At 42.9% G+C, this 62,095-nt stretch overlaps 2 protein-coding genes and 2 long non-coding RNA genes across 4 annotated transcripts; 3 read left to right on the forward strand and 1 right to left on the reverse strand.

Moving 5' to 3' along the window:
- Window positions 1-1,356: 1,356 nt before the first annotated feature.
- LOC134451986 (NHL repeat-containing protein 3-like) lies at window positions 1,357-12,006 on the forward strand. The gene is made up of 7 exons (XM_063202375.1): window positions 1,357-1,477; window positions 2,167-2,319; window positions 2,510-2,660; window positions 4,192-4,392; window positions 6,010-6,101; window positions 9,685-9,797; window positions 10,291-12,006. The coding sequence occupies exons 1-7, from the start codon at window positions 1,382-1,384 to the stop codon at window positions 10,517-10,519; spliced, it is 1,035 nt and encodes a 344-aa protein (XP_063058445.1). The 5' UTR covers window positions 1,357-1,381; the 3' UTR covers window positions 10,520-12,006.
- Window positions 12,007-12,843: 837 nt separating this feature from the next.
- On the forward strand, window positions 12,844-35,751 carry mpzl1l (myelin protein zero-like 1 like). The gene is made up of 6 exons (XM_063202902.1): window positions 12,844-13,036; window positions 17,482-17,648; window positions 20,189-20,402; window positions 27,168-27,297; window positions 30,943-31,048; window positions 32,913-35,751. Exons 1-6 carry the CDS (start codon window positions 12,964-12,966, stop codon window positions 33,009-33,011), a joined length of 789 nt encoding a protein of 262 aa, XP_063058972.1. The 5' UTR covers window positions 12,844-12,963; the 3' UTR covers window positions 33,012-35,751.
- LOC134452496 (uncharacterized) lies at window positions 21,641-22,592 on the forward strand. The gene is made up of 2 exons (XR_010035472.1): window positions 21,641-21,736; window positions 22,166-22,592. It is a non-coding gene; the product is annotated as an uncharacterized LOC134452496 (long non-coding RNA).
- On the reverse strand, window positions 23,455-24,323 carry LOC134452495 (uncharacterized). The gene is made up of 3 exons (XR_010035471.1): window positions 24,214-24,323; window positions 23,714-23,847; window positions 23,455-23,589 (listed from the first exon to the last, which is right to left on the reverse strand). It is a non-coding gene; the product is annotated as an uncharacterized LOC134452495 (long non-coding RNA).
- Window positions 35,752-62,095: the final 26,344 nt, after the last annotated feature.

The following is a 62,095-nucleotide window of genomic DNA, read 5'->3' on the forward strand; positions in this document are numbered from 1 at the left end:
TTAATAAAAGTACTCTACTCTACTCTATTTATCACAACGTATTTTACCACATACCCCATGCTCGTGGACTGGGGTGGACTAATGGGCCCTAATAAAAGGATTCGTCATTCACAATGATGCAAATGAGAAATATGTACTGCTGTCTGTGAAAAATACAAATAATAATAAATTAAAGAATGTGCACAAACACATTTACTTTCATACTGGGGGAGTAGATGCCTTCTTATTCCCTATCCACCAACAGCATCCTGTTCAGGAGAGAGAAGAGAATACCAGCAATGGACTAGGCGGCTAGACTAGTATAATAGACTATAATACTAGACTAGATTGGACTAGGCCTTCTACTTGTGCATTACGTATATGGCCACACCCTATTTTTTCTGTTATTGCTGTGACATTGTAAAGGCCTACAGGCCCGCTGAGGGGGTGACAAATGGGTATGTTGTCCCGGGCCCAGGGATATAGGGGGCCCATTATTAGGTCTCTATTACATTGTATTAGGTTGGGGTCCCTTTCAGATGACGTTGTCCTGTGCCCTGAAAAAGCTGTCAGTGGCCCTGATTGTATATAGCCTACTACTTAAACACTTGGCCTTTTAACTAGTCCACGTAGGCGTACAGGACATTCAACTGTCTTTGTAGGCCAGGATAATACCCCTCTACAGTTCATAGATTTCTAGCGGTCCTTTTCTCTATCAAAACAAATAATCAATGTGAATAAAATATTGTAACTAAACTATTGTACTATTGTAGCACTGCACACTTCTGACTGTTAAAACTGAAGATCTGTAGAGATAACTATGGTTGGCCTAAAATCACATGCAGGTGCACACACGAGAGCCAGAGACTTTGCACGAGCTCTGCAGAGGCTGATACACTTGTTAGCTCTCTGGCTCCACCTGTTGTCACATACTGTCACCTGCATCACACGCAGAGACAGATAAAGGTGTTGTAGCCGTAGGTCTGTGGTTGTAGCCTACGCTTCGTGCCAAATTCGTTCATACTGTGTATACTGTAATATATAACCAGTGAATCTGTGAATGTATGCAAAGAATAAGCGAGCAAATAAACTAAATTATATAATAACTGCATGCAATGTCCAACAAACGAGGCAACATTTGAACGAAACGTCAAGTTCAAGTTGCCTGCCACGCCTCTACTCCGAAAATAAAGCAAGGTGACAACAATACACGCAAATAGCAATAATAATAGCTTACCTTATTCATAAATCAGCATTAATGGGTAGACCAGATGTCTGGTTGACATGGACTGACCTCAGAGATTTTGATAGGAATCTAAACTGTCTCTGCTGACCTTTTGATTTGTCACCGATTACCACGTGACTAAAACAGGAACTATGAGAGACGAAGGCTTATTTCGGCATGAAAATATTCTGTAACCAGAACAGGACGATTATTATGAAGATCACCGGGATGTTTCTTCTCGTGGTTATTTCGTTTTGCACAGTGAATTTACAGGTAAAGTCTCATTTTATTTTCTCGTTCATTACATTACTCAGGAGCAACCTTTTTGCGGAGATTCACCGATTCGCACAGCAGCTTAGCTGAGCTGCCTTGGCATACATGGCTGCTACGCCAGATGTTGTGGTGGAGTGTTTCTAGGATAAGAAAAGCAGTGGACAATTATTTAAGCGGAATTTTGTCAGCATTGTATTGACCTAAACCTTTATTAATTTGATAATGCATACATGAACGTCTTGTGATCAATCTATTTGTCTTAAGTTACAGCCGTCAGCTATTGTCTTTCCAGCTGTATCCTCATTTGCAAATCCTGCACAGAGTTACATTGTTGCCCTACGGTGCCCTCTGGCCCAACGCAATGAAATAGATTGCTATTTTGTTGGAAACACAGTTGCATCAGACGTTGATGCTGTCAAGGTGATATTAAATGATGCTTTTTAACCGTAGCGTTGTCTGACCTGATTCTATGAAAATAAGTCAAAGTGCTGAAGTAAGGTAGATTGTGCTTTTCTGTGTTCAATTTGATTTGTTATTAACGTGTGTGCTATTCTATACCCTGTGAGTGGGTGACCCCTTTACATTCAGAACACTGTAATACACAAAGTGAAGCCTCAAAAAGGATGAAAAAATGCCTTTGCAGGCCTGTGTGCTAAAATAATGCTGTAGGAATCCATATTTTCCCCCAGTGGTCCACTCTTGCATCAAGAACAGATCATTTGTACATCGGAAAATCCCTGTTTAAACTGGACTTGTCATGGCCTAAATTCCCAGAGGATTTCACTGGTCAAGTCTATGGGGTGGCAGTGGACCAGGAAGCTGGTTTGGTGTATGTTGCCCAGGTGAGATAATACAAACACCACGTTTTGTGTGTGTGTGTGTGTGTGTGTGTGTGTGTGTGTGTGTGTGTGTGTGTGTGTGTGTGTGTGTGTGTTGTGTTTGTGTGTTTATAAATGTGTAGTTATTTATTATGAATGTGCCAACCTTATTTTTTTTCCATTTCTCCTACTTCTTCCACTTCTTACTAAACAGAGAGGGGAGAATGTACCAAAGGTGCTCGTCTTTGACACAGACGGGGACTTTCTGCAAACTTGGAACACCACCACCCTAGAGATGCCCCATGGGATCTTTGTTTCCAACGCCCTCACCGACCCCACCATCTGGGTCACGGATGTTGGAGCAGGTGAGTTTTTGTTTGTCGTGTGTGTGGAGCTGCTGTAATGTAGTCCCCATGTGTTTGACATGATGTACAGTAGATGCCACAGGGATGGCATTTTCATTGCAGATGTGATCGGGTAAACTTTACTTAGGATTGCTACTGTCTGGGGGGATGACTTTGCACATCGCCGTACCCGGTAAAGCAGGGGTGGGGAACCTTGTTTATTCAAGGGGCCACTTCATAATCCTCCAAGGGCTGTAAAGGTCCTCCGAGGGCCGTACTATGAACGCAAACCAGGATTTCTCCCTGCACTTTTGGCCTATATTGTAGGCAGCCACCTTTACAAGAGAACCCCCACCCCGCTTCTCCAGGTCCCCTGAAATATAACTGTATAACTGTGTAATAATCGTATTGCGAATGTAATTTCTAACATTCCTTTTGTCATATTTCATATGAAGCTGCATGACATTCAAATTATACCAGGGGCCAGATAAGATGGCCTCAAGGACTTTGATATTCAAAGTCATCCCACAAGTACCAATCCTACACTGATTTGCACCCAGTCAACCCCATCCCTAGGACTGCTCCTGCATCCCCCTTGTCCATTGACAATAATATACCATAATGCGACATAGCATCGTTTTCTGGATGGTAATAACTACCTTTTAACTGCCAAATAACAAATAACATCCTCGATAGCAGTTGAAGCTGCTGGTGGGGTAGCAGGACTGAAGACTGCATGAACTGTGAATGGTCCCTGTACATTATTAATAATAATAATAATAATAATAATACATCAATTTTGTATAGCGCTTTTCTAAATACCCAAAGACGCTTTACAGAACATGTAACGTAAAACAAAAACATGAACAGACATTCAAAGACATACTGTACAGAGACTAAACACAACACAACGGCAATGGAAAGTTCTTTTTTGTCCATAACTCATGACGGTATGGAGCGTTCACGTTAGTGGAGAAATATGGAAGCCCACGGCGGGGGTGGCGATGAAAAGGCCATGGCGGGATATGAAAATCCAGAGCCTCCCGTCATTGGGGGTTTGTCCCTCCCCGGTAGCCAGGTCGTGCCCTCCTAGTTACACAACCCCTTCAGCGTTGCTGCCAGTCAGGTCAAGAGCAGTGCAAGTACTTTCTGAGCTCCCGAAAAAACGGGAACTCCTCCCACTTTGTTCGTTGGGAAGCAAACAACCATTAGCAAACCAAGGGAGGTGGGTCAACCACGCCGTTTGGGAAATGTTAATTGTTATACTCTTGGTCAGACTAAGTCTCGAAGAGATTTGAACGTCGATGATAATTAGGCTAGAAGACCACATGAACTGTGAATGGTCCCTGTACATAGACTTAGACTTCTTTATTGTCCATTAAACTTACATGAAATGGAAAATTAGCTTTGGTGGTGGCACAAAGACACACTAGACAAATACACATCACAGTCATCACAATAAAGAATAAATACATATATATATAGGGCCTAAGTGGCAAGGTAAGATAAAACCTGTGGAATAAAATTACATTTGTGGTTTGTCCTTCCCCAGGTCCGTATGGGCACACGGTGAAGAGGTACTCCCCTTCGGGTAAGCTCCTGCAGGTGTTGGGCACCCCTGGAAAGCCTGGCTCTGGCGTCAACCCGCTCCAGTTCGACCAGCCGGCAGAAGTGTTTGTGCATTCCTCTGGGGAAGTGTACATCGTGGACGGTGACGGTGGAATGAACAACCGTCTGATAAAATTATCAAAAGGTAACAGATTGTTTGTTTTTCATGGTGAATCGACTACACTACACACCACCAGCAGTGCAAACATTGAAGAGATGGCTATGTTTTGTGGCTTTAGGAAGATGCGTCTCATTATTTATTTATATTACCACCATGTCCAAAAGCAAACGCGTTTCATGGTGGTAATATAAATAAATAATGAGACGCAGTTTGTGAGTGCAGATTTTTCTTCCTTAAGTTGATACCTTTTATTGCACACCCAAAGACTTTCGTTTTTTTACCAAAGAAGTTGAGCGCGTCCATTGCCAAAATGTTTTGTGGCTCACACTAAAAACAGTAGAATCACAACAACATCTCAGAAAGATTATATACAGTAGTAACAAGCAGAGATGGGACTAAGTCACTAATTTGTAAGTCACAAGTAATCCAAGTCCGAAGTCAAGTCACAAGATAAGACCATTGACCAAGTCAAGTCCAGGTCCAAGTCGTTCCAAAGCCAAGTCAAGTCCAAGTCTAATTTTTTATCAAGTCCTTAAGGAGTCACCGTACAATCTTGTCAACTACTCATGCTCATGAATTAATTACTTTAGTCTCCGCACTGCTGTGAATGTCCCCCTTTGCCAGTTGTGCTCTGAACAAAATAGTGACCCTACTGTTACTGGTTAAGTCACAAGTTATTCCTAATATTGCCAAGTCAAGGCTCAAAATTTAACAGAAAGGGGTGCACCTGGCATCAAAGTGTTTTTATTGCAATGCACACTGAGGAAGGCACACGCGTCTGTGCACATAAAATAATAGAAAACATTTTGATGCAAGGTTCGCCCCTTTCTGTTTTAAATTTTAAGTGTTTCATTTGGGCCAGCACCCTTACAATTAATCAAGAACCCCTGAGTGAAGCCTGCTACCTGCTATAATACAAGTCAAGTCTCAAGTCATCAATTTCTGACTCGAGTCGACTGGAGTCCAAGTCACAAGTAACAAGTTTGGTAATGTGCTCTGGGATCCACCTGCTTCACCCCTCCTGCTGCACCACACGCTGCACGAAGCTGAGGTGGTTGTCCGGAAGTCTGCTGTACTGTGTTTTTTTCTGAAATGCATGAATGTCTCTTTGATCTGGTGAAGCCGGTTGATCCAGTTGATCATGCTGTAATGTGTAATTTGGTTTAAAAAGAGATCAGTGGTTGTCCACGCAGCGCACAGTTGTTTACAGATTGCAATGATATGTTGGCATACAGCACTTATTACAAGTGTATTACTTCTTACTTGTTAATCAAAGTTATGTTCAGCTCTTTGCCCCTTGCTAAACAGCACACTCATCTATGTGCAGACTATCAGTACTGGTAAGCTTAAAAATACAGTATATGAAGACGTTTGTTGCAAAACGAGATATTCACCATTTTTGACTTTTGGATTTTATTATTGGAAATTTCTGTTCAGAAGTCCTATCATGTATATGTGTGAATTATTGCCATTCAAATATTTTGAGAACATACTTTTTAAACCTATTGCAATGCAACACAATGGAATACCCTATACAAAAATGTCAATTTCCCAAAATGTTCCAAAATGGATATACAGTACGTCATTTTGCTACGAAGGTCTTCATATACACACAGTTAACTGAATGTCCCATATGTGTAGATTTGCAGGTGGTGTGGATTCATGGAGAGAAAGGCGAGGCGCTCGCTCAGTTCTACATTCCTCACAGTGTGGCGGTGGATAGCTACCAGAGGGTAGGTCTCATAACAATTAAAGTTATACTGTAGTGGGAGATGATGGATGGTATGTCAGTATTTACATTCCAGGAGGAGAGAAGTGCCGCACACTCCCGAGTTGCATAAAACAGGTTTTTAATGTGACAATGTTTCAGCCTGTCGGCCTTCCTCAGGTCTCTCCTCCTGCATGTGTTTTACTGGTTGCCAGCAGGCTTGTACGAAATTCCGAATGGAAAGAATTTCAATTAAAAGTAATGGCATAATACGAACACTAGGTGGTGGTATTCTATGTACTTTCTATGAGTGGTGTAGATTAACTTAAAAGAAATTCAAGGTAATGGCACCACCTAGTGTTCGTATTATGGCATTATTTTGAATTGAAATTCTTTCCATTCGGAATTTCGTACAAGCCTGGTTGCCAGCACCTCTTTTTCTGGTGTGCGTTATGCACCTCCACTCATCAGTATTTACATTCCAGACACATTTCTGCCATTGTTGAGCAAGTATCTATTCATGGTCCTCCACATGCTGCCAGGGCCATATAAACACTCAGGGTTTGTCATTAACTTTTTTACTCGCTGACCACGGTGACAAGTTGTTTCCAAAGTCACTGGGCCTTCAGCCTTTCTACTAGCCACAGTTTTGTTGTCAGTTTTTTTTTCTCTACCATGATGCTTCCAATATCAGAAAAAGAAGTGCTAAAGCAAGGAGATCAGTGCTATTAACATAGCTTCCTACATAGAAATGAATCAGACAAATAGAAACTGTATGCTCTTTTCCCAAACTCAAATACAAGAAATTGATGCGCAAAGGGGCAAACAACAGAATACAGACAACTGTGATACAGTGCCCTCCATAATTATTGGCACCCCTGGTTGAGATGTGTTAAAAGCCTTAAAATAAATTCAGTGTTTATTGCAGAAGAATACTGTCACACTGAAAATTGTAGGAAAATGTAGCCTTCAACTCAAATGAATTGTAAGAAAATAAAAAAATCCCTGACTAAAAAATAATTATTTTTCATTAAATCACCTGTTCCACAATTATTGGCACCCTTAACAATTCCCAGGAAATTAATATAATTGAAGCATTTCTGTCATTTCTACAGTAGTTTACAAAGTTTACCAGAGTATGTAGGAACATTTAATTAGTAATTCATCACTTCCTGTTTCCCTGGGGTATTAATATGACGTGACACCGAGGCCATTTCTCTTATCCACTCTTAAACATGGGAAAGACAAAGGAACACAGCATACAAGTGAGGCAGATGTGCGTCGACCTTCACAGGTCAGGCAGAGGCTACAAGAAGATTGCCACTCAACTGCAGCTGCCCATATCCACTGTGAGAGGAATAATTAAGAAGTTCAAAACAACTGGAACAGTGGTAAACAAGCCTGGACGAGGACCCATGTTTATTTTGCCACCACGCACAGTGAGGAGGATGGTAAGAGAAATCAAAAGATCTCCAAAGCTCACTGTTACAGAATTACAACAAATGGTAGCATCCTGGGGTCACAAAGTCTCCAAATCAACCATAAGGCGCTGTCTACACGCCAACAAGCTGTTTGGGAGGCATGCACGGAGAAAACCTTTCCTCACTCACAATCATAAATGCAAGCGTCTGGAGTTCGCCAAGCGGTATTGGGGCTTCAATTGGGACCGTGTGCTTTGGTCAGATGAGACCAAGATTGAGCTTTTTGGCAACAAACACTGTAAGTGGGTCTGGCGTACCACGAAAGATGTGCATGCTGAAAAGCACCTCATACCCACTGTGAAGTATGGGGGTGGGTCAGTGATGCTGTGGGGCTGTTTCGCTTCCAAAGGCCCTGGGAACCTTGTTAGGGTGCATGGCATCATGAATAGTTTGAAATACCAGGACATTTTAAATCAAAATCTGTTGCCCTCTGCCCGAAAGCTGAAGCTGGGTCGTCACTGGGTCTTTCAGCAAGACAATGACCCTAAACATATGGCCAAATCTACACAGAAATGGTTCACCAGACACAAAATCAAGCTCCTCACATGGCCATCTCAGTCCCCTGACCTCAACCCCATTGAGAACCTGTGGGGTGAGCTGAAGAGGAGAGTACAGAGGAGAGGACCCAGGTCTCTGGATGATTTAGAGAGATTCTGCAAAGAGGAATGGCTGAAGATCGCTCTTTCTGTCTTTTCCCATCTTGTGAAACATTATAGGAGAAGATTCGGTGCTGTTTTGTTGGCAAAAGGGGGTTGTACAAAATATTAACACCAGGGGTGCTAATAATTGTGACACACATTATTTGATGTCAAATAATTATTTCTTTATGTGGGATTTTTTCCCCACTGAATAAATGCACTTGTATTGAAGGTTGGATTTTTCTCTTTTTTTCCATTAAGGTCCCATATTATTTAGAAAAAAAATAAAATAATTGGAAGCTAAAAAACACATCTTAACCAGGGGTGCCAATAATAATGGAGGGCACTGTATGTCATACCCAAGAAAAAGTGAGTCTGATATGATTACCAGTCACAGCCGAGTTTTTCCCCTTTTTGTCTTTGTGGGAATGTGCCAATTAAATTTGCGGCCTCTAGGGGCGTCTAGATTTCTAGGCTAGGGAAAAATATGCTCTCCGTGGGATGGTATGGCAGCATATGCACTCCGAAAATGTTTCTACCATGTTCAGCAAACATGTACCCATGGTCCGCTTGCTGCCAGAGCCATACAGTGTATGGGAAATACAGTATGCACTGTGTAGGAAGCCTGGGCTCCAAAATCAGACAAACACGTTGGAGGTGGTGGTCTGCACTCAGCATAATCAAAACAAGCACTGGGGGTAGAGGATGGACACAGCTATGCTTACTTTTTCCATTGTGTTTTCATAAAAAACATGAACAGTAGCAACATTACCAACATTTATGTATTTATTTATTTGCACATGGGGAATGCCTCTTGAGATGTACCATCTCGTCTTCAGTAGGGTCCCCATAAATCTGGACAGTACAGACAGTACAAGACAAAACATTACATCACAACAGACATTCACACACTCATTCAATCCACAGCCTCTTCATTCCCCCTGTGATGTAGTGACCATCACTAGGGTGATGAAGGGGCACACTGGATGGGAGAAGCATGATGGGCAGTTGCGTGAGGGACACCATGAGTGTGTGAAGCGCACGGCTGTGCTTGCCGAGGGGTAAGGCAGTGTGATGGAGTGACCATCACTAGGGTTGTGGGTGTGTTCTGACTGTCACACCAACGACCTTGGCTCTTTGGTGTAGCGGCCGGTCAGAGCCCAAGTTTACTACCCCAGAAGGTCCGGGTTCGAGTCCCGGCTGGGCAACTCTACTCCCCTTCGCTACACCCCCACCCTCTACATTCCCCCACCTCTACAACCCCCTATAGCAATATGTTTTCGGTATTAGGTACATAGCATACAGTCACAATAATAGGTAGATAGAATGAATTAAAAAAGCAAAGCAAACAAACATCCCTGACTGCACCTTGTAAGCAGAAAAGTCTGAATATGTTAATTATCTGTGTGTGCACCGTCCTTATTATTATTATTTTGTTATTACATGTTTAGTAACTTGTTGAAATGCTGTAATTGTGTTTGATCCTCAGGTGTGGGTGGCTGATCGGGGCAATAAGAGGATCCAGGTCTTCAACGCCGTAACGGGGGACTGGATCGGCATGTGGGGGAGCTGCTTCAGTGAAGACGGCCCCTACTCAGTCAGGTGAGACCCTCAACCCATTTAAGCCTGATGCTGCATATACGCTGCACTGACCTAGGCACCTGGAGCGAAATAGATGCTGCATTCAGGCTCTTGAGATATTAGGGTTTTTTACAAATGAATTACTCCCCCCTCCAACCTGGTGGGTCGGGAGTCGAACCGGCAACCTTTTGGTTATAGCGTCAGACTTGTGTCTCAAAGATTGCCGGTTCGACTACCGACCCGGCAGGTTGTTGGGGGGAGTAATTAACCAGCACTCGCCTCCATCCTCCTCCATGACTGAGGTACCCTGGGCATGGTGCCCGCCGCACTGCTCCCTTGGGGTGCCATTAGGGGCTGCCCCCTTGCACTAGTGAAACATAAGTGCAATTTTGTTGTGTTCTTTGGAATGCTGTGTCACAATGACAATTGGAAGTAGGGCTTTCACTTAACTTTCACTTCACTTGTCCTTTAAACGTATCATCTCTGATCTCTGATCTGTTTTTTTTGTTTACAGACTAACATCAGATCAGAAGTATTTTGTGGTGGCTCAGCTGAACACCAATCAGATCACTCTGCTGAAGGCCCCTCCTGTGGGTGTGATTGGTCAGTGTGAGGTGGTCAGCGTTATCCAGCTCGCAGAGGATGTGAAACCCCACCTGGTCGACATTGACGTCAAAACGGGAGCGCTGTACGTGGCCCAGATTGGCGCGGCGCAGGCACAGAAGTTTCTTCCATATGTTTGATTGTCAAGACTGCTTGGGCCTATACCACAAAGCTGGTTCAGGAGTAAACCAGGTTAAGATAATAATAGAAGAGCCTGGAGTCCTGTTTGTTCCTAAGAAAATGAGGAGTCCGGTCTCTTCTATTAGATGATTTACCTCTTAACTTCACCTGGCTTACTCCTGAACCAGCTTTGTAGTATAGGCCCCTTGAAAGTGGACGCAGCGCGTTGCATTCACAAACTTGTGAGGGATAACTTGCTGATCAGTGATGGGGAAGCTGAATTTCAGAAGCTACAGTCCAAATCCACATACCAAACATATTTTCACAGGTGGAAAATTATTATTATTACTATTATTATTATTATTATTAATATTAATATTATTATTTTATTTTTGAAATTCCGCCCCCTTTAATTCATTGGTTAATTCCAATCAGATTATCACCAAACAACCTGAGCACATGTGTTTTAATATCTTTGTCTGCCTTCTGAATTCAGATTTTTCATCGCTACTGTCGATTGTAGAAAATATTTTGGGAACAATGGAAATCTCTTTCATAGTGTTTTGCGTAAGTAAATATGATGTTCTGATTTTGTAGCTTTTAGAGAATTGTGTATGTTAATTCTGTGAAGTACGTTTTTGCACTATCAGGCTCATCCATCGTTGCCACCACCCTGTCCAGTTGTCATTTTGTTTACAACTTTAAAATGCCTCCAAATGTGTTTCAACGGCTCATAAACTTCTATCAGTTTAATAAGCACTTGTGAATCGGGAGTCGGTTTGAGTTCTGCTTTCAAATTATGTCAACCAAAGACAAAAAAATATGAAATGTTGAGGATTTCTGGATCGTGTTTCTGGATTTTAAATGCAAGGGTTACACATAAGTCATGTATTGTATCAATTCATAGATTTGTGATGTGAATGTCTAACTGCATCACAATTTCCATTGAAGTTGTGCCGTATCTCTATTATCTCACTACCCCTATGGGTTGCAACAACCAATCAGACTTAATCGGGCAGACAAACTGGTCATGGGTGACCAAACTGAGAGGATTGCCTAAACAGGGAAAAATCTGTTTTCGTTGTTGTTTATGTGAATATGTTGTCCAGTTGTATTTGAATGAACCAGTATGAGTTCCATGAGTAACTGTATTTTATATTGTATTTTATTTTGGGACCTTTTAGGCTAGTGTATGCAAGTTCAGTGTTTTCCTTTAAATAAAATAAGTAATTTTTGACCAATAGGACAGTACTGACCTTCCCTTGTCTGTAATCCGGTGTTGTGGACAGTACTCGAGTACTTGTTCCAGTGCAATATTCAAATAAAATTATGTTATTCTTGGTTACGTGATCGCAAGGTGGTGAGGATAATATTGCCAGACAGAAATGGATTGTGATACTTGTGCTGATTTTTGCCTGTTTTCTTCTGTGTTATTATGGTGCACTGATAAATATAATGCATTCTTTTGTCTCCCTGCCTGGCAACAATAAAAGTGATTATCTAACAACTGCCTTTACTTGCTGTTTTCTGCATTCAAGAGAATTCAAATGAAGGTTTCCATTTAGTCAAGTCAATTTCATTTTCTTAGTTTTATTATCTGATAATACATAGATCTGGGTTAGCTCTGGGAGAAAAGATACAAATTTCACTCAAGGCGAGGCAATTCATAGCACACAGTTCTTACAACAAGGTTAAATGTACTCTGTTATATATATATATATATATATATATATATATATATATATATATATATATATATATATATATATATATATATAACGTGCATACTGATGTAAGCAAGTAGCAGCTAGGCTAGCCTGTGTTCTGCAAAAATAAAAGACACATGATACTATGGCAAAAACAGATGCATTTGGTTGAATCATCATTAATTTTTTAGTGACTTTCACTTGTGTGGTTTCATTGGTGGCTCTCTTTGACTATCATGCTTTCAGCTACAGCCAGGGGTGCGGCCTCTTGAGAAGAAATCATGTTGATCCCCCCAACCCAATACAGTCCCTCTGTTGGCCCCTGAAGTACTGGCCCCCAGACCAAAACAATGTGTTTGAATCAGTGATGTAAAATTACATTTCCTTTGCAACTAAGCCAGCCCATGGTTATATTCAAAAGCCTACATATTAATTAAATTATAATTTACATTGGTACATATAAACCCGTTTATTGTCTATATGGCGGATATACACACCCCGCTAGCAAAAGAAAACTTCAATCGACCCATTCTTGCAGCTACCCTACGTCGCAACATCATTGTCATCTTCACTGGAAATTGTCTATTATTTCAAGGACACACGGCGTCACATGCCCCGCCCATCTATCCTGAGGAAATAGGGGAAGTGAACAGCTAGAACTAGACAGCCCTGAAAGAAAGCATCAAAGAAATCACACTTTCCCCCTGGATGCCATAGACCGATATCTGATTGCAGCCAGTATTGTATGGTTACAAAATATGGATTTGAGATTCATACTGCGAAGACTGAACAGTGCCTCACTATGCGGAGTCATAGTATATCTTATCTCTGGTAAGCATGAGTTTTTATGGCTAGCGTTAGCACGAAGTGCAGGGTGTTTTGGATGGAACACTGGATTTACGTTCGTGATTTGCTGGCTAAATATCTTGAATTCCTTTTCAGAAAAAGTTATTTTGTCCTGTGTCATATAGAGTTTGGACGAGAGTGGGATGCGGATACGTTACAAGGTTATGTTAGGATAATTCTGTGTTGCCAACAGTTCTACTACGGGACCCTTACCATGGTGTGCTAATATTTAATCAACAGTATTTTTGTAGTGACAATACTAACTAAGCAGCTGTGCACAAGTTGTTGTAAAATGGAGATGCGTTGTGAGAAACACAATGTGCGTTAGCATGTTAAGAATTGTTCGTTATCTGTCAACCAGGTATTTCAGTAAGTAAAACATTGAACTTACGTGGCTATAGGCTACTAGGATGGCTAAGGTAGCTAACTTAGCATGGGAGCTAGGGATTGTAAAAATAATAGTGAACTGTGGGAGTCTACAAAAGAAAAGGCAACCCATCTGCACCACGGCCAGAGTCTTTGATGTGGTTCAGTTTTGGACCAGCCACTCCTTATCTGTTATGGTGCATTTATTATAAGGACACCTATTGTTGTTTCTTTTGATCCCATGTGATCATAGTTCTGTGGGGGGAAAAACAATCAGGCTGGCCTACTGTCCAGATTGTTTACCATCCAATTTACATACCCGCCGGAAACTTGTAAACGCGACCGTTAACAACACATTGGCAAATTGCTGTCCTTATCAGATGTGGAGCTGTCGGACATAAACAAGCGCATCCTCTTCGCATGTTCATTATTCGTAGGCCACGGCACGTAACCATTCTATCCCGTTTTGTTTACAATTTAGAACGCTGCCATATCTTAAAACGGCAAGAGGGCATGTAAATGCTTTTTGTGCTGTTGCTACGCACACACACACACACACACACACACACACACACACACACACACACACACACACACACACACACACACACACACACACACATTATATATTTAAACGTATATTTTGGAAGTATCACCTTATTCAAAATGTATCCAAATGTATCCAACTCATCCAAAATTAAACAAAATTGATCTGCAGTGCTGTCATTTTGCATCAGAAATGGAATAACTTGTTTTGAGCAGTGATTTGCTCCCCATCCCAGTTTTACTTCTGTAGAGCTCTAGCATTCTGTTCTGTGATGTCATGTAGGGTGGCCACCCCGTTATATTGGGCGTCTAGAACTAGCTGAAGTGACCATGTAAGCAGTTTCAGATGTTGCAGATGCGATGCAATATGCCCCCCAAAGCTCAGGAGCACGTGTCAAAAAGGAAGCAAATTTCAGTTAACTAGGGGGAAAAAGTTCTATGTCGTTGTTGAGTCACAGTGTGAGGATCATGTGGCCCGTTATAGCCTTCTCAGTGCCATACATGTGACTGCTTTCAACACGGATTCAAGTCTGCAAGACAACAGGTCGGACAAGCTGTGTGCACAGACAGTTATAAGTGCTGTGCTGTCTTGACTTGCATTTGCAATGTGCTCTACGGTGCATAGACTTGTCATTTCAGTGCCTTGTTCCCTGCAGGGAATTTGTTTTCTTAAGGTGTACTCTACTGTACTCAACTGATATTTGTCTATGTGGAGGTGTGGGATTAAATTTGACATGTCGGTGCAAAGTTATTCAGTGGTCTTTTCATCTGGTCTTTTGTGCTGCTTTAGCTTAAGGCTCCACACAGCTACAGTATCTGTGTTGCCAGCTAGAAAATGCTGAATTATCGTACCAAAACCTCAAAATTATCGTTTTGGGGGGCTATTTGGGAGGAAAATATCGTACAAGACCCAAATTGTTGTTTCAAGGCATCAAAATGAACTGAATGACAACTCTGAAATGATCATACATCATATTTTTTTATCGTACAGAGGACAAAATTGACAAAATTATGGTAAAAATACGACAATTATCGTACATCTGGCAACACTGTACAGTATAAAATGGAAGGTGAATGTTGAAGTCTCTCTGTGAAATATGCCATAATTAAATCACCACATTTGAGGACTTGAATTACTTTATTTTTTAATGTTCTCCTTGGACTGCTTATGTCAGGAGAGGTGTCCTGCAAAATGTGTCAACGCACTGTGGGAAACATAAGGCCCTAGAGAGATGGAATGACCCCAAAACACAAGCCCTCAATTGCAACTTCTGGGGTTCTTAATTAATGCAGTTCAATACTGGACATGACGACATGTGTCCTGGGTGCTGAAGGACCATAGAGTCTGCTGCCGTCTTCAGTTGTAACTTGATAATTGAGCGTACAAAGACTCTCTTGTTTCATTTATTTAAGGGCTTTCCTGAAGTGCTTGCAAGTGTAATTCTGAGAAAACAAACGCACTATCTCTAGACTGTTGCCCCAAAAAGCTGGCCAAACTTGTTTTTGTATTTGGCTGTCAGGTATGATTGTTCATCGCATCTGGTAAATGCTGCCCGTCCCTTTCTGCTGAAAAGGGACCTCCCCCCGACCCCCACCCCCGCCAATCAGAGTGGAAAGTATCACTTCATACCTGGTGGTCACCCGCTCCAGTACCTATTTAGTGAAGAAAAAGTATCAATATGAATTTGCTGAGACGTGAAAATATTACCTGTGTAGACCGCATATCCGGTGGTGGCTTTAGTTGCGCTCCGAAATAATATTTTTTTAAAATGTTTGAAACATGAACAGATCAGTCACTTCCTGTGTTGTTCAAGATGCTGCATCTACAGTTACCGTAAATATAGATTACCTGCAAAATGTGTCAAAGCACTGTGGGAAACATAAAGCCCTAGAGCAGGGTTGGGCAACTTTCATGATCAGGAGGGCCACATTTTTCCATCACCACTATTGGAGGGCCACATGAACACGGATCTGACAGCAACTCGCAGAGTGCGAGGGGCAGTTGGATGGTCACTGACTGCCCTTATTGCTTGGAAGGGAGTGCTCTCTATTGCCAACAGTCTACTTACAAGAAATTGATTCACTAGTGATGGTCATTATTTTTCAAATTGTGCTTTATGTACGGGCCGGACTGAGTGAGGAGGAGGGCCACATGTGGCCCCCGGGCCTCCAGTTGCCCATTCCTGCCCTAGAGCAGAGGTGGGCAAATCAGGTCCGGGGGCCACATGCTACCCAGTAAGCCATTTCATCTGTCCTACAGAGCCTTTTAAATCCAAAGTACCATACTCACACATAAAATTCTTAAAAAAGCAACGGGTGTTGCGGGTGTGGGATTAATCAAGGTCACATCTTAATATTGCAATGTGCAGGAGTGAAATGGCCAACAAGCTATGTCAGTGTACATTACAGTATTTCTCATTATTGGCACATGCATGTTGCCTGCGACATCTGGCCCTACGATACATATGCTTCACCCAATGTGGCCCTCAGGCCAAAATAATTGCCCACCCCTGCCCTAGAGAGATGGAATGACCCTAAAGCACAAGCCCTCAATTGCAGCTTCTGCATGTTGAGTAATGTTCATAGCGGGTTTTTAATTAATGCAGTTCAGTAATACTGGACATGACGGCGTGTGTCCTGGGTGCTGAAGGACCATAGAGTCTGCTGCCGTCTTCAGTTGTAACTTGAAAATTGAGTGTACAAAGACTCTCTTGTTTCATTTATTTAAGGGCTTTCCTGAAGTGCTTGCAAGTGTAATTCGGTGAAAACAAACGCACTGTATCTCCAGACTGTTGCCCCAAAAAGCAGGCCAAACTTGTTTTTGTATTTGGGTGTACTGTCAGGTATGATTGCTCATCGCATCTGGTAACTTCTGCCCGTCCCTTTCTGTAGAAAAGGGACCTCCCCCCACCCCAACCCCCGATCAGGGTGGAAAGCATCACTTTGTACCTGGTGGTCACCTGTTCCAGTAACTATTGAGTGAAAAAAAGTATCAATATGAATTTGCATAGACGTGAAAATATTACCTGCGTAGACCGCATATCCGGTGGTGGCTTTAGTTGCGCTCCGAAATAATATTTTTAAAAATGTTTGAAACATGAACAGATCAGTCACTTCCTGTGTTGTTCAAGATGCTGCATCTACAGTTACCGTAAATATAGATTACTGAAATTCAGTGCATTGCATTCAGGAAGCAAACGCTTCAGTCCACTTACTTACCGACAGGCAGATCTAATTACTGTTGGCAAGAAAGCCATCAATACTGGTGCAGGCCCGGAAGAATGGGTCCCGGCAGTCTCAGTAATATGTGGTTTAGGCCTAATGGCAAATGAAATTGACTGAAAAGCATCAAAATTAGATTTCTTAGCCAAGTACACTTGCACATAGAAGGAATTTGCTTTGCGAAAGGTCTGACTTCATTGTCTCTATTGTTTGGGTCATGTACACTGACTCTTATTGTATTTTATATTGCATATGTATTGTATTATTATTTAATATGTTTCCCTCTCTGTCGTCAGGTACACTTTTGGTGAGCGCCATTGACGTCTATACGCCAGAGGAGGTGTTCTTTGAGAATGGGACCACGGCGACGTTGAAATGCTCGTTCAAATCAAAAGAAGTGGTCAGCAGTAGCGCTTCCGTCACTTGGTCATTCATGCCAGATGGATCAGATAAAAGCATTTCAGTAAGTCTGACTACATGTCCTTTCTTATCTCCTTTTGTCTTGGCAATGTTGCCAATACATCTCTATAGACTTTGCATTGAGTGCTCTTTAGCCATGAATTGTCCTGGCCCAAAATAAAAAGATTATTGGCCCATTCACACAGCCAGTAAGTAACCCATTTTCAGTGTAAACAAGCATTTCTTCATACATCTGATTTTCCAACTGCCAATGCATGCAGGGCTCTATATTAACCTTTTCCACCACCAGCCAATTTGGCTGGTAGACATTTTTTCTTTCCAGCCAAATAGAACTTCAACTAGCCATTTAAAAATTTTTTAAAAAAAAACTCGCCAAAATAAACTAGGCCTGTGTTATGTTTTTTTTAATTATTATTTTATTAAACTATTTCCACAACACAAATAAAGAATATACATACTAATAGGCCTTTACGTCTTATGTGTTTCTGCACAGTAGTAGCCTGCTAGACACCTTAATTTCCTCCAGGAACTCAGCTCATACCACGCGCAACAAAATGACAAGTAGCAATTATGACAGGTCACGGAACTGTTCGATTTCTTTGTTACTTCCATAGTCGGTAGTTTTTTTGTTATATGTTTTTTTTTCCCACGCACTCGCACGTCCATGCAAGGTCTGCCCTTCTTTTCCGATGGCGTAAACTGACAGGCACAGATCTCATCTGTCCTTCTCGGATTCGATCCACCACCACTCCATTTGAACGTCTCTGTTATTATTACTAGCATTCGCCGACACAGAACCTTACCACTACATTCTGTATCACCCGTACAAAACCTACAAAACAGAAGTAACCCGTGCTTGTCACATTATTGAAACTGAATTCAGCGCGAGCCGATACCACAAACCGCTTTCAGAATCTCTCTGCTCTTCAAACAAGCAGTGGCTCTGGTGCGCGTGGTGAAGCAGGCAGCCAATAGGCGTATAGGCTATGTTATTGTGATTAAATGACTAATCAATGGCTGTAGGCTACATCATGTCAGGTGTCCATGGGTAATGTAGGAAACGTTGTTGTTGTTGGGTTCATTATAGAAGCAGCTGTTTCGGCATTCATATTCCAGTCGGGCGCTACCAGCCAAATTGGCGGGTAGATAATTTTCTCCACTAGCCAAAATTAAATTCCACGCACATTTGGCGGGTTGGCGGGTGTTAATTTAGACCCCTGAATGCATGTATAAACACTGTTGCCACAGAGAACTCTGAACACACATCAGGGTTCCCCCTTGTCATGGAATTCCTGGAATATCATGGAACGTCATGGAATTTGAGCATTTTACATGTGCAGTCAGGGAATATCATGGAATTTTATCAGTATACTCCTTTTTGTTTTGTCTAAAATGCGTCCTGGTGCAACATTATAGAATCTGAAGACGTCAAGAAACTCCTCAATTTAGGCTAACGTGCCTGACAAACGCAGAAGCAAGTTGACTGAATATGGCAATTTGAAAGACTGGCTGTTAAAAATTGATGACCGCAGAGTTAAATGTCCTCTTGTTACACACAATATGATCACTGAGCCCATTTACATTACCACAATAATCGGGTTATTGGAGAGCCCTATCTCACGCCTTTCGTAAAGTCTTCACGAAAATAATAGATCAATTTTCGTGGTGCATTCACGTTATTGCCCGCCTTTCGTAAAGTCTTCACGAAAATAATAGATTAATTTTCACGCTGCCTATTCACTTGAATTGCCCCACTGCTGCTATGGTTATCCAAACGTCTGCAGGGGCGGGGAGGGGGTGCTGACAGAACACTGCTGATACACTCGGGACTCACTAATTCGACGCCCTTTCGGTACTTACGCCTTATGTCCCCTAAACCTAACCCTAACCTTAACCCTAAACCTAACCCTAACCTTAACCCTAACCTTAACCCTAACCTTGACCCTAAACCTAAATTGCTTGTTTGAAATGTTTGATTACCATGTGACGGTAGGCTACCGAAAGGGCATCAAACTAGTGGGTCGCTAGGCAACAGTCGGGCAATTCAAGTGAATAGGCAGCGTGAAAATTAATCTATTATTTTCGTGAAGACTTTACGAAAGGCGGGCAATAACGTGAATGCACCATGAAAATGTATTTATTTTTTTTCGTGAATACTTCACGAAATGAGTGAGATACGGTTGTATTGGAATAAGCAGGCTATTGCAGTAAACTGTTTATTGTAGTTTACATGCAGTCTGGCGGTTGCATGTGTTCCACTCAAGTTTGTGACACGAAGTTAGAATTCATGGCTTGTGATTGGCTACTTATTCTAGAATGTCAACAACCCAATAATCTATTTGAGGTCTATACATGTCTTGAGAAATGTACCTGTGCAAATTGGATTTCTCATAATGTGATATCTGTAATCAACCGATTATTATAAACTGTTTATTCCGTTTATATGAGCACTTGAATAAACCAGTCACTCCAAAAACCTGATCATAAACGGTTTATTGATGTGCCTATAAACAGACTCAGTGTGTTGTCCTGCTATTTTGTGACCGTTGTCAATTAAACCTCTGATTTCTCGCTCTTTTCCAGTTCTTCTATTATAGCGGCCTCACCATGTACCCGGTGCAGTATGAGAAGTTCGAGAAGAGGATCAACTGGGTGGGCGACCTGAACAAGAAGGACGCCTCTATCCAGGTGCTGCAGATGCAGTTCAGTGACAACGGCACGTACCTGTGTGACGTGAAGAACCCACCTGACTTCACGGGGGTGCCGGCGCGAACTAAAGTCCGAGTGGTGATGAAAGGTAGTACGAGCAGACGTATTGTGTTTAATCAACTCAAATACACTTTGCTGTTTTTTTTTCCCCTCCTCTGACTTTTTTTGTGATAGTGAGGAGAACCCTTGCATACATAACTGGCCAGTAATGTAACAGTACTCATCAGACAGAATGTGCTGTAAGTAAACCTAGGTATCCTGGCCGTCATGACTTCAAAACCTTACAAGGGTTGATTTGATTGCCTTCCAAACCCACTTCTTTGAGGGTGGGCCTGCATCCGATCACCCCTCAAGACGCTAGCCCAGTTATAAAGTGAAAAAGTGAAAGCCCATTGGGAAACTCCAACTCCCATTGTCATTGTGACACAGCACTCCACAGCACACAAGTGAACACTGCACACAACGAAATTGGATTTATGCCTCACCCGTGCAAGGGGGCAGCCCTCAGTGGCGCCCCATGGGGAGCAGTGCGGTGGGACGGTACCATGCTCAGGGTACCTCAGTCATGGAGGGGGATGGGGGAGAGCACTGGTTGATTACTCCCCCCACCAACCTGGCGGGTTGGGAATCGAACCGGCAACCTCTGGGATGCAAGTCTGACGCCCTAACCGCTCACCCATGACTGCCCATAAATTAGCTGTTACCAGAATGGCAATGACCAAGTCGTGATGTATTACTAAAGGACCTGTGTACCTGTGTCATAGTGGTGTAGTACTATGGTAGTTACGTTTTTTTTTTCAGTGACTATTACTACGTCCCAGTGGTGGGACGGTGTCTGGTAAGGGGCTAAAGGCTTCTATATACTAGTTGAGGCTACATCTGATTGATATCCATTCACTTGCCATTAACTTGCCTACCAGTGGAGCCAATGACTATGAACTAGTGCACCAATGCCTTAAACACGCCTGTAGGGATGCACCGATACCGATACTGGTATCGGGTATCGGCACAGATACTGCTCATTGTACTTATACTCGTACTCGATACCACGATACTGCATGATACTGCTATTACACAAAACAATGCAAAATCTTGTCACGTTCTGTGAACTTGAAGCAGCATGGAAAAAAGGACCACCTCATTTGATTTAAATCACCTGATTTAAAGGTAGGGTTGGAGATCTTTGAAAAACGGTTCCTGTGAGCTATATTTTTGAAAATACACAGCCCGCCTCTCCCTTCAGCCCTCCCCTCAAAGCCACGCCTTCAAAACACATGAACGCGCATGCAGTCTGTCAAGTGTTCGGATTATCCCGGGAACCCACGAGAGCTCACGAGAGCTCACGAGGCGGGGGGGCGGGCTAAGCCACGACAAAGCGACTAGCCAAGCTAACTTCCAGCCATGGCACTGTCTCCGGCTACGGTAAGAATGTTCAACATCACAATAAACGCACAGGCCGTCATGGTTGCCATTTCAAGAAATATTGATGACAGTAGATGCATACTAGATTAGTTATTGAACTTGACTTGATACGTGTTACTTAGATATCTCATTCTAACTTCCTAACACTGATGACAGATGCTATACTGTCATCCCTAGACAGTAGTTCTAGCCAGTAGCTACAGTACTGACACATGGATTTATTTTGACAGATGTGTACCGCAGTATACATTTTACTATTGTATTTATATATACCCGACACCACAATCCGTAGTGTTTTAGGCTATGACTTCAGATTTCACTTGGGTTGTCGCACGCGCAGACACAGGGACAGAGGGAGTAAAGAAAAACAACCGAACTGATCAACGCTAATGAAATTGTTTTGGCTGACGATATTTTCATATGCTTTAGACCTTCCACGACCACGAGAGCTCCAGCTCTGACTTTCCTGGCCCATCACAATCATAACGACCTAACAGCCCAGTAGGACCGATGGCCAGAGATGGAGGAGGAGGAAGATAGACGCAGCAGAGGTCGGGGGTATTGATTAGGGAGACTCCAACAGAATTGACGCCCTGCTAACTGTAAGGATGTACATTCATCCCTCAATAACATTGTCCTGCTGTATTCCTCCAGATGTGTAAGTATTGTAATGGATGTTATCACAACGGATGTACTCTATATCGCTACACGAGTACACCTGTTGTGATAACCATTACAATATTTCTACTCCTATGAGTAGTAGTGTGATATTACATGGTTGTAGGTACACAACACCAGTGGTAGTTCAAGTACATCCATAAAAGCCCATCTACTTCATACATCTGTGTAACCCCTGGCACAACACCAGTTTGTAAGAAATTGACTGAAAACGTTGTATGCATATAATTGGCACATCTTTATTTATATACACAATAATGATTGCTTATGTCCATATTGGTCTTATTGTCAATAGAGTTATTTAGTCCCCATCATCAAATAGAAAATGCACTACATAAAATGTATTTATTGCTTTGCAGGCCTTGACTCAATCATTGAATTTGAAGCAATCCCATCGGTTACTGCAGCGTGCCCTGACCCGTGACCCCAGTTTGATGTTCGACCTGGCACATGACATCTGGTCCTCAGTCACAGCCCAGTAGCACAACCAACCTGGCGCCTCTGCGCAATCTGTAAGGAGATGCCCATGAACATTGAAAGGAAATGCTGTGGTGTTCTCAGTTTTGATAAGACTTTGGGCTGATGTAGGACCAGGTGAGAGAAACGGTCTCTTCAGGCATGCAGCCTACAGACAGTATGGGGCACTTGAACAGGGCTGACGTTGTAATACACAGTACAATACCCAGGATTAGCCAGGGTTACCCTGCTCCACTAGAGCAATATAAAAGGTTTATACAGAGTACGGTATAAAACACACAAACCGCCAGTGTGCAGACTTTTATTATTTTTCATTATCTGTAGGAGCATTCATCTGTACATCTCACCTTTTTGGTTTGGAACCACGTTTGTCTTGTTACCATTTTTTTTTTCATACATAGAAAATAAATGCAACCTGTCAAATGTTCTTCTGATTGTGGTCTTGTGGAATATATAAATTATGTAACCATGCATTTTCAGTCAGAGAATGAATAAAAAAAAAGCCACACAGTCAAATTGTGTCCACCAATATTTACTGTCATTGAAATGTATGGACAATTTAAACAATGCATTACACATGACACTAGATACATTACTTTATACTATATTTACAGTTGTCATTACCACACAAAAACTCTGGGAAGGTGGGTAAGTGCAGCAACTGTGAAGGGCCTAGTTTGAGGTTGGAGGCGTCTGTGCTGTAAAAAGATAAACAGAATTAGAAATCACATATCTGACAGTAGCTCCAGTGACATTTTAAATGTAAGTAACCTGGGTTGTTGGGGCAGGGACACCAAAAATAACTCCTTTATCTGGGCTCACCTGGTTGTGAGTGTCTGCGGTCAGCCATCCCTCTTAGGGTAGAAAGTCTTCTGCGCAGGACGGTGCCCTGAAGGTTGACGTTCACAGTATGCAGCCTTCATGTCCTGGAACTTTTATTGTGCAATTTTCCATATCTGTAACAAGCAATGTGTTAGACTATATTAGGGCTTCATTACATCAAATTACACAGCAGGGTTTTACAGGGTGTTGGCTACAGTCCCAGGACCTAAGTGGACTTGTGTGCCTTGCTCAAGTGCACTTCAGCTGTGGATGGAGGTGTAGGTAGGGAGAGGTAAGGATGGGATTTCAACCTGCTTCTCTCTGATCTTAGGACCACCTTTCACCATCAGGTGATGGCTGGCTGCTACCTCAAATTTCATTCATGGCCCTAGTTATGTTCTGTAATCAGCATTGTTTTGACCTTACACAAATAAATGTAAATGCATTCTGCACCATGGTGGGCTGTGAAGACCTTTGAGAATATTTGCAGAACTACATACTGAATTGAGCCATCCGCCTTTCTCTTGGTTGGTGTGTTGAGATGGTGACTGCAGTCCAGGCTTCTTGGATTGGAGGAGAAAAGCTGTGGCTTTTACTGGCATAAGTATGTGGTTGTGGAAGGACCCTCTCGGCTGTTGACCTGAGGGAAAAAAGAGCACAAATTGCATATTAGCACAGAGCCCATGCTTAGACCATAGACAGATAAATCATCTGGCACAATCTGCATGCAACCAACAGAACCTAGAAAGAGAAAGATTAGCAGCAATACACAAAGGGGACAAGTATACAAAAACATGCAAAGTGTTCTGATAAGGTGCATGGAGGTAGTCTGTGTTGATTCCAGCAACCTCAAAGACTGAAAAGTGTCCCAGTGTGTTGAATTGAAAACATGGCGCGTGCGCGCGCACACATAGGAATATCATAATTTAGTGCAGTGTTTCTCAACTGGGGTGCCGGGGCACCCTGGGGTGCCGTAGGGCCCCCTCAGGGGTGCCGCGGAAACGTGGCTGATAAATACATTATATAACATAAAACATATTTGTCAAAATTGATAAGTTAATGTTAGTCAGTGGAATCTTTGATCTGCCATTTACGCACAATAAAGTAAATATTGGTCACCCCAGCTGCAACTTTGAACGTAGGTCGTGCTACTAGGTTGTGTGTCTCCAAATGTGTTACATTCTAAGCTTGTGTGGTATCGGATGTGATACTATATGGCTACTTGGTTTGGGGTGCCTTGAAATTTTCCATGAATTGAAAGGGTGCCTCGCCTAAAAAAAAGGTTGAGAAACACTGATTTAGTGTATCAATTTCAACTACAGGATCTGTTCGCTTTTGTCAGATAGAACCTTTGTTTTTCAAAGGCAGATCATTCCAAAAAGGATAGTAGTATCTGCAACTGGACGAAATTACACCCACAAACATGAATTAAAATAAACTACCAGTGTGCGGTGATTCATTCTTCATTTACTTGGCAGCCTTGATATGTTGTGAAACAGGAGCAAGGAACAGCTATGGAAAACACCACACCTTGGAATGGACAAAGCAGAACATTTCAATATAACCAGGGTAAAACAAATAATGTACCGGCATCTCCATGTGATCATTCAGTGTAGCCATCACAATAAAGATCTGCCGTGTAGCCGTCATTGTCATTAGGTGGTATTTATCAAATGCAAAACTACCGTCTTCTCAAAAACGACATCAGCGAGTTAACAACATTACACCCACAATCATGTAAACATTTGAAAACCCAAGGCAATCTATTTTGCAATGCTGGAGCGGCGAACAGGTTGTGCTTGTGCTTGCTACTATTACCAGAGTCATACAACAGAGACGTACCAAAGCAAAACATGCAAACGATATATTTTTGTAAACCACTAGAAAGACATGGGCGTTGCTGGTCAAAGTAATGTGTGCGTAAACATGGTAGGTTACTTACTACGGGGTGGATCCGTATTTAGCAACTGAACGCGGATGGAGAAGGGGTGCTTCCGTCCTCCTCCCAGCTGGTTTGTCTGGCTCGTTCGCACAACTAGCAGCAAAAACACACAAGAGTAACCGTCTGAGTTACACATAGCAATTCTGAAAACGTGTTCATGTGCACAGAATAAATGCCACAGGGGGGAAAACACAAAAAAATAAAGCGATTGAGGTAGCAGCTATGTTAAGCAAGGTAGCAGCTAGATATGTTGGAGCTTGAGCTAATCCTCTGACCCCTCTCAATGGATACTTGCTTAAAAAAAGACACCAGTGTCCTAAACCAATTCACAAAATATTATACAGACAAATATATTATCTCACCTCTCGATTATAAATATGGTCACCAAAGCGTATTTGAAGCCGCTGCCGTAGCCGACATCTGTGTCCAAGAGTGTCAGGTCCCATTTCAAATTTTCAGCCCGTGTTGGAGTCTGGTCTTGCGAGTCCGATGATAATCCAAGGGAGTATGTTAACCTGACATGGTTAGTCTAGTGTTCCAAAAGCCAAAGTTCTTCCTGTAGCTCTGCAAAAGCCACAAAAGTTTCCAAGTAGCTCAGCCTGCTGCTAACTCTCGTTACCTTGCTACTAGCCGAGTGATGATGATGAGACTTGTCGCGTGTGCATGAATGATGGGGGCGGGGTCGGTCAAGTTCACGAGTCGGTGAACGCGCAGGGAGGAGGGGTGAGTGCTGGCGGTTGATGGACGTGTCAGAAACCAATAGAAGTGATGATGAGTATTACTTCTATTGGTTGCCGTTTTCTTCTGACTACGCCCTCTACACTGGACCAAAAGATTTCGTTTTTTTTCCAAACACTCTATTTCAATGGGTGCTATGGCGTCATGAGGAGTTTTTCAGATGATATGGTAAAATATGTGCCAGAAAAACATCTCCTATCCCACCTTTAAATCTACATGGAAATGGACAACAAAAAATATCACAGGTGGAAAAAAACAAGGCCATGCATTTATCTTCATTGTATGTTGGTGGTAAAAGGTATCGGTATCGGTACTCTGTATCGGCAAGTACACACATTAATGTACTCATACTTGTATCGGTTTTCAAAAAAGTGGTATCGGTGCATCCCTACACGCCTGAGCTGCTGGAAATGCTCAAAATTAATTTGTTCCAAATCCTGGGAAGATTTGACCCATCAGAGATGGGGGGTTTGGCACTGTAAACATTTGAGCAGCGTCACCGGTAGTATGGGCAGGCATAGGCTATTCTTGGTAGAAACAGCTGGTACATTTTCCTCCTTGAAAGACATCTGAATAGGCACAAAGTCGCCTAACACTGTTGTGTGTGTGTGTGTGTGACTACTGGACTTATTATTTTTACATCATCAAACCTGCCAATCTACAGGATTTTTCTGTAATCTGTAATCCTTCCCTGTGTGACGATCCAAATAAAAGTACTAAAGTGTGTCTGTGTCTGTGTCTGTGTCTTTGTGTGTGTTTTCTTCTTCCTTCCAGAGTCCTTACCTCAGACGAGCCCAGCCATCATCGCGGTGGGAGTTATAGCAGCAGTCATCTGTCTGATTGTCATCGCCGTGGTGACCTACCTGATCATGAGGAGACAGGAGCCGAGACACGAATACGACGGGTAAGCTGTGTGTGTGTGTCGGGGTGTGTGTGTGTGTGTGTGTGTGTGTGTGTGTGTGTGTGTGTGTCGGGGTGTGTTGTGTGTTGTATGTGTGTGTGTTTGTGACTGCGACGGGTAAGCTGTGTGTGTTTGTGTGTGTGTGTGTGTGTGTGTGTGTCGGGGTGTGTGTGTGTGTGTGTCGGGGTGTGTGTGTGTGTGTGTGTGTGACTGCGACGGGTAAGCTGTGTGTGTTTGTGTGTGTTGGGGTGTGTGTTGTGTGTGACTTTGACGGGTAAGGTGTGTGTGTGTGTGTGTGTGTCGTGGTGTGTGACTGCGACGGGTAAGCGGTGTGTTAGTGCGTGTTGAGTTGGGGCTGTGTGGTAGCCATTACTGCGACAGGTAAGCTGCCTAGCGGAGTTCCCACATGGAGTGCGTTGCAATATGCGACCTTGCCTCCTCCACTTGCCTCCTCCACTTGCTTCTCTCCTCGTACCAGGAAGTAATATGTCATGATGACATCACTGACAACAGCATTATATCATTTGTAATTGGGATGGTGAATGAAAAACAGTCCCTCAAAAGTTGTTGTGGCTAGGCTGACAGCTGGGAAACTTTATTGTTTTCTCCACGGAGGAGGGGCCAGGAGGCGGGACGAGGATACAAGCGCAAGTGGAGGAGGCAAGGTCGCATATTGCAACGCACTCATGGTCTTCGTGTTTGTGAGGGAGCTCTGTATGTTAGAGGCGCTACTCAGGCTCAGCGTTAGCTGATTTTATCATCTACACAAGTCTGTACACAGGTACAGACGCTTATCTTTTTCAGGAATGGCCATTCTCTTCTTCTTTTTGTTCGCTTCTTAATGTTATGTTTGTGCTAAAACGGCTAAACACGTGTAACCCTAGGATTGAAGAAATTTGCACCAAGAATAACACGCAATCATTTTCCTAACTGTCGTGTCTGGCACATAACATCTTTAGAAAGGAGAGATTTAAAATGTCGTGAAATTGACTGTTTGGATCAGATACTTTGGGAATAGCCGGTTACTGAAGCAATCTGTGAAATCTTTTCCATTCAGCGGAGCATAACTAATTTCGTGAACTTATTTCTCTGTCACAAAGAGACCATTTTCATCCTTGCTGGGCTTGACTAATTGGTTTAAAAACCCATTCTCTTAAAAACTTTGACTAATGTGTTATTTTCACAGTTTCTTTTACCAGTCTGGCTCTTGTAACACTTTGGATGTGGATGAGTGTGGCAGTAATGTCACCAAGAGTTCAATGTGCCTGAGGTTTGCGCTGCTTCCTGTTTGGTCTTTATGGCCTTCGACTCCTTAATAATGGCCACGTTCGTGATGACACAGTGCTGCTTTTGCTGGGCAGCGCGCATGCACACTTTGCCATTTCAATGCATAGACCCAATCAGCAACTCTGGGCCCACCCATGAAATTGCTTGTTTTCCCCCACGTTGGCTAATCAATATGCCAAATGACTGGAAGTGATTGGCACCGCACGACCACGGGTGGACCATTCGGAGGGGAAAACAATGCAGTTTAATTGGCGGGCCGGAGAAGCAGACTGCGTGAATTCTGGTGAGAACTGCCCAGCAAAAGCGGCTCTGCACCGTCATGAACGCTGCCATTATTGCATGTCTTTAGGCCACCCTGGTCTTGGGAACTGGCATGCTGGGCTTTCATCTATTTATGAATGTGTAGAACGGGTGTATTTCTACTCTTTAACACTTAACTCTATAACACTACAATGGCTGTATGCCGCTAAGCAGATTCTGTTTGCAATATTCTTAGATTTTCATACATAATAATTGCAACCATATTCATTTTATACCCTTTTCAGTCCATTCCGCTGATGTTGATCAGGCAAGAAAAAGCAGACCGTGGCTCTTCGTCTTTTTGTTGAGAACAAGTCAATTGGAGCACTTTGCAATGCTGGCTGTCTTGATGTTTTATGATTTTAGACAATAGCCGAAGTCACTGTCCTGAATAAAGTCAGTGGCCGAGGTGCTACTTCCAGATCTAAAGGTTAGTTGAATGGACTGAAAAATGCTCAAACTTGAACTGTTGAGGAAACGAGTCAGAACAATCTCCCAGAGATTTAAATATGAACGTGCAGAACGCTGTTCCTTGGTCAAGTTCAATACCACTTAGTGCTCAGTAGAATTCTACAACAATGGAATTCTGTGGAATCTCAAACCTACCGGCGGGTTTTGACCGTTAACTGGTTGGATGGTCCTACCAAGTACCAATGCCTTGAATAGGAAAAAAGACTTTACACCACAGAGAAAAGTGGGCGGTATTTGTAGTGGCTTATCATCAGTGTATGAATAGGAGCTTCAACCGAAGCAAAAGACAAAGTCTTTCCATCCACAACTTATTGCTACATAATTGCTTTACCACTCAAACAGGCATGCGTTAATCAAAACATAACCATACTAAAACCTTAAAAAGGCAAAGTCTGTGCAAAACTGTTCAAATAATGTGTGTGAATATTAAAACGGAACTTAACAGCACATTAGTGCAACGTTTAAAAGCATACTACATGCCCCACTCGTATGATTGTCAGCTTGGTCCATTTCCTGCATGGTCATCTCAGTTCTCACCTAACACCCTAACCACTTCCCCCCCCATGCCTAACAACCCATCGCCTCTTCATGTCCTGTCTTCATGTTCGCTTTGCATCTCTTTCACACCTGGAAATGGCCGAATGCAAATCTTAAGTCATCGACATCCATTTGGTGTTCTACAGCACAACAGGCCAGCTGGCTGAGGGAGTAACGTGTGCCCTGAAACATGTTTGTTTCTGGCCATAGCAATATGAAGTTGCCTGAGACAGTCAGATGCACTTCCTTATCCATTCCTGTTCAGGGGTGTGTTTCTCGAAAGCGTGATTGTAAGCCAGTTAGCAACTTGGGTAATTGCTAATGGGAAATTGCATTGCAAACAACAAAGTAGCTAACATGGTTAGCAACTAAGCTTTCGAGAAACGCACCCCAGAGGTGTTAATCCCGGGTTCAGAATGTAAAAACTCCCATCATCTCTGGTGGATTGGCTGAGTAGCAGAGTAGCATAAAACTTGAACGGTCTCTTTACACGGAGCTGGTTTTAGCAAATTTGGGGAGGGATTTTACTTTCTGGACCTGGGATTGTTGCCTTTTCTGTTTACTCATTTTCAACATTTAATATTAAGCTAGCTAATGTACGTGAAAATAGTGTGTCTTGTATCTTGGTTTTAAGTACTGTACGTGTCCATTTAAGTGCATTGAGTACTTTCTTTCATAACTGAACCTTCTCATTTCTCATGCCATCTGAATTTATCTCCAACTCTGTGCGTGTATGTGTGTGTGTCTGTTTCTGTGTCTGTATGTTTTGTGTGTGCTTGCGTGTGTGTTATGCTTGGTCGTATGTGCTGTATGCTTGTGTGTGTCTGTGTTTGATTGTGTGTTTGTGTGTGCGTGTCTGTGCGTCTGAATCTGCCACGATCCTGCAACGCATCCCAACCTTCTCAAAACGAATACCACTACCACCATCTTCATCATCATCATCATCATCATCACCACCGCCACCACCATCCTCCGCTCCTAAATGCTGGCAATACAAAAAAACAACCACGCGTGCTTCTTGGTGCTTCGAAATCATTCTCGCGCAAAAACTAGCTGCCACTCCAATGACACCACTAGCTCCCAAACGCTGCCACCGGGGAAGAAGGCGGAGTCGAGCATGGAGAGCTCCCGGTGTAGCAGCCCCTCCGCTCCTGTGCAGGTAGGTGCCGTACGCTAAGCCGCTAAGCATAGCTAGCTAGCCAGCAGGGGCCTATACTAAGAAGCAGGTTCAGGAGTAAACCAGGTTAAGTTAAGAGATAAATCTTCTAATAGAAGCGTCTGAAGTGCTTATTTTCAGCAGAAAAGGAGGACTCTGGGTTCTTCTATTAGAAGATTGACCTCTTAACGTAACCTGGTTTACTCCTGGACCAGCTTCTTAGTATAGGCCCCAGGTCTTTGGCAGCGCTCACTGGGTAGTTTCTAATATTCTAAACTCCAGTCTTGTCCTCCCTTGCCCGCTTGTGGTCTCATGATGATGTCCCTGATGACAGAAGTGAATTTCAAAATATCTCGCAAAAGTGGAAACAGGAGTCAGCGTCAGCAAAAACATGAGGCCACAAGCATGGGCCGAGGACTGGAGTCCGCATAGAACTTACTGGCAAGCTGAGGTGGCCATTGTAAACTGGATTAAGGAACGTGAAAGTCATGCCATATATTCCTTTTCTGTCTGTGTGGGTCAATGATGTTTTTTTTTTTTTTTTTGGCCCGGGCGTCAGGTGGTACAACCACAGCTAGCTAATGCCCATAAATGTAGGTAATTGATCTACTGCTATGAATATGCTTCTTAGATAATCCTCTCAAAATAACAACAAAAAACCTTTCATCCATGCAATAGTGGCATTAGCCGTGGTTGCACCATCATGACGTGAAACACCATTGACCAATGTGCTGATCTATCTGCACAGGTATGGGAGAGAATTGGCAGGAAGAAATATGTGGCAGGACTTTTACTGTCTGAAACCTCAGGTGTCCACCTCAACCCGACAACTTACACGGCAGCCATGTTGCTCCAGTTATGGCCTCATCCTCTGGGTATAGCCTTAAATCTATAGCCTGGTCATAATGTTTCTCTTCATTCGTTGAAAGTCAGGTTATTAGCTGTTGTTCAAACATCATGGATAGGCAACAACACTTTTTGCAAGGACTGTAATCGGGTCAGGTCAAAGAACCTTCCAGACCATGAATACGAAGAGAGATATTATGGGCGGGTCATACCAGGCTAGGGAATCTAACCATTGATCGATGTATAGGTTTGTGAACTGTCTTGCTACCGTAGATTCACAAACACAAAGTAACTATGTGTATCGGAGCAAGATGGCTGCCGTGTGACTTTGGTCTTTTTGCTCTCTGGCTGGAGCGGCTTTCTGTGTCTTCGCTTTTTTTTGCTTGGCTTTTATCCAACGCGGTTTTCCCTACATTTTTCAGGGCAAAAGTGTGTGTAAAAGGTGTGTGTTATTGGTTCTTGTACAATGGTGTCCTCACATGGTGTCTTCACATGGTGTCTTCAGGTGTCCTCCTCTCATGTCGTCTTTGTTTTACTTCACTGGGACTTTCCTTTTCTAAAGAGTTTGGTGCCAGTTTAGCAAAGGTGAAATAATTGTTTAAAAGTCTCATCAGCTATGGTTGGTGAGTGGGGCTGCTGCAGAGAGTGGAGATCCAAGCTTTAGAAATGCGATGGAGAACTATGGCACAGATTCAATCCAACTATATCCTGAATCCAATAACTTTTTTTTTTTAAAGTGAGGGAAAAAGATGCGTTCACATGGTTTTCTACCTTTCTTAAGCAGGGATCTCCACATAAAAAAATGTGTGCTTTTTTTAAGAAACAACTTTGAGAAGATTTTTTGAAAGGTTTCTTTTAAGTTTTTTTTTAAGTACTTATTGAGGTGTTTGTGAGTTGGTTGTAAGCAGTGCTGTTTGCTGTCTTTTGACTTGCGGTCTTGCATGTGCCTGTGTGTGCGCGTGTGCCTGTGTGTGCGCGTGTGTGCACGTGTGTGTACGTGTGTGCCTGTGTGTCGCTGCAGGGACCGGTGATCTATGCCCAGTTGGATCACTCTGGCAACAAGAGCGCCAGCATCCACAAGATGGAGCCAGTGGTCTACGCTGACATCCGCAAGAACTAGACACGCCATTGGACGAGAGACCAAAACCTGGGCGGGGCTTCAGGAGTCATTGTACGCTGCTTTCTGAACGGATTACTGCTTTGATTTTTTTGTTTTTGTTCATTTGGTTGTTTGTTTCTTTTGTGTTAAATGTGATGCATTGTGATGTATGTACACATTTGCATGTCGGCCAGAGCCCATGAGCAGAACTTCTGCAGTCAAGATAACACTAACTCTTACTGTAGATTATTTTGCTTGGGAGTCTTACAGGATGGACCCTCTTATTCAACTCCTCCAACAAAAATAACTGGACCAATTTATATCACATCACATTACATTGATTTCCTTAAATCATTACGGTGCTGCATGATTAAAAAAAAAAAATCCTTGCCAATTGAAGCTCATTCTGTTAACTATGGAATAAGCTTCAATCTCCATGATGGGATTTTTTGTTGTTTGCCCAAAAAAATCCAGAGTTTCCTTTCAAAAGCAGCCCAGGGGTGCATTTCCCAACAACATCGTTGCCAGCTAAGTTAGCAACTTATTGGTTGCAATGCAATTTCCCATTGGAGACCTAGTAAGTTGCTAACTGGTTAGCAACGATGCTTTTCGAGAAACGGGGTCCAAATTTCATGTTCCGCTGGTCCACCCTGTACATACTGTATGTAAGTCGATCATGATGTAGCTGTTGCCATGGCTTCTTGTAGTGCTGTACCGAGCCACTAACCACCACCATCTCACTAGGTCACTGTGAAGATATCTCTAGAGCAACTGTTACCTTGGTTACCTTGGGGTGGCAGTGTTTCTACCAGGTTCCTGTGTATATATACTTTTACTAATGACGTGTAGCTAGTAGATAGAAAATAGGAGAGGAGAGGAGAGAGAAAGTAAAGACCACAGAGCAGTTTTATTGTACAGAAATGTTTGCCTGTAATTTATGAAGTGGTAAGTGCTGATATAAAACACACACACACACACACACACACACACAACTTCTGAAACTGACATTATGGGAAGGGAAGGAATACAACAATTGAGAGTTTAACACTCCAATTAGAAATGTTTAACAGGCAATCCTTTAAAAAAAATGAGACAAAGCAAATGGAAAACTACTAACATTCAGATAAAGGTTAGCAGACTAATTTCATGTTCTTTGCATTTAACACCTTTTTGTAATTATATTTTTAATGGATGTGTGTATTTCTTTTATATATATATATAAAATGTATATTGCATTGTGACGTTTTGGCCTTCGTCAAACTCTAATATAGGCATCATCACTGTTAAAATCTTTGGCGTAATTTTACTAACGCATATCTTGAATGCAGAATATCACGCACATGAGCGACGACCAAGACATGCATCCACCCAAAGAATGTTAGATTTGCTACTGACTCTTGTATTGCCCCCCCAAATAAGATCCACCAAAATCATTGCCTTGACCTATATAGTTTTGACACCCCCAAACCACTTTGCAGTTTATCTGAAGTAACTTCTTCTGTAAGTGTCTTAGTTTGTCTTCCAGTGTTGGCAGCAAAAAGCTTGTACAGCCAAAATGCCTTTAATTATTCATTCCTTGTCAACTTCTCTCTTCAGGATTATGTGAGATAGTTAGTTAGAGAATTGGTCTTCCAACACGTTTCATATCATTCCAACCAGGATATCAGGAAGAGAGTGTGTATGTTAGTTTTTGGTGTTCAAAGTGCCTCGCAGGCATGGACACCAATAAGTGTGTGCAAATTGTGTACGGTTTTATGCTCAGATGGTTGTTCGTATTTTTCTTTTGTCAAGTAATTGATGACTATTATTTTGTGGAGACACCCAGATGGCCTTCCAAACACCTGCCGAATGCAGGAGTGCTCATTCAGTGACCAATTCACCACTAGTTCCCACTTGGCTTTAAGTAGCAATAGTGTTCAGTGCCATTTCTAAAGACATCTGTGTATTTTATCATGGAATATTGTAATTATTATTTTTATGTTTTAAAAATTGCTCTCTTTTTTGTTTTTGGTACAGTATGTCATGTCTGTCTGTGCTTTTAATATCTTTTTTTTTATACAGCTTTATATACAGGTTTTTCGGTTTATCATTTTCTTTTGTACAGATTCCTAAACCATCAAAGTCTTGAAATGCTGGACTCTTTCATTTCCATATTGTTTATAATATCTCTGTTGTGCATTATACATCTGCTGCAGAATGCTCAATGTCTTAACCTGACAAAATGGCTTTGCCTTCTGAAACACTACCAGTCACATTCCATATCATGTAAAAAGGAACTCAACGCAACATGGCTTCTCCCTATCAAAACAGTGAAAATCATTCCATGCCGTTACAAAAAAAATGTTACATTTTATGAAGAAGGAAAAAAAACAGATGAAGATGTTGCCTGGCTCTCACGCAGACTCTTCGTGCTTCGTGCATCTTCGTTAAACTTTGTGAGAAACATCCATCTGCGTGAGAAACAGGTTATTGAAGACGTGCATCCATTTTCAATATTATAGCTATTACTGCACTATGTTCCCATGTATTGTAACAAGTACTACTAAATGTCTTATTGGACCTTGGGTCTGAGAACTGGAATGAGATGAGAAGATGAGTGCCTTCAGCATTTCACCTACTAACTTAAAAAAAACACCCAAACGCTCCCAATACAAGCTGTGGAGGAGAGTGTTGTACTTGTTTGCCTGTACTGAAAAACATTGTACATGTACCAAAAGGTCAATTTTTTTATAAAAATAAATGTCAAAGTTACATCTTTCAATTCTGTTGTTTTTGTAAGAGTCTGTCTGGCTCATGGTGGAGTGTATCACACTCATAGGTGTCGGACAGGAGGATGCAGTGGTGCATTTGCATCCCTGCATTTGGGCTCCCTAAATGAAGCTTTCTCAACATTTACTGCAGACAAATGAGTGCAGGGATCCCACTGGTGCTTGAATTCCTTGACAATGCTTGAATTTCAATTAAGTGTTTTCAAGGTTGTGAAAATGCTTGAATTTTTGGTGAAGTGCTTGAAAATGCTTGGAATTTGTGTCAAGTCAAACTTAGTAAGCCAAATAATAGACATGAATTGTTCAGGTACATCAAATATCCGAGGGAGTGAGATGTTAGATTGGATTTGCAATTCAACACCCTAAAATTGATTAAAATGCAGGAAATTGCATCTTAAAAACCCAAACTTTTCTGGGGGAGGACCCCCACACCCCTTCCCACGACCTATTAAAGGTGCTTGAAAACTGAAAATTTGGTGCTTGAAGGTGCTTGAAAAGTGCTTGAATTTGTTTATGGAAAAGGTGTGGGAACCCTTTGAGTGGAGTGCAGCAGCAGTAACATTGTTAAGAGATAAAAAAAATGAAGAGATTAACATGCACCACGTCTTAAAACGTCGTTTCGGTGCCTTTGCTCACACTGCTTTGGCCTGTTATTCTTGCACAGATTGTGCTGTAAAGACTATTGAGAGATTTGTGTCCTTGTGAGATTTGGTCAGGAACACTAATAAACCCACTACCTTTTGTTATGATAGTTGCAGGGAGCTTATTTTACAATGACATATATTAACAATGACACCTCAACGCACAAGAGCAGGATGGAGTACACAGATGTTTGATTGGATATTTAAGATACTTGTAGTTGTGTGTATAAAACAATGTGTAGTTTCAGCATTTTGACTTGCCCCTTTTTCCTGTTTCTAAAGTGGGTCTGCAATGCACATATTTCACATAATGTATATATTTGTTTCCAAGACACTGATTGTGTGTGGTGCGTGGTATTTTTAGGCCAAGGGTAGAAATTGTTAGTCTTGACCTCTTGTAACAACTCCCACAATTCTTTTTCATTTTCATTTTTTTTAAAATCTGTAATTAGTGAAACTAACAATGACCGTCACAAAGGCGTTGTTGTTATTGTTGTACAATTTCCAAACACAGCAACATCACCACCAACAAATTAGAGAGAGAGCGTTGTTGGATTGTGCTATAGCCAGAGTTCTAGCTGAAGAGCCAACCAAATTGCCTTCTCTCTTTTTTTTTGTTCCTTCTGTGCTTCCATAGCAACGTGTTGGACAGCGCAGTAGTAGGCATCATATCTGACCCAGCCCAGGCCATTGGGTCTTCCTGTTTACAATGCCACACATTTTTCAGCGTGCACACCAGGGCTGGACTGGGCGAGATATAGAAATAGGACCCGGGCACTTTTGACTTAGAAGGCCCCCCTCATAATTAGTGTCGCAGCACTGACTCATGGTTTTTTGTTTTGTTTTTTACATTTCTGAAAATAGGGGCCCACAAGGGTGCGGGGCCCACCGGGAAATGCCCGCTATGCCAGATGGCCAGTTCAGCCCTGATGCACACACTGAGCGATCAGTAAGGCGGCCTACAGGGAGAAATTCACTGAGCAGGTCAGATTGAATCATCAGCCACGTCTATAGTGAGAAATCCCCAAACACAGAATTGATTGATTTTGAATTCCGTGCTCTGCCTGAAATCAACTTACAAATGATGTGCCTTTGAGGAAAGTGGTGCATGTTTGAAACATCAGTCTATGCATTGTCATGAAAAAAAAGTTGGGGGGGGGGGGGGGGGGGGGGGTGGGGGGGGGTGCTGGTGAACAGAAAATAATGAAAAAAAGAATAAAGGAGGCTAGTGAACATTGAGAGCATGACCATATGGCCATATGACCACTCCTGTATGCCATATGACCAATCCAGATTACACATCAGGCTCAAACATTAGCAATTGGGTTAATCAAATGCACATTTTATATTACATTACACTACAGTTATTTACAGGGTATGTTAAAGTCCCTGAATCAATGGGTGGTTTGCTCAAGTGTAGCCTACCTCAGTCATGGAGTGCGAATGGGAGTGGAAAGGTGGGGGGGATTGCCCCTTCTGGTCTTGATATCGCTTTTCCTACATGATTTTACCACAGTTCATTGTAATTCCATTGATATTGCTTAACATCTGAAACCTTAAGTAATCTTAAGGTGAATTAGCCCGCTGGCGACCCCATCTGCAGTAAGAGGCTACACTCATTCGGTCTGGTATTGCTGGTGAGGGACATTGACGGCCCAAGGAAGGTGTCACACGGGACTCACTAATTCGACGCCCTTTCGGTACTTACACCTTATGTCATACGACCCTAAACCTAAACCTAACCCCAAACTTAAGGCTAAAGAAAATAATGAAAAAAAGAATAAAGGAGGCTAGTGAACATTGAGAGCAGATTACACATCAGGCTCAAACATTAGCAATTGGGTTAATCAAATGCACATTTTATATTACATTACACTACAGTTATTTACAGGGTATGTTAAAGTCCCTGAATCAATGGGTGGTTTGCTCAAGTGTAGCCTACCTCAGTCATGGAGTGCGAATGGGAGTGGAAAGGTGGGATTTAAACCAGCAACCCTATGATCCGAATCCCATTTCCTTAGCTGTTAGGTGACGACTGCCTTTAAAAAAAAAAAAAACTGAGTTCACAGGGTTTAGAGTTCAACAGGGTTCACCCCTCCCAGCAGCAATCGTTTCTCAACTCGGGCGTCCCAGACCCTCTGGACAAATGACACTAATACGAGACTGGGACAACATTTTAGGCCGGGTATTTTAAGCCATGACCAAACCACCAGGCATTGAGCCTGTGACAAATGTTGTCATCTAATATGACCTATTTTGTCCGCAATAGACCAAAATGCTTAATTCATATCTGACTCTTGGAGAGGCCTGTTGTAGTGGCATGAGGACTAATACCATTGAGAGGAGGTCCAGGCCAAAAATCATCAACAACAACCCACCAGGCAAATGCCCTGTATGCAGGGTGCGATTTGTGGGGGGGGGATTGTCCCCCCTTCTGGTCTTGATATCGCCACTTTTTCTACATGATTTTATCACAGTTCATTGTAATTCCATTGATATTGCTTAACATCTGAAACATAACCCCTCTTCTGGTTTTCTGACAAATCGCACCTTGCCTGTATGCCATATGACCACTCCTGTATGCCATATGACCAATCAGTCCTGATACAGAAAGTGAATGCTGACAGCCACCTGGAAACTCCAACTCCAATTGTCCTGGTGACACAGCACTCCACAGCACACATGTGCACACACCGAGACAGCATTTACACCTCACCTGTGCAAGGGGAGCAGCAGCCGGACGGGACGGTACCATGCTCAGGGTACCTCAGGAGGAGGATGGGGGAGAGCACTGGTCAATTACTCCCCCCACCAACCTGGTTGCCTGGTTAACACCAGACCTAATCACAAGTGAGATCGAAACAATTGTGTAGAACTAAAGGCAGTATGGGAGTTCCCAGGCTACCAACCTGGCAGGTCGAGAGTCAAACTGGCAACCTTTTGGCTACAAGTCGGACACACAGTTTACCCATGACTGCCCTATGAGGGTATGGTAATACCAAGTGGTGGATGATAAGGTACCAGCTGCTAAAGAATAAAGAAGCTATTAACCCCTTAACACAAAGCCTGTGTTATAACCTTACTGTCACCAAAATTGTAATGGCTATGTTTTAATCTGTTACTTAAGGCTCTCTGTGCTGTCATAGCAATGTTGTTATGATACACTTACTAGACAATGTTCATCTATAAAGGACTGTGCACCTTGTAGGGAAGCTCAAATCTCAGTATACTTTGTATAATGACAATAAAGGCTTTCTATTCTATTCTATTCTATTCTATGATGTAGTTGAGTATTTTCAGCAAATATTGAATAAGCCCGCCGGCGATCCCATCTGCATTAGGATACACTCATTCGGTCTGGTATTGCTGGTGAGGGACATTGACGGCCCAAGGAAGGTGTCACACAGAGATCCAGTGTCCAGTTTGGCTACGGGGAGCAATTAAAGAGGATGTGGTTTTCACATCACGCTGCGGTGTAGCTATGATCAGGGAAGATGCGCTTTTGTTATGAAAGAGAAGAACAGCGATGGCTTTGTGGATACCATGTAACATAGTGGTGACATCATGTCACTGATAGGGAAAGCCATTTAGTAATACAGTAGGGCTGTGCAATATATCAAATGTATATCGATTTTTCTCATAATTGAGCAGCCCTGCCATTTAGTAATACAGACTGTGTGCATATCAAAGGAACAAAACATCAGAGAAAAACGAGACTGATTTACCAATGACTCTACTCTCTATATAGCCTACTGGTACACCTCTGCTACTGGTTGTGTCGAGGGTGTGCACCGTTGATTATTATGTGTGCTGAGGAAGGTGCTAATGCAAGGATTGCAAAAGGCCCTGTTTTGACAAGCATGAGGCTGCATTGTGTGTGTGTGTGTGTGTGTGTGTGTGTGTGTGTGTGTGTGTGTGTGTGTGTGTGTGTGTGTGTGTGTGTGTGTGTGTGTGTGTGTGTGTGTGTGTGTGTGTGTGTGTGTGTGTGTGTGTGTGTGTGTGTGTGTGTCTGTCTGTGTGTGTCTGTCTGTGTGTGTGTGTGTGTGTGTGTGTGTGTGTGTCTACCTGCCTGCGTGCATGCATGCGTGATTGAGTGTGCACATATTCAGAAATACCCATAGACTGTCTTTTTGGCTGTTTTCTGTAGTGAAGACTTACTGTGGAAATAAGTTATACCTTAATGAAAATGTATTGTCGTATTGGCACAAAAAGAGGGCACACAAGTGAGAAGTGGAGACAAAGAGCAAAGAGCCGAAAAAGTGAATACCTGTGTGAAAGATGAGAAGCCCCTCTCTCTCTCTCTCTCTCTCTCTCTCTCTCTCTCTCTCTCTCTCTCTCTCTCTCTCTCTCCCGTATGCAACAGGGATGTGTCCTGCTTGAGTTTTCATTTTAGCCCGGGGTGCCTCTAGCTAGAATGAAATCCCACAGAGTGAAACTGCACATGAAAGTAGTGTGTGGTTGGCTTCTATAAGGGGGGGGTGCCTATTCAAACCAAATAATTAATAAAGCAAACCCCTAAAGCATGATACTCTTTGAGGAACGACAAAAAAAGAAGAAGAAAAAGTTCAGCCTTAAGCGCAGAACACCATGTTGATAACATGATCCGCGGGATAACACTCGGTCTCTCGGCCTCTCTTCTGTGTGTTACGGCTGCCCTTTGTGGCATCTGATATGGCTCTCATTCTCTCGGCTCTCAAAGTCTCATTTGTATTTAGCAGAGCAGCGGGTTCAAGGAGAATTCATTTATCTCCCATACTGATGCCTCTGAGAGGGGAGGGGGACTAAAGAAGCACAGACAGACACTTCTTATTTTGAGAGGAGGGGTGGACGGGGGCATTCTTTCTTTCTTGGTCTCCCGCTCTTTTTTGCTCCCTCTCTCTTCCTCTCTCTCCCTCTCTCTCTCTCCCTCCCTCTCTGCCTCTCTCTCTCTCTCTCTCTCTCTCTCTTTCTTTCTTTCTTTCTCTCTCTCTCTCTCTCTCTCTCTCTCTCTCTCTCTCTCTCTCTCTCTCTCTCTTCTCTTTCTTTCTTTCTTTCTTTCTTTCTTTCTTTCTTTCTTTCTTTCTCTCTCTCTCTCTCTCTCTCTCTCTCTCTCTCTCTCTCTCTCTCTCTCTCTCTCTCTCTCTCTCTCTCTCTCTCTCTCTCTCTCTCTCTCTCTCTCTCTCCCTCCCTCTCTCTCTGTCTCTCTACAATCCTCACATTGACTCTCGGCAGGCTTTATTTACATAGTGCAAGTGATATGTTGAGTATGCCCTCCTGTGTTGGACTCTCGAGCGGAGCGGAGCACGGAGCGGAGCGGACTGGTCGAGTCTTCCTGAGCCGGTCCAAGCCAGAGAGAGACATGTGTTTCTCTTTAGCCACATGTTGACTAACACTCTAGCTAGCCTTCCACTCCATCCTGGCCCGCCGACAAGGGGGGGGGAAATGGTTATGTTGTTCTGGGCCCAGGGAGACAGGGGGCCCAGAATTGGGTCCCCATTACAACATTGTATGCATTGGGTAGGGGGGGCCCTTTCAGATTACTTTGTCCCGGACCCAGCAAAAGCTGTCAGCGGCCCTGACTCTCCATGAGTAATGTTTTAACAACCTCAGTGTGTCACAAGTTTCCCTCTTCAGCCCAGTTGTCCTCTAAACACGCTGCGAAGTCCCAGCTGTTCCTTTGTTAAAAGTGTTTAATACAAAGGGATCTTTTTTTTCTTCTTCAAGAACACAGAGATGATTAAGAACAACAATTTCCAACTGTGCATCAACTCACAAGCTGGTCTGAACATCCTGCAAATCATTAATACAAGAGTTGAAGATAGAGTGAGTTTGCAAACCTGTACATAATATATTGGGGTGGGGGCATTATTACCAAGGCATAATTATCATTCACATGTTTAAGAACATCCTGATCACCGTCCATTCGTTATGACCAAAGCGCTGTATTAAATGGATGCACGTGTAATTGATAGTACAGTATGCAGGATGTTTCTCACAATTTCTACAAAGGGAATAGGTGTCTTGCATGTTACTTTAGAACCAAACCTGGCCCAATTAATAAAGGGAAACTATTATAGGGGCCTACACATATTCAAAATGTCAAAGTCCCTCAAAGAACTGTCATTTACACTGTGGGTGAACTAATGGTTTCTGAATAACCTAAAAGTTCTGGGAAGAACCTCAACCTTCCTTAGAGAACCGTCAGGGGTTCTCCCACACTGGCAAGCTGAAGGGATCTCAAAGGTTCTTGGGTTCTCAGAGGAACTTTTAAGAATGCCTCTGGATTCTTCTGATAACTAATTTCTTATCTATGGTAGGTTCCTTTCAGAGAGCTTTAGGATCCTCAGAAAACTTTTAGGTGTTCCCCTACTGTGGTAAATTGAAGGTTCTTTGTAGAACTTTAGTTGTAGATTTAGTATAGTGTGTGCAGGGCCGCTGACAGCTTCCCCTGGGCCCAGGACAAAGTCATCCAAATGGGCCCCCTACCCAATACATACAATGTAATGGGAACCCAATTCTGGGCCCCCTATCTCCCTGGGCCTGGGACAACATACCCCTTTGTCCCTCCCTGTCAGCGGGCCTGTGTGTGTGTATAGTGTAGATTTAGTAGTAGATTTTTACAGTGTACTGTATGAACAAAGAACACACGCAACGAGGCAAGCACACCTACAACTGCTTCAAATGTTCTTCTTCAACATTTTCAAAGCCCACGGCCTCAGCATGAATATCCTGGTGCAAATTAGCGTCTCTTACCCCAGCACTGGGGGAATTTTTACAAGCCAATGAAAGTTGTAGTTTCTTTTTTACAGTCCATTTGTAGTTTACAGTTCTCTTTAATAGATCTGCTTTGAGCACCAACATGTGTTACTGTGATACTTTTGAGAAGAAGTGAAAGGGTATGGGGGTTCTGGGAGTTGTGGGGGTGGGGGGTGATCTCAAATGGGGCGTCTGAAATCAGGAGTTGGACAGAATTTTACTTTTCCTATTTGCTAGTAGGTTATGTCAAGTCAAGTCAAGTGTACTTTATTGTCAAAATCTATGAAACAGGGTTAGCACAGAAGTTTGAAATTGTGTTTGACCAATGTGCCGTTAAACTAAAACATAATAAGACACACACACACACATCGACATATCAGAAAGAATTATTTAATGTATTCTGTCTTACTGTAGTCTCTGTAGCATGGCACTACTGACAGTCAATGATGGGGAATGAGAAATAAGTACTCTGGTCGACAATTGCGTTCTCATCCTTATCTCCAATGGCTGAGAGAAGGAGGGTTTTTCCACGCGTATGTGTGATACATACGCAGATAAAAAAACGACCTCTCCAAATTTAGTCTCCCACTCATCTCCTTGGTATGCAGATAGATGAAACATGGCGTTATCAAACTGTTGAACTCTAAACGCTAAATCCCTCGCAAGTCATCTTATGACAAGAGAGCAAATTTGGCTCAAACAGGCAAACAAGACAAGAGGCCTCAGAACTCTTGCCTCATTCGCTTCGAGCACAACAGCCAACAGCTCTCTCTCTCTGTATTCACAAACCCCCTGGCCTTGACGAGGGCAAGAGAGGCAGAGAGCAGACATAAATAACCGGGACTGTGAGACTCCCCTAACCTCTGCGTTCTCATGTGGAGAAAATGGCTGTTGCCTGCCGAGAATCGGCCACTCGGCCTCCGAGTCCTTGGGGACCAAAACATTGCGAGGCCGCATGGAGAACACTGTGTCAAGGGAGCACTCGTGCTTTTGTCAAGGGGGAGACACTCAAACTATCAGGGCCGCTGCTAAGGTTTTGGAGCCCCTAAGCATACCTGGTCAGGAGGCCCCCCCATCATAATTAAATACACATAATGATAATCTACTGACTAATACATATTTTTTTGTAATGTAATTCAATATTTTTTCATGACAGTATTTTAAATCAATCTCAATTTAAGAGGTCCCACTTTATTGGGGGCAAAGTGGTTGGTGCCCCAAGCACTGGTTGGTGCCCTTAGCGCTCTGCGTACTCTGCTTATGTCTAGCGGCGACCCTGATAGCTACATAGCTGCTGCTGCACTCTTTCTTCTGCCAATGCTCCCTCTCTCTCAGAAGAGACAGCGCTGTCTCCAGCGGAGACAAAGGAGAAATAAATCATCATACTGCTGAAGATGATGAGGCAACAGAGCAGAGTGCTTCCCACGTTGCCAAGAGTGCAGCAACTTTTCTTGGACTCTGCACACTCATGGCCTGCTGATCGTCACTCTCAGAACAAACTATATTGCCTGTTCTGCATCGTGACAGACTACCCTAGTTAAACAAAGTGTAAATCAGAGAACAAAATAGTTGAGAAAGCAAAAACCCTGCCAGATACAGTATTGCTCCAGCCAATTCAATCAACCAGCTAATCCTAATTATCAACCCCCTTCAGCCAGGTTAATGAGATAATGAATACAATCACCTGCAAGGCAGAAGGATATGGCAGGACTTTCTAAGTTCTCAATCCAGTTTGTCTACCTAATAAATAAATGTATGGGGCTCCTTGGGGAACCAGGTTCGAGTTTGGGTCATTTCGAAGCCTGGATCATTTCCCAAGCCTACCTCATTTCCTACCTCAAGCCTGCTAATTTCCTGTCTTCTCTCACACTGTCTTGTCATAACAAAGGTCCAAAAAATACTTAAAAATAAATTATTACATACATTATGTACATACAGTGCACTCACATACTGGATATGCATATGTACAAACAAACAAATGATATGGATGTGGTGTCAGTGTCGTCACAAGAATTAAAACATTCTAAAACATTCTCACTGATTATTTTCACATGTGCATGTCCATTGCAATAGTGGGGGTTTCCTCAGAGCGCGTTTGTTTGTTTGTTTGTAGATGACATAACTCAGTTGTTGGTTACAGGTATACTGATATTACTTAATACGGATATTTTTTTTATCGCTATATGTATCAACACGACATGGATAAAAAATAAAGACTCCATATAGTGACAAGTGTGTTTTAGCCATCTAAAAGTAACATTTTTAAAAACAGAGTTTTGAAATGCGCATTGTAAAACTCTGTTTACATATTAACGCAGGGCCAAAACTAATGCGCATTCAAAAATATCCATATACTGAACGTGTGAACAGCTTCTCAGTCTGAAGACTTGACTAGTGCACAGAGAGAGTATAGTAGCGATTATAGTACCATCAGAAGCAGGCTATAATAGAGAGAACAGTGACTTTGTTCTTTAAATAAGGGGCATATACTGTATGACCTTCAGATGACCTTTAACCACTTGCAATACCAGGCCATGGATAACTATCCTCAAATGAGGTACTTCCCATAGAGCTAGTGATATCTGTCTGCATTCCCTCTTGGGGCGGAGCTATCTGTGAGGCAAGCAGGGCATTTGCCCCTGGGCCCAGGGCCCCTCCCGTATTGGCGGTGGGGGGCCCTATTATGACTCTAGCAGGTAGGCTGTATGGGGGGGCCCTGTCAGCGGTTTGCCCTGGGGCCCTGTGTGCAATTGCTCCACCACTGCCTCTTCCTCTATCTCCTTTGGAGGTCCCCGAGGCAGGAGAAGGCGAAGACGAAGGCGCAGGGCCCGGTGCTTGTGTAACAGCATGAATCAGAGAGAGCTCAGGGGGGACTCTCAGAGGAAGACAGTAATGATGTTTTGTCTGGCCCCCATGTCCGAGGCAACAAAGGGCGCTGGCCTCTTGTTTGTGCAGACATGCATAAATATAATTAAACTCTCCTTGGACTGAGTAGAGCAGAGCACTGCGGAGCAAAGCAGGGGTACATTTCTTGAAAGCGTAGTTGTTAGCCTGTTAGCAACTTGGGTAGTTGCCAATGGGAAATTGCCTTGCAAACAACAAAAGTAGCTAACCAAATTAGCAACTACGGTTTCGAGAAATGCGCCCCCAGAGCGCTGGCCCTCAGACGTGGAGGGCCTTCACTTCTGTTCTCCGGCTCACTGGGTAGCCAAAAAAAAAAAAATTGCCGACAAGTGCTGGCGTATCAAAGCGCGAGCCAGCATTCATGGCCCAATTGAGTCGCGAGAGCCAAAACATACACTAGCAGCATGGGGCTCTTATTCTGTAATTATAAACAATGGACTTCTCTTCTCTGACCAGTCAGTGAGGTGAGAGTAGAGTGCTGTGAACTGTCAACTGTGAACTGTGGAGTTCTAGTCTCTTACCAGTCATTACATTACATTGCACTTAGCAGACGCTTTCATTTTATTCAAAGCGACTTACAACTATTATTGTTCAGGGTATTGGTTACAGTCCCTGGAGCAATGTGGGGTTAGGTGCCTTGCTCAAGGGCACTTCAGCCATGGATGGAGATGTAGGGAGAGGTCAGGGGGAATTCAAACCAGCAACCGGTAGATTGAAAGACCAACTCTCTACCCACTAGGCCACGGCTGCCCCAGTCACTGAGGTGAGAGTAGAGTGCTGTGAACTGTCAACTGTGAACTGTGGAAGTGTGAAGCTGCAAAGTGTAGAGTCAAACACTAGAATACTAAAAATAATGCCTTAATGTATATGTATTTTTTTGAATTAACATGACTTCATTTTCTATGTAATTGTACTGTAGGGCACATAAGGTCAAATAGTTTTGGGTGAAGCGATCCATATTTGATCAAATGATTTGACCTAGTTTTCTCATACTATGCTTATTAAAAGACAAAGTTTTCTAGGGATAGGCAGAACAGTTGTTTATTTCTCAACAGAGGCAAACACTTCCTGGGTTTAGAACATAAACCACATATTTTGTTGCAGACAAGTCATGAAACCAGCTGATACTAATTTAGCACATCCCTTCAGCCAGGTAGATGAGCTAACTGTTGATGAATTGAATCACTTGAAGCACATGGTAGAACTTTTACATTTTGGAGTCGGTTTTTTTGCCCACCTGTTTTCAATGCTCAGTCCTTGGGAAAAACAGGCCGCAACAATGCGCCCAGCCTGGAGGGATGTTTGTACCCTGCATAGACATATTCAGTATGACACGATGGTGAATGCCTGTGTTATAAAGGAAAGATAGCTAAAGGCACTGAGCCCTAGATTTTTCTCCCGCTATTGTCTGGCGTCTCTCTCACAGTTGGTCTACAAGCCCTTAGAGCTCTGCTGTGATAACCACCAAAGTCTGAACGCCGTCATAATTCCTTTCCTGTGGTTATAACATTACATGTATAAAAGTTGGCTCACATCGTGATAATAGGTTAATTGAAGGCAAGTATTTTCCAGGCAGATCTGGCACTGGCACAAAAAGACACACTCTCCATGTTTTGGATACAAAACTATACAGTAAACCTGAACAAATCACGGTGCCACGCTGCTTTCATGTGTTTTTTTTCCTACCTGGGTGGTCTTACCTAAATTACATTGTAATAAGCAACGCAACCACAGGATACAGGCAAACTATTGTAGTCCCTTGTGTTCTGTGCATGTGTGTGTGCGTGTGTGTGTGCGTGTGTGTGTGTGCATGTGTGTGTGTGTGTGTGTGTGTGTGTGTGTGTGTGTGTGTGTGTGTGTGTGTGTGTGTGTGTGTGTGTGTGTGTGTGTGTGTGTGTGTGTGTAAGGATTGATAAAAGACTAAAAAAGGAGAGAATTGTGAAAAGAATGCGTTTGTAGGTTTGATGCATGCGTTCCTCTGAGATGAAACTGAATTCCTTGTGTGTGAGGGATGAGACACTCAGGCAGTCTGGTTCCCATCAAAGAGACGGTGTGCGTGTGTCAGTGTGTGTGTCAGTGTGTGTGTGTGTGTGTTAGTGTGTGTATGTGTGCGTGTCAGTGTGTCTGTGTGTGAGTGCGTGTCAGTGTGTGTGCGTGTCAGTGTGTGTGTGTGTGTGTGTGTGTGTCAGTGTGAGTGCGTGTCATTGTGTGTGTGTGTATGTGTGTGTGTGTGTGTCTGCCTGTCTGTGCGCGTGTCAGTGTGTCTGTGTGTGTGTCAGTGTGTGCATGTGTCAGTGTGTGTGCAGTGCGTGTCAGTGTGTGTCAGTGTGAGTGCGTGTCAGTGTGTGTGCGTGTCAGTGTGAGTGCGTGTCAGTGTGAGTGCGTGTCAGTGTGTGTGCGTGTGTCAGTGTGTGTACGCGTGTGTGTGTGTGTGTGTGTGTCAGTGTGTGTGCGTGTGTGTCAGTGTGTGTGTGTGCATGTGTGTGTGTGTCAATGTGTCTATGTGTGTGCATGTGTTAGTGTGTGTGGCAGTGTGTGTCGGAGTGTGTGAGTGTCAGTGTGTGTGTACGTGTGTCTGCGTGTGTTTGTGTCAGTGTGTCTACGTCTGTGTGTACATTGTGTGTGTGTGTGTGTGTGTCAGTGTGTGTGTGCATGTGTCAGTCTGTCTACGTGTGTGTGTGCATGTGTCGGTTTGTGTGCGTGTGTCAGTGTGTGTGTGTGCGTGCATGTGTCAGTGTGTGTGCGTGTGTCAGTGTGTGTGTGTGTGCGTGCATGTGTCAGTGTGTGTGCGTGTGTCAGTGTGTGTGTGTGTGCGTGCATGTGTCAGTGTGTGTGCGTGTGTCAGTGTGTGTGTGTGTGTGTGTGTGTGTGTGTGTGCGTGCGTGGGTGTGTGGGTGGGTCTGTCTATTTCCGAGACCCTGGCACTGCCTGCCTCCCCACCTTCACTGGGCCCCAATGTCTCAGGATGAATGTAGTAGTTTTGGGTAGGGTGCGCACATCCAAAAACACTTGTTGCAGGTGCCAGACAAAAAAATCAGATAGTTGAAAAAGGTAGGTCTGCACACTGCCGATGAGCTCCAAAAATAAACTTTATTATTTAAAATGCAACGTTTCGATCACACTGGATCTTCATCAGGCATGAGTGTATACATGTACATACAGTATGAAAACTGAATGAGTATGTGCTGCCCTGCACGTGAAAAGTGGATGTGATGAGATGTGTACTGTTCACACTATCGCCTGTTTTTTTTTTCTTCAAAGTGTTTCAGACTGGTTGCTGAATACCTCATAAAGCACATAAATTGACAAAGTAAAGGAAAGCACTCTGATTTTCACTTGTTTATTTGCTTGTTCTGCCTTTTACTTATTCAATTTGTGCCACATGTGAAATGTTAAGATTTAGATGTGTTAGAACAGACTGTTGAAACGAAAATAAAATAACTTTCAAAGTAACCACCACAATAAACATTCAAATATTCCCAATCGAAGCAAATATCTTTTCTGCTACCCATGCTAAGTTCACTCTGTTGCGTGTACACATGTGCTAGACTTCATTGTGCATTCCAGTGTTCCTCTGGGACCTTTAATCTTTCAATTAATTTCATTAGAAGCGAGTTCAGTCTGCCCAACATACCGGGAGGATCATGAAAGGTTAAATCAATAAACCCTTACAATAATTTAAACACTATTGATATATTTGAATGATGCACTTCCGTCCCACCCAGAGTAATGGCATCTGGTCAGGAGGGCAGGGGAGGGGAGGGGAGGAAATGTTACTCAGATATGACTAAATGTTACTCACCATCGCGTCGCACGAAAAGAAAGTGAGTTCATCTGGTTTCACTTAACAGACCACAACAAGCAACATGCCGCCAAGGTTTACGCTTATCTTAAGAGGCTTTCAAATAAACTAGATGCCAAGAAACGGTATACTTTGTGTTTCAGTTTAAGGAAAGGGGGAACATAATCAACTAAATGGCGCATTGTGGCAGCACAGTCAATACCATTTCGAATTGAACTGTATGCCACATATCTCATACTCATGTCTCATGTTCTTTGTTTCCATATCCAGCACAGCAAAAATCAAGTGCTGTTTTTACATTATTTGTCCGCTTCAACAAATGTTGCGATTTAACGTTTTTTTTGTACAGTATATTTCTCAGTGCCAGTTTGGGAATGGCTCTGTTTCATGTCATAACATTCATTAACCCATTTTAGCCTAAGCCCTTTTNGGGAAAAGGTACCCTCTGCCAATTAAAACCAAATTACCAAATTAACCAAAATATCTCATCCTCTGGAGCACATAAAAACATGAAAGAAGTTGCATTTAAAAGCTAGGGCCCTCGTCTTGCATTAGAATGTAACATACCCACATTTTTTAATAAAACAGCTAAAATCTCAAGAACCTGAATGCAGCATACATGGACACAATGGGTTAAGTTGTTTTCCAGGATATGGTGTGAGGGTCACCTGCTTCAGAAACCACAGTCAGTGGCTTCTTCTTCTCTGAAACATTCTCAGACAACCTCCATTCTGTTGGAGGCTTTTTCTGTAATCAAATTACCAAATGAAAAATGTGACTAGTGGACTGTCTTGCATTTTTCTAAAATGGCGTTTAGCGTGCCAGGCATTTTGTGTGAATCAGTTGATCTCTTCATGCCAATTGCCAAGAAGTACTCATGAGGATCGGCAAAATGCAGGGCTTAACGACCACAGCCATGGTGTCTGAAATCAGGCATGGAACAACAGGGTACATTTAACATTTCTACATCATAATAATATAACTTTTAAACATTTGGATAATGTCAGGAATCAATGTTTGAATGAATGAATGTTTATCTGTCTATGCCATGCCCATGGCCATGAGTTATTGGCCAGTAAGGTTGATTAGATACTTTTCATTGTTACACACGTCAATACTGTAGAGTAAACCTTCATTTTTAGCCCTGAAGAAGGCCATTGTTGGCCGAAACATGTTGGCAATTTTTAACAGTTCCACCATGAACTAGCTAAGTTTATTCAAAGCTTTTTAACCAAGAAGAAGAGTGCCTTGGATATGTTTCATTGACCTGGATCCTTAGTAAAGGATAACCAAAGAGCATCTTCGCCAAACTTGACTGAACGGCGAAGCCCTCTGACCCTTTTCTTTGTTCTTCATTTTTAGCCCTCGGGTATTTCAACCTATAATACAATGCCCTAGACATGTATAATGCGCTTCTTTGTCTTCATCATCATCATCATCATCATCATCTTCTTCTTCTTCTTCTTCTTCTTCTTCTTCTTCTTCTTCTTCTTCTTCTTCTTCTTCTTCTTCTTCTTCTTCTTCTTCTTCTTCTTCTCCTTCGTCTTCATCTTTATTCTGCACAGGTCATCCTGAGTTTCTCCTTCAGCACGCATCCTCCTCCTTAATCTGATTATACTGACAATGACAAATGTGTAATGGGTTGTAAATATTTTAGATATATCTGTCTCGAATGAGAAAGGACTCTTATAATGTAATACGTACTGTAGCTATTGCTTGACTAATCTGTCTTTTGCAATAGTGTGTTTGCCATTTCTTATGGGAATAGGAGGATCGCTAATACATTCATATCCTGGGAGGAACAGACTTTTACGTGGACTCCGCGTCATTTCCAAATCCTTCCTTTTTTTCTCTCTCCATACTCATTTCCTTTCGGGCCATAGCTAATACTATCCCATCTAAACAAAGGCTTACAAAATAGGTGATTCACTTGCGGTGCTGGCCACTACAATCCCCCCCCCCCAGCACAGTAGTCTCTTCAGCTGTTTTGTAACCTTTGACCTTGACCCAATTTCCTGCCAAAAATTAGCGAGGTTATGAGCTCCTCTGAAGGTCAATGCCCATCTTTCCACGGGTTGATTTGATCCTATGTCTGTCCAGTAGGCTTTGTGTAAAGTGGCTTTAACATACGTAGGTAGGAGAGACAGAGACACAGACAGACACAAAATGGACCCAGAAATAACAGCCCGTTTCCCTTACCAAGTTGGGGTAAAAGAGAGGACAAGAAGTTTGTCCAGGCTGATTAGATACCATTCCTTCTGGTCTGAACACCAAATGTCTGATGGCCACAAGGTCAGTACTGGACAGGGCCGCTGACAGCTTTGGTTGGGCCCAGGACAAAGTCGTCTGAAAGGGCCCCCCAGCCCAATACATAACCTACAATTCTGGGCCCTCTCTCTCCCTGGGCCCGGGACAACTGTCCCCTTTGCAGAGGCTGGATGATGATGATATGTGCATTGTGTACTATGATGTGCTGTGTGATCACAATGGCTGACGGGATTGACTTCCACCTTCACTTTCACAACAAGGAACCAGTTGTAGTAGGGATGCAAGCGATTAATCGATTAATCGACTTTAATCGATCAATGTGTTAATCGATTAAAAAACATTAATCGCAATTAATCGATAATTCAACTGACAATAGACCTAGGTGAAAAGGGTATGTGAAGAGTGTATGTGAAGAGGGGTGTGAATAGTGGGAATACTTAAATCACCTTTGGATTAAAGAATTGAAATAGAATTCATTTTATCTCAATTTTTAATTTTAAAAAAATTGATTCAGTAGTATTTTCCCAAGAAACATTGAGATTTCGGGGGGGAAACGCCGCTTATCAATTAATCGTAAGTCGATCGATAAGGCTATCAACTAATGATTAATGAATTAATCGATAATTTGCATCCCTAAGTTGTAGTGATACATCTTCTGATGCATAGCCAGGGCACATCATCAGGGATCTTACCTGAGGTGATGGGGGGGTTTCAGGTCTTTCGATTTCGAACATCATACATCCTCGCTCAGGCGACCCAGCCGAGGTTGATCAGGCCTCGGCTTGTGCCCTAGCAGCACTTGACCACAGCTCCCCTCCCCTTATCCAAAGCCACACACGGATGCGCATTCAGTCCGACTGAGAACCGTGCCGGAGGCCGTTCCTGCACCTAATTGCGAACCGGCGTTGTGTTTACGCCACAGATCTTAGCATTCGCAAAATACTTGGCTCTCCTCCACGAACCGTGACGACAATGTGGCCGTCAGCAGGTTCATCCAAGTAACACAGTCACGTGCGGAACAAGTTCAGAGCCCGGTATGAACACGGGCTGTTCGCAGATAAGTACTTCAGTGCCGATCGTAACTGGTGCAGGCACCGGCACCGGCTCCGTTCTGGTTGGCCTAAAAACCACCATAGAGGCTTTTTCCTCTGCCCCTGTGTGCATTGTGTGTGCCTATGCAGTGATGTGTTGCGTGATCACAATGACTGACGGGATTGACTTCAACTTCCACCTTCACTTTCACAACGAGGAACCAGAAGCTATATCTGGATCCAGTGACCACATCAACTCTCACTCACCAATCCACACTTCACCCTGAGTGACTCATGTGACCCTCTTGTCACATAACATGCGTTGTGGTCGTCAAGTCCACCTACACACGGTCTATAGAAACAGCTTCTGGTTCCCCATCACCACATCGGAAGCCTTTCGGATCACAGATAAAAAAGAAGTCCAGTTGCTTAACTTAGCTCCGACCTTTGGCACCTGACCCATCACAATCATGAGCAGGGGGTTTTTCATGACCTACTATAGGTCCTCGGGTTATCTCAGCGGGACTCCCAGTGGCAGCTAGGCTAGATCTGCTCTGTGAATTGGAGCCAAATTTGGTCCCCTATAGGGGAAATTCTTTCTCTGCACTTTATATTTGGACTAGTGAACACACACCAGTCCGTAGCAGTGGGCTGCCTGCTGAGCGGCGCCCGGGGAGCAGTGTGGGGGTTAGGTGCCTTGCTCAAGGGCACTTCAGCTGTGGTACGGTCGGGCATTGAACCGGGAACCCTTGGGTTGCCAACCCAGTGCTCTAACCAGTGAAGTCACCTGTGTAAGAGGGAACGGTAGGCCTAATACTTTCTAATAATGGATGCATAAAAAACATTAGTAAAACTTCATAAATAAATAATTAATGATTTGATAACATTTGTTAATATTTTTTTCATCATTAGTTTATGATTTACTAAGTTTTTGTCATTCTTTTAATGCATCCATCATTATAAAGTGTTACCATTCCCTCTTACACACAGGTGACTTCACAGAGCAGACCTGCCCTATACAGTACCTGTCCTACGATCAGCTGATTGACAAGTGGATCAGATGTGGCAAGTGTCCAGCCACGTGCATGCGACCGAGGGAACAACTTGGTTGGGGATTTACCCTCAGATCCCATGATGCATCAGCTGTGGAAGCACCTGTCTGTCTGCCTGTCACCTGTGTGCACTTTATGGATGAGTAAATACAGCTGACCGGTTCCGTGAGCGCACGATGGGGGTTCCCACCCATGACATAAAGCAGCACTTTCACTTCTTACTTTCACTTGCTGCTGCTGCTGCTTAGTGTCCCGTGCCGTGCAGCAGGTTCCTGTAGCTGCGTCCATGGCCGTAGCCAGGAATTTGAAATAAGGGAGGTCCGTAGTGCCCGTGCAGCGCACCAGAAATGTTTTAAAGGTGCACTGTATAGGATGTTGCCCGGAGTATCTATTGTAACTATGTTGCTCATTGAAACTATGCTGTCTTTTGTCAATTGTGGTCTTTTCATGAATATCTGCTAAATGATGAACTAATATTTACTAGTATGACCACAGTTTACAGTATGTTTTGCAGCTGAAAAGATTTCTGGAAATTCAAAATGGCAGACAATGGAGAAGATCCCCTTTTTCATGTATGAAAAACATTATTTTCTCTAAAAATAAGGGAGGTCCGGACCTCCCTTACCTCATATGTGGCTACGGCCATGGCTGTGTCCACTGGCCACCGATCAGCTGTGGTGTGGTGGGACCGGACGCCCACGCATGCAGCCAATGGCCACAAGGTAGTATGTGTATATAAACTAGAGATGCACCGGATCCTGATTTTTAGGATCCTGCCGGATACCGGATCCACTCCTTAAGATCCTGCCGGATCCTGAACCGGAACTTGGATCCTGTGCATCTCTAATATAAACATCTGTGGAGGTTGCTAGCCAGGACTCCGTTTCTCGATTCTTGTCGTTGCTAACCGTCTTAAGTCGGTCTTGAGTTGGTCGTAAGTTGCTCTTGAGTTGGTCTTAAGTTGGTCTTCAGTTGGTCTTTAGACGCAAGACCAACTTAAGAACAACTTAAGAACAACTTAAGACCAACTCAAGACCTTGGTTACAACATTGGTCTTAAGAACGAACAAAATGGCTAACGTCGTTAGCAAAGGCACTGTCGAGAAATGACCCCCAGGTAAATTTGCTGTGCAGTGTAGTGAAAACAGATAAACTACAGCACACATCCATTTTTTTGGCATTGGTGATATGCCAAATGATCATTAGTTCAAGGTGTTAGTATGTCACACTTCACATTTAATGCAAATTATCTGATCAAATTTGAAATGAAAATGCAGTGGTGAGAGAACCAGGGAAATTCAGGACTGTGTTCCCATTGTGTAAAACTGGCTTATGTGATGAGCAACCCAAGCCAAGCAAAGTTTTAACGGTGTGTGAAAGGCAGAAAGAAAACACACAGCAATTCTCCTAAGCGCACGTTTTATTCACAACAGAACACAAAGTCTCAAATTAAAATCAGTATGGAAATGCCTCGTGAAAAAGTCTTAGCTCATTCATTGCGAATCCTATGATGGCGGTGCGGGGCAGCAACACCTCTCCAGAGAAACTGGAACAGGGGAACCCAAAGGGCTTGAAAAGCAAAACAGCTGGAGACAAAAGCATGGAATGAATCAACATTGAATGCAAATAAGATAGCATTTCCAAAAGGCAATTCTCAAGAAGCCAATATGGACAGAGGCTTGTTATTGTGAGCAAAGCTGTGTGGAACTGGAAAAGCAGTATCAAAGGATTTGAACTCCATGTGATCCAGGCGATATGGCCCCTGGTTTCATCATCAGATCAGAACTGCACCCTTTCGACTAAAAGGTGAAAAATCTGAAAAGTTCCCAAAATAAGGGACTTGCTTACAATTGAGCTGTTTTGGCCAGTGAATAAGAATGAATAAGTGCTCCTTTTTGGCTGTAACAATCACTGAACTGTCCTCCTCTCTTTACTTTCAGTTGAAGGTGAAGATTGTGCTCATCCCAGGAAAAGGTGCAGGACAAAGGCTGACTATAATGTTAGAGTGAGTAGTCTGCATACTTAAAATCCTTTTTTCTTTGTTTTTTTTTATTCCATGGCAGGACAGGATAACGTTTCGACTGTTGTCTCAGATTTTAAGTGTGCAGACTCCTCACCCTAAAATGACTCCTCTCCTTACATAACGTGCATACCTGCGCTGCGTAGTGACCTGAGGAGCAGTGTATTAGCTCCATACCTCTTGGCCACCGTTTACTTTATATGGGAGGGTGTCAACATGTCTGCATTAGCTATAAGGCATACAGCGTGTTTCCCCGGTGGACTGTTTATGATTTTGACCTTGTCCTTCCCTCAACGTAGCGGTATCAGTCCTCAGTTTTGATGTAGCATGGATTTAGGGGTCTTATTGAGTTATGGAAGGGGGTGCACAGTTGAAAAATAGTGTGGCACGACCCATATCAGGGGGGCCTTCTGGGGGGCTGGAATCTACTGTTATATAGGGGGCCTTGTCATGGTAAAGTTTGGGAACCCCTGTAGGCTATGTCATGCAATGCTGACCTGACTGCTGGAACTAAGTGTAATGTTTTTATTTTATTATTACTTTGTTTATTGGTAGGATTGTTCACAAGGCTTACAATTCATTTCAATGACATTTCATCGTCATCATCATCACCATCCTTTTTTTCCCCTTTTTTCTCTCTCTTCTTGTTTCTTCTTCTAGTTCACAATATATGCCCATACAAGACTTCAATTCAATTTCAATGATTTTTCAGCAAACTACCAAAGAAACTTTTTTTTTCCCCCAAATATACGTAAATGTCAATAGACAATTGACACATAGACAAACATATAGACAAAAACAAACAAACAAACAACCAAACCAACAAAGACAGAGAATAAATAAATAAATAAATAAATAATAACTTCAACTGAAACCTTATGAGACAATGGTAGAGAGCGCGAGAGAGAGAGAGAGAGAGAGAGAGAGAGAGAGAGAGAGAGAGAGAAAGAGAGAGAAAGAGAAAGAGAGACATTCTATAGCTCACCTGTGTATATGCGTGTGAAGTAGGTGTTGTATTGGATGTATGTATGTGCTGGTGTAGAGGGTGTGTGTGTGAGGGCAAGCATAAGCTGTGAAAGATTTGGAAGCTTATGTTGTTGTTCTGTTTTCTGCGTTCTTTTTATCCTGTTCGGTAGGTCGATGCTGAACTAAGTGTAATGTTAAAAAGCATGACCAAGTAGTTTACATGTTTCATTGCCCTGGTGCTTGAAAGTGGAATTCTCACTTATAGAGAACTCAAGAAAGACGATGCACTCCTCTAATCCTTCTAAATGTGATGACCAGTTTCTGTGATTAAAAGGACAACAACACTCGCAAGCCTGCCAACAAAAGGACACTAGCCTACACTAAAAGCACTGTTCAACCCCGTGGGTATAACACTATAGTTAACACTTCAGGGGCATGGCAGCATATTGTAAGGCCTATGTAGAATCAGCTCCAATGGACCACACCAGCCATATGCCTACATAAACCGGACTGTGTGTGGTGACTCAGTCACAGTTCACGTCCCTGTACGTCACCCCTGAAACACTGTCTAGCACTCTGGACATACCGTAACACCAGAGAGAGTAGAGAGAGAGAGAGGTTCCATTGACCCATTGTTTCCGGGTTCTATTATTGCAAGGGGGAGGGGGGCAGACCTAGGCAGACCTAAGGACTGTTCTATTCAATGCTAGGCAGACCTAGGCAGACCTAAGGACTGTTCTGTTCAATGCTAGGAGCATTATGACACGCCCTTTTAGGCAGACCGGAACCTGGTCACATTAGGTGCCCATAGAAACCTATTGTGTTGGCATATCTCTATATACTTAAAGAATCTCTGGTAACACCAGTACGCACGGTGCAACCCCCCTTGACATACTGTAACACTGTCCAGCCCCCTGGATGGGCTTACAGGCTCAGTGCCAGCCGGCTGCAGTCCCGCTCTCTATCAGTGATATATGGGCATAGATTGAGTCGGTGTGTTTGCATAAGGAACATCTGGTTAGCACAAAGACTACTACACACTGAACATGGGTGTATGATCATATTTGTTGTGCCACTCAACAACACTTGTTCATATACAGTACATAGGCTACATGCACTGCAAAGCAGGAGCACACACAGAGAGGCATTAGCCACTTTAAATAAACAGAAAAGTGGCCCATGTTAACACAACCATGCCTCCTCATACTCCATTTTCATTGGTGTTTGGAGAGAGGGCTATACCTATTGGATTAATGCCTGTCAGCTGCTTTTAGGCAGTGGAGAGAGGAGAGGAGAGGAGAGAGAGAGAGAGAGAGAGAGAGAGAGAGAGAGAGAGAGAGAGAGAGAGAGAGAGAGAGACAGGAGAGGAGAGAGGAGAGGAGAGAGAGGGAGATAGAGAGAGGAGAGGCGAGGAGAGAGAGGAGAGGAGAGAGAGGAGAGGGAGGAGAGGAGAGAGAGGAGAGGAGAGGAGAGAGGAGAGGAGAGGAGGAGAGAGAGGAGAGGGAGGAGACGAGAGGAAAGGAGAAAGAGGAGAGGAGAGGGAGGAGAGGAGAGGAGAGAGGGAGAGAGAGGAGAGGAGAGGAGAGGAGAGGAGAGGAGAGGGGAGAGAGGAGAGGAGAGAGGAGAGGAGAGGAGAGGTGAGGAGAGGAGAGGAGAGGAGAGGAGAGAGCAGTCATGTACTGCAAGCAGGGAGAAAAAGCGTGCAAGAAAAAAGGGACGCAGGGCTGCAGAATGTAGTCCGTTAATTGATACCACATGAGTATGTAAACTCACTTACACAGCCCAGGAGGCCTAAACACATGGTATGGTGCAGCTACATGTTAGCTGAAGGTGAAGATTGTGCACATCCCAGGAAAAGGTGCAGGACAAAGGCTGACTGTAGTTTCGGAGTGTGAGGTCAGCACACTTAAAATCCTTTTTGTTTTCTTTTCATCCAGCCATGAAATGATAAAAGAAAACAAAAAGGATTGTAGGTGTGCGGACCTCTCACTCCGATGACAGCTACATATCATATGCATGGAAATGTATGCTTTTCTATCATGATGCATGATTCATGACCCTGATGATTCATTATTATGCTGCTGGCTTTACATTACCACATGTTCCTAGACCCAAGTAAAGCGCCAATGTCTGTTTTAAATGCAATGCTTAATAAATGAAACATACTGTACGTAAGACTATTCACTTTCAGCCGACTTGCCATGTTTATGGTTTTCTACATAAATACATAGTATTATTATCTGCCATGTTGGTATTGTTATCCATAACACAAAGTAACAACAGCCTCACGATGTAAGTTATGCAGTGACGGATGGATGAAACCATGCTGAAGACTGATTGTAGAGAACTGTTTTGTTTTAATACCGGCCAAGAACATGTCCTCCACAGCAACATAAAATCATTTTTACGCTGTTATTATAGGAACAAAAGAGTTGTTTTGCGCAGTCTTGCATCACATCGCTACACTGCCAAAGAGCAATGGTCCTAACACTGTGAAGTTCACTGTCATTTGTTTCAGATTTAGACATGTCAAAAAAAAAAACAGTTTAGTGAGTTTCTTAAGAAACAGAAAGTGTTATTCACATCCTCCCAGTATAAGGGGCTTTTCAGAAGAAAAAAAAATCCGATAGCAATTTTCCTCAGTACAGAAAACCTCTCCCAAAAACCCATCAAGATTCTTCAGCGGTGACATAGTGACTGTGATGAGAAGTGGCTGGGAATACAATATGATTCGTGTCAGAGTAAGACATGTCAGAAATCAAAACAGTTTACAGTGTTGTAGAGCAGTGCTGGAACGTGTTGGCATGGGGGCACTGCCAGGGAGGAGGTGATGATCATTGTCATGATGTATGGTCAGTGGTCGAGTTGTAAAATCAAACTAGGGGGGGATGGTCATAGATGTATTCTGATTATTGAAACTGAAACTGTTGAACTGAAAATTTCGAAAATACAGTTGTTAAAAGTACAATTTTAATGCAATATGTGAGTGTAAAGCCTATAAATGAATATAGATCAGTGGTTTTAGAGGGGGATGATTTTTGATTAATTCCATTGAGGGTGGATGATTTTTTATCATTTTCATTGTAGGGGGGATGGCATCCCCCCTCATCCCCCCACAACTCGAGCCCTGTGTACGGTACATTTAAATGTCTACAGTGAAAAAATACACTGTTAATTCAACACCTAGAGAGTCAATTCTTCAATCAATCTTCTACTGCAGTGGTTCCCAACCTATGGGCCGGGGCCCACTGGTGGGCCCTGAAGGTACTCCCAGTGGGCCTTGAAATCATTTTCCAAAAATAATAATCATATTTTGGTTTGTGTTGCTGTTGATTTATTTGAATTTTATTCTTAATTGAGTCAGAGGTGGGCCCGAACATTTTTGACAATTTCGAGTGGGCCCCAAGTTGAAAAAGGTTGGGAACCCCTGTTCTAGTATATTGGTCCCACAGTACCCTCTAAGTCAGAGGTTCTTAACCTTTTTTTCTTAAAGCACCCCCTAACCTGTAAAAAGACAAGCCACGCACCCCCAACCCAAACTCCTACACGTGTATACGCACTGAAAAAGGATTGAAGTGATTCATTACCATGATTCTTGCTTGAGACACTAATCAATATCTTAATGCATTTACATGGGGACCAAAACATCTATCAATTTGGTTTTGATTTGGCTTAATTATAATGTTTGCAAGCCAAGGTTTGGTCACAACCTCGACACAAACTTAATTCCGTGCACCCCCTGAAATCTCTAGCAGACCTCCAGGAGGTGCCTGCACCCCAGGTTAAAAACCACTGCTATAAGTGTTGAATTAACACTACATTTTTCGGTAACTCTTCACTTTACGGTACAGTATTTACTGTGTACTTTTTGCGTAACAACAGGGTAACAGAGATAAATGACATGGTATCTAACGGATAAAAAGGGGTAATTACAAAGTAAATAATATGTAATACACATATCTCAATAATTACCATGGAACTACTGCATATTTTCTAATCTTTTAATTATCTAACTTCTCTCTGTTACCCTGTTGTTACCCAATTAATGGTATTTAATTTGTAATTACCCCCTTTTTACCCATTACACACCATGTAACTTCTCTCTGTTACCCAGAAAGTACATAGTAATTACATATGGTAACTGTACCGTAAAGTAAAGCGTTACCCATTTTTCTACTGTGTATTATTAACCTTTCCTCAAAACTGTGTCCGTCATGGAACCCACAAATCCATATGGATTAAAAAAAAAATAAATAAATAAAAATCCGTCAGCATTCCTTTGGGTGGATGATCAGAAAGCTGTGTCAGCTCTATTTTCTGTTCGGGAGGCTTTCCTGTAGGAGAGTCATTTCCTTAGAGAAATAGGACAAAGTGCAAAGTTGCTTGTAAAAAAAAATCAAGTTAAGTTGTTCTTGCCATCCTCCCATTGTTGGGGGCTTTTTAAAAAAAAAATCCATCAGCAGTTTTCCATAATAGACATGACACTGAGACGACATGACGGTGATGATTTACACAGCAATAATCAGCATCAATAGACCATCATAAAGAATACAATGAATGGCCATCCATCAGAAATCACACTCTGTAGCCTTAGTGTGAAAGGTAGGCCTAAATCATGTATAAGAAATAGAAAAAAAACATCATGCTGGAAATTATGCCATATAATTGTGCCGGTAATTGTCTAACCACCATTCTTGCCAAGGACTGACTGCGAGAGCGTTGCGATAATAATCTGCTTTTGTTTTCATGTAAACAACCACGGAATGGTTGAAGTGCAAGTGCAGTAAGGGGAGCTGGAGCGCTCTGATTGGCTGCGAGTGTTCTGGTGAGATGAAGATCTACAACCAAGTTAGAGGTCACTTCTATCATATATCAGAGAGGCAAAACAGAGGACCTCAGAGAGGTGTTTAAAAGAACAA

The sequence above is a fragment of the Engraulis encrasicolus genome, chromosome 7 (assembly GCF_034702125.1).
Source record: "Engraulis encrasicolus isolate BLACKSEA-1 chromosome 7, IST_EnEncr_1.0, whole genome shotgun sequence".
NCBI classification, from domain to species: Eukaryota; Metazoa; Chordata; class Actinopteri; order Clupeiformes; family Engraulidae; genus Engraulis; species Engraulis encrasicolus.

Bases quoted from the DNA above. Each gene is read 5' to 3' on its own strand.
- LOC134451986 (XM_063202375.1), top strand. From the start codon at position 1,382: ATGAAAATATTCTGTAACCAGAACAGGACGATTATTATGAAGATCACC. The intron at 2,661-4,191 runs GTGAGTTTTTGT...GTCCTTCCCCAG, and splicing joins GGTCACGGATGTTGGAGCAG to GTCCGTATGGGCACACGGTG. The intron at 6,102-9,684 runs GTAGGTCTCATA...TTTGATCCTCAG, and splicing joins CGGTGGATAGCTACCAGAGG to GTGTGGGTGGCTGATCGGGG.
- mpzl1l (XM_063202902.1), top strand. From the start codon at position 12,964: ATGGATTTGAGATTCATACTGCGAAGACTGAACAGTGCCTCACTATGC. The intron at 13,037-17,481 runs GTAAGCATGAGT...CTCTGTCGTCAG, and splicing joins CATAGTATATCTTATCTCTG to GTACACTTTTGGTGAGCGCC. The intron at 17,649-20,188 runs GTAAGTCTGACT...GCTCTTTTCCAG, and splicing joins GATCAGATAAAAGCATTTCA to TTCTTCTATTATAGCGGCCT.